This window comes from Thamnophis elegans, chromosome 1 (assembly GCF_009769535.1).
Source record: "Thamnophis elegans isolate rThaEle1 chromosome 1, rThaEle1.pri, whole genome shotgun sequence".
NCBI lineage: Eukaryota > Metazoa > Chordata > Lepidosauria > Squamata > Colubridae > Thamnophis > Thamnophis elegans.
In genome coordinates, this window is record NC_045541.1 from 70,244,135 (window position 1) to 70,316,223 (window position 72,089).

The following is a 72,089-nucleotide window of genomic DNA, read 5'->3' on the forward strand; positions in this document are numbered from 1 at the left end:
AAAAGTCCATTGGAGGGCAGCATTTCAAAGCTTCCTGGGATTCAAAGCTTCCTGGGACTAGAGGCCAAAGTTAAAATTAAAACTGTATGGTGAGATCTTTTACGCGCACATTGTGTTTCCTGATTTCGTTGGCTTAGATCGGTAGATTAAAAGCTAGTGCATGGGCAGCCCAGTAGAAATGATATTAGAGAAAAAGGAACTAATTAAGGAGGTAGGATTGAGCTGAATTGAAGGATCTTAAGAAATTGCCCAAAGACATTTCAGTTTTGCTTCAAGTGCCCATCCTTTTCAATTAGCAACCAAATGGTTTCTCTTGAGTTTTATGGCAGTGAATGAGGAGATATCAAACCAAAGAGACTGTGAATTCGAAGATAAAAAATATAGAAATGGCTGGTTCAAAAATAATGCCTAGAATTTTATAACTTCACGACTGACATGAAGATTGTTGATCTTCATTAAAATTCAGCCCATCAAAAGAAAATTAACACCATCATTGCAGAGGAAAAGCAACAGCTAAATCGTGCATTTCTGAGAAAAAGAACCAATAAAACTATCAAGCCTCTGTATCTCATCGCGTCTCTTGGAGGATGTCCTAATGCTTGCTTTGTAGCATCTTGATCGCAGGTATCATTTGATAAGAGTTTCATTTTGTTTTCCCCTCCGCTCTCTGAATGCTCTTGCCTCATTCTGCTGTGTTTTTTCAGCTTCCTTGAGCTGCCACCCAGTCTAGGACCATCTTGATAGTTTCTCGATGAGTGAAACCACAAGTGAGTGAGGGATGTTGCTATATGGAAATTAGTTACAACGTCAGGAGAATGAAATACAAAGCTTGCTGGGGGATTTTTTTTTTTTTTTTTTTGCCCAGCTCTGAAGATCTTTGTTCTTAATATACACTCAAGAGAAATGGATCTGGTGGAGGTGCTCGTTATGGCCCTTTTCCTAATGGCGGCCCGAAAAGGTACCTCTTCATTCCTGCTTATTTCTGCATCTTCATTCCTCTCCAACTTTCTATCCACTTCCCGCCTTCGGCTTTTTCTAAATAGCTTGCCTTCAGAAGTTGAGGGTGCTCCATTACTGGGGGCTTTCAAAAAAGGGACTGGACAACCATTTGCCTGAAATGGTATAAGGTCTCCTGCTCGAGCAGGGGGCTGGTTTAGAAGATCTCCAAGGTCCCTTCTGACTATTATTTGTTCTACGTTCTCGAGGACCTTTAGATGAGGCCTCAGCTCAAAGCCAGTATGTCTCTTTATTAATTATTCAAACCTTCTCCTTTCTTTTGGCCTTATCTTTTGCGTTGAAGTTGTAATTGTTGGCATCAACAACACTTGGAGCATGAAGCTTAGAGCTGCTGATTCTCTGTTCTCTTTGTTCTGCTCAAGACAGAAGTAATCTAATGTGATCCCACATACATTGCATGGAAGGGTTCCTGATTAACCCCATGCCAAAAGGGATGGGAAGAGACCCTTGATTCATTTCTTCTGCAGTTCTTCAATGGCCCTCAAATAGCTACAGAAGTGAAACTGAAAAGGCAATGGAGTGGCCGTTAGATGGCAAGTCTTCTACCTAGCCCTTAATCGTCAAAATAGTTTCACTGCTCAGATTCCAAACATTACGTCAACTGTTCACACTACGAAGAAAAGATCCCTGTTAGGAAAAGTGGAAGAAGAAGCAGGCTACATTCTTTCAAAAGTTAATATGTAAAGAGGGGTGATGTAGAACCCGTTTATCACATTACATCAAATGCGGATTGCAGGGACCTCTGAAGGAGCTGCTTAACAACATAAAAGAAGGCATACGGTTTTGGGCAAGGATCTATCTAACCCAGCGCCACAGCCAACAAACCATTGCTGGAAAGTGCATAAGCAGAGATTCCAGCAAAAATTATTCTCCTCCCCTACCACTATACTCTCAATTTCCTCCTGGCTAGGAATCAGCGATCCCTGCCAGCTCAGTTTTAGCAGCTATTCTGTTAATATCTGGTGTTAGGTTTATTCACTACTATGTGTTTGCTTAATCCTCCTTTTAAGAGCTATTTAATTATTTCGGAGATAGTAAATTCCTTAAGGGGTTATTTACTTTTGTCCTGAATCTACAGCCAGCTAATTTTAACAGGTGATTCTTAAATGATAATGGTAAAATCAAACATTCAATTAATTTTATAATCTTCCACCATTTCTCTTCCATTCCCATAGCGATCATTTTTCCAAAATATTAAAAATACTGTAGAATCAAAAAAAGTTGCTCTAAGCACTGAGTTTCAATTATTTCATTATTCTTTTCTGAATACAAAGAGGTATCTTTGCTCTTTTGCACCGAACTGTTCTAGATTTCACTTTCCTGATAGTTCAGGAGAAAGAGGGAGAGGGAGAGAAGTGGGATGGGGGGAGAGATCTGAAAGGAATGAAATTGCGAATTTCATTTTGGGGGCAATTTGCTTCACTTCACTGTTGTCATTTTATTTTCTGCAATTGGGAAGGATCCACGTAGATAGGTTCATCTGATATAATTTTCAGGATTTCAATGTATTAGCTATTTTCTACAAGCTTGGTCAACATGTCCTTTCCCCTTACTGGCAATAGCACTGGTCCAAATAAGATCATTGGAAGACTTCAAAATTTGCATTCATTGTAAGAATTCTGTTTGTCTCCCCTTTTTGCTTTTTGTACTTTAATAGCTATCAATTCACAATGCAAAAAGTTACATTAGCTGTATGTTGCTGAATCACAACTCCCAGCAGCTCCAGTCCCCCTGGATAATGGGAGTGGAATATTGGGAGTTACAGTTTGATGGGAGCTAGCAGACCTCAGCTTTCCTATATGATGCTATAATTGCACATCCGTTTTGAATTCCTTTTTTTTTTTATTCAGAAGGTAGAAGAAAAAACCATTTGGCTGTCAGCATAGCATGAATTTAAGAATACTGTCCATCTCTACCATGTGCACCGAATGATAAGTAGCAATAAGGCCATTTCAGTATGTGCAGCCTTTTTTAGAAGCTACTTCCCTTGGTGATTTCATGCATGTTCATCTTGCATGATTCCTTAAGGACTATACTTGCTAAGGACCATAATTGCTAAATGAAATAATAAATTAAGTAAATTAAATAATGTAATGAACAACAAGAGGGGAAATAAACAGAATTCTTACAAACATGCAGATTTTGAGGTCCTCCAAGAATCTGTTTTGGGACTAGCGCTAGTATCTGGGATAGCATTTGATAACTGGTACAAGGTTAGTCGTAAAGCGTTGAATGAAGTTCTCTTAGACCATTGGTTTTCCATGAACATATTTTTCTTAGATCGACCTTTGGCCTAACTTATATGGCTGGGTTTTTTTGCTTCCTTTGGAGGCAGAACTGCATCTTATTAGGCTGAGCTATTAAAGTTTATTGTTAGTCACTTTGGAGGCCTAATGAAACATTACAAATATACATTCAGAGCAATTGGCCATGCTTTCCCACTTTCTTTTGTAGATGCCTATGGGAAACAAAGATTTTAAATATCTGAATCCAGATGTTGGTTGTGCTCCTAAAATAAAGGAAGCAATCCAGAACTAAAGGTGTGATTTTGGCAGCTTTATGTTACATCTTTCCGCTGCTTTTTAAAAACTCAAGTTGTGTACCTTACACAAGAACAAGATTTTTTTTTTAACCTCCTTCTGAGCCCATTACTTGAAAACACATTTGGGGGGGGATATAATCCTGTAATGAGGAAAACTGCAACGCGTCTTTAATTCGCTCAGGGCAATGGGCAAGATCTCTCCATTTTACAAAGTGCTGTTACTTTCATTACAGGCCAAATTAGAAATTGTTGCAGTTTATTATCCTTTTTTCCCTTGTAGTGTACAGCTGATACCTTTTAAAAGTGAACCAACCAGCAAATGAAGAATCTTGATAATTGATGTATTTTGGGCTGAATGAAATGGCATTTTTTATCTTTTCACTCCCTTGCTCCTCAATCAAAAGGAAGCTTATCTTTCCTTTCCCATTGATAAAATGGAAGAAAGTGTACATTGGCTTCAGCCACTGCTAATAATGGGTAAAGGTTGGATAATTCCATCAGAGAATTGTAGTGCATGCACAAAGTTTCGGTCTGATGTAGCCTCTTTCCCTATGTTATTTTTTATTTCTGTAACTAGCTATGAAGGTACAAAACTATCACTTATAGTTTGGTCCTGTTGTACTTTATTTTACAGTAGCAGATTTGTTTTTAATTGTTATTAGAAGACAGTACACCTGATCACCTCTGCCTGCTGGCCATGTATGCTTCACAACGGCTCTGTAATCCACCATTAAGCTTCCATAATAATTTGCTGATAATAATCCAACCAACATTTTGAAACATTATACTCAATATTCTTCAATTATAGCAAAGTTAATGTTACTTATACATTGTGTCCCGAATGTTCTGAATGGCAAGATTTCATGGTACCAATTCCTGCCGCCCTTAATATTAGTGTCACTCTTTTCTGAACACCTGAACAAAGCGATCCTCTCTGTACCATCTTCTGTTTCCTTCAGATAAGACTAAAGAGATATTGAGAAGTATTTTAATGATTATTTGTGACTTCGAATCTTGTTCATGGAGCTACAGTGAAAGTAATTTACCCTTTCAGGCCATCAAGGTATCGTTTTGCATAACAATAGATACGTATTCCAGGGTTTCTATCTCATATTTATAAATCACTTGATTGGTAAAGCTCTGCTTTTCATTATCAGCTCATGGTTAGGCCAGAAGTTTTGCAGTTCTAGTATGTTCTGTGGAAATCTTACTCTTTTGAACCAGTGTTTCTCAACCTTTAAAATGAGTGAATTTCAGCTCCCAGTCAGCTATACTCCAGCTGGGGAATTCTGTGAGTTGACATCCACTCGTTTTAAAATCGCCAAGGTTGAAAAATACCATTCTAAAGTTCGATAGAAAATTCCAGCGAGGAGGGGCTGTGAGAAAATATTAATGTCCCCAGAAATGGTGCCATCTGGTTGATCTGATCTGGCTGATCCAGTGAAACGAGATTCTCAAAGCAGTGGAATACTCTAATGCTAAGGATTTATCATGATAGGAGCCGTTCCCAAAACAATTATAATCTTGGTTAACGCCATATTGGGTCAAGTGTCACTTTCTCGTTGCAACTGTTTTTTAGAGCACAAGACAGGTTTAATCTAAATGTGACTATATATTTGTCGTAGTTGAGGCATGCAGGCATTATCTATTGGAATAAGTTTTTGAAATGAGAACTGAAGTAATTAATTCAGACCATATGTTGCAGGATAACAATTGCCATCAGCATGGAATTTTTTAAAATTAAATTTATTTACAGATCAAGACCAAACATCAGCATAGAAGTGCTTAAGGGCCGTAGAGATTCAGTATTATGCTAAGTCTGCTCACTGATCAAAAATGTAGTTTTATATGAGAAATAAAATTCATATTAGCAAGCTGTCAATAAAAAAAATCAACCGAGCTAAACTTAATAAAGACAGAAAAGCAAGCGACGGAGATATTTAATAAAACAATACTCAAACTTTGTATCCCTGTGACCTGTTAAAAATGTTTGTCTGCTTGTTTGTTTATGGAATTTTTATGCCACCCATCTCCCCTACAAAATGATTCTGAGTGGAAGAATTTATGTGACAATCCGCCAAAGTAATAGCTTTTATTCACTTTAGGGTACGACAAGAAATAAATATACATTTATTTTTAATAATTAAATTGTTAAATACCACTTTACTAAAATGCACACTTCTATGGACATTCCAAGGGACGTACATAGATGAGGTACTAAGTGCCATAGAGTTGCCAAAATCTTAACAAATACAAAAATATTTCCAAATTAAGACAAATTCAGTGGTTACTATCAACGATCATTAATAGTTTGTCATGTCATCAAAAGTGTCCGTTGCCATACTCTACAGAAATGGGAGATTTGTCCATATCAATTGCCTAAAAAACCCCAACAAAATAAATAAATAAATTGCCTGATTTGGGGCAATTTTTATAAATGATTAAAAACATTTAAAAACAAGGAACAATTTAAAAAACCCACAAAAAGATCACCAAACAAAGGAACAGAAATGGCAAAAAAAAAAAAAAAGCCACATGGTTTGAGGCCCAGCAAAGTTCAGTGCTGCCCAAGAATTCTCTGTAATACTGTCAATATGCCAATGACTTGTGGCAGCAAGTGTATGTGTTATGGCAGCACCGAAGACTTCTTCAAGCCATGCACTTGCCTGATGACCTAGTTACTTTAGAGCAGAAAAGGAGCCCACCTTACTAGAAAAAAACAAATTGCTTGTTGCCTGTTATGGAATCTAATGAAATCCAATACTGGCATGTGTAAATCTCCTACTAACTTAATTCATTTAAAAGAGAGTGTGATTGTGTGCAAATAATTATATTGTCATTTCCTACAGTAGGTTTCTGTTTAAAGAATGAATGGCCTGTAAGACTACAAACATCAGTTGTCCATGCTCATAATATCCTTGACATTTATACAATTGGAACAAACATAAAAGATGATTTAAATATTGTAAAAATTCAATTTACCATGCAGTTTTGCAAGTGCCCTGGTAGAGTTAAGTAGCGGCAGGCTTGACATTCTCATAGAAACTTCCTCTAACCAAACAAATCAATGACATTTGTCTTCTTTGCAACTTCTTCCGTCTTAGCTTTACAATTGCTTCTACATACTTAATTCATTAGAGAAGCAATGAAAACAAGCAAGTCAGGTTTTTTCTATCTGATTTAAAAATATATATTTTGATTATGCGTCATGTCAAATTTTGGACTGATGTCAAGGCACCATTATACCCGAAGAAATAAAGGCAAGCTGGTTGATTCAGTTGCCCTGTTGCTAAAAACTCTTACTTAGAATGGGATATAAGGTTCAAAATGTCATTTAAACATATTTAATCACAACAACAACAACAACAACAACAACACAAAGAGTTTGGCTTTGATTCAGACACATGATTTTGCCAGATATCAGTATATTTTAAATCGTAAAATATACCTGTTCATTTGAAAATTTTGATTTAATTAATTTCAGGTCTGCCCAATACATACATACATACATACATACATACATACATACATACATACATATACATATACATATACATATACATATACATATACACACACACACACACACACACACATACATATTGGGTGAGGGGACTCTGAAAATAGGAAAAAAATGTTGGATGCTGATGAACATTAAAATCTCTATATACTGTTTTTGTACATTTAGAATTATAGCGCTTAAATGAAATTTGATCTCATTTCAATCCATAAGGCTTTCCAAATAATTTATTTACCATTAATTGATATTAATCTATTCTACATCAACATTCATGTGATAGCTTGAAGCAGTATAGTATTCCAGTCTCATGCTTTGGATTTTCAAAGATGCGCTGATTGTGTGCCATTTTCTTTCTTTCACACCAAAACTCATGCACATTTTTTCCCCACCAGCAATCTATTCTGGAACCAATTTAGGAGATGCGATTAATAATTCATTGCATTTCTGTGGAATACATTTTGATGTAATATAGCAGTAACTGACAAAATAGACTTCAGAACAACATTAATTTGAATTACAGCAGTTATTTCAACCCAGGAATTTAACACATTTTCCTTCTTTAAAAGCTTTTTAAAATTATTAACAAGGGTCAAATTGTTCACAGAAAATAAAACTATATAAAATATGCAGATATTCTTATTCATGAGCATTTCAGTAGAATGGCTTTCAATAGAAATTAAAATAGTACTTAATTAGATTTGTGCGCTGAGGTGAAAGATCAAATGTCAATAATGCAGATTTCTGCTACAATAATCTGCTTTCTACCTTAGTTGATCATGACTGTCAGGGGGGGGAAATCTCAGATTATTGTCAAAAATGTCGAGATGGGCTGTACAACACATATAAAACCAGATGAAGCGTCAATTGTACCAATCTGTGAAAAATTTTAGTAACGTTTTATTGGATCTGGTCAGGTAGCAAATACCAAGATAACTTCTTCAAGATATTTCACTGAATAAGTGGAATGTGTTTTGTACAAACATAAAATAAATGCCAGCATTTTACTTTGTATTAATGGAAAATCTAGTTTATAGGATGTCACTATAGGGCATTGCATGCCAAAATAACTAGACACCTAACTGCACCAGCACTGTCTTATGCCTAAAGATATCTAACCATATAATAATGCTGAATTACTATTATTCTTCTCATCACTCCTATTATTTGCTCTTATGGGTATCTTATCTCTTTGTTGTTTGTATTTTATGGTTTATGACTGTATTTTATGATTTATGATTCATCTCTTTGTTGCTTGTATGTACACTGGAGAATTTATACACTGGAGATAAATTCCTTGCATGTCCAATCACACTTGGCCAATAAAGAATATTCTATTCTATCCTAGATGGACGCGGAGACTCAGTGGCTAAGACGCTGAGCTTGTCGATCAGAAAGATCAGCAGTTCAGCAGTTCAAATCCCTAGCAACATATAACGGAGTTAGCTCCCGTTACTTGTCCCAGCTTCTGCCATATTAAAAAACTTGTAAAAATGCAAGTAGAAAAATAGGGACCACATTTAGTGAGAAGGTAACAGCGCTCCATGCATCTTCGGACAGCGCTGGCTCTTCGGCTTTGTAACAGAGTCAGGAACGACTAGCACATACGTGCGAGGGGAACATTTACCTTTACCTTTACCTTTACCTTTACCTCTATTCTATTCTATTCCATTCCATTCAATTCCATTTTCTATTCTATTTAAAGGTGCTCAACCAAGGTAGAAAGGTGATAAGCTAAGTATTTTGGAATTAGTGTACAATTCTAATTGTTTGCTTGTTTGCTAGATTTGAGATTTCTCTTCTCCCCCTCCCCGCATGATGTTCAAGGGAATTAGCAGAACATAAGTTGCAGTGAAATGTATTTTGGCTTTTGACGGTTGTAGTAGTCTGCAACTAAATGTTGGTCAGGGTCAGCCAAGAAATTTGGCTAAACAAAAAAATAGTAGCAATTAACCCCCCACTCCAAAAAAAACCTATTAATGAATTTCAGTCGCATTTGTTATATGGCATTAAATGTGTAATGAATATATTTCATAATTTCCTTCTATGATATGGCAAATTGTCTTTCTCTAATCATTTTTACAGGGACTCTACTTGTTTTGAAAGTCATCCTATAGCTTTGTGTCTATATATGTTATACAATACTCTGGCTTCTAAACAGTGGGAAACTGTGGCCTTTCAATTGATGCACGTTCCTATAGTTATCTGCATCTTTATAAATAATATTGCTATTATGTAGTTATACATTATATATATTATGCTATAAAATTGTATATAATTCTATAGACTATAATTCCTGGCCATGCTGGATGCGGCTAGTGGGTACTGCAATCTAGAAAGCCACAGATTTTTCAAATCTGTGATTACATTTTTGCCGTGATCAGAACCAAGGCTTTATCTTGACATTAGACAACCTGTGAACCATTGACTCATTGTTTCAGAGATATTTCCTTACAGAGAAACAAAATGATTATGAGCGAGCAAAAAAACAGTGGAAGCAAGAGTGACTTCCAACTTCCTGCTGGCTTCCCCATTGATTTTTCTTATCGGAAGCTGGCAAGGAGTATTGGAAATGTCATTCACATGACTGCAGTTGATCACGGCAGCACGGTAACATGGTAGCATGGAAGCACTGAAGCGCCCAAACTTTCACAAATTTCAATTGAATGGGAGTCAGGAATCCCATATTTTGGATGCATTATTTAAGTTGGCCCATTTGAGGGATGTTGTTTCAAAAATTGTTACCCTGTGATGCAGCATTTTGCCCAATTGAAGGTTACAAACAAAAAGACATAAGAATTTTAGAAGTATAGAGATATGTTCAGCAAGTTAACGAACATCAGATACAGCATCACTTCAGTGGGGTTTATTTCAACAATAGATAAATTCTATTGATGTTTTTTAATCTATTTATTTCTACATTTCAGATTTTTTTTAAAAAAACACGTTCTATAAATGATTTTTTAAAAAGATTTTGAGGCAGTTCAAAGATTCCTCAATATTTTCTGCATGTACCACTATGTTTTTTCCCCAAATTCATTTGGTAATCTGTGCAGATTAGATTTAGAAATCAGACCAATTTATTAAATTGAAAATTGAGAGCACATTATTTATAAAATTTGAAATAGATTAGATCATTTCCCATACCCTTACCAATTATTTCTATCTGATTATAATTGTATTATGATATCCCAAATGCCTGGATTATGAGGGGCAAATAACATGGGTTTTATTATTTGTTAACTAACATAGTTACTTTGTATTTTAATCTGATTTATATTCTTTCTTTTAAAGTGATGTTCAAGATGTATTAGGTTTTAACATTCCTAAACTGATAAACAAGCTGGAGACTAGTTGCTGATAAGAAAAGTTTGTTAGTACAAATTGGGGTCTGGCTTATCTTTTGTGAACCCTAAACAACCTTTCTCCTTACCATTTATTCCCCTTCAGACTTCATTTTAATAAACATCTATGCTATTATCCGTCCAATCAACTTTCCTCTTTCAGGTTTCTTTGTTATGTTAACTATAAAAGGGGATGTAAGCTAAAGATCGGGGTTCCCTCTTTGAATGAGGAATCTCTTTTGTCTGAATATTCTTATAAATTGTAATAAAATCATCTTCCTGTCTCGGTTGTCTCATTAGAAAATATGCACACCGAGGGACAAGCCTGAAAAAGCCATATTTGGCCATCAATGTAAACAATGTTACAGGCCTAGAAAACCATAAATTTGCTACTGAGGAAATTGGACTGGATTTGAACAAACTTTGAATATCAAATAAACTCAATAGCGTGACAAGGGAAAATGGGGCTGCTCAGAACCAAGATTCTAGAATACAATAATATTGGTCCCATTTTTCCATTAAAAGTATGGACAGAAAGAGGATTGGAATGAAATTGCTGTTGGCTTTGTTGAATTTGCGTATTTATTAGTGATCTCCACTCACATAGCTTTGGAGAATATCTTTGTTTATGGCAGGTTTCCTTAACTAAAGTGTACTTCCCTTGGGGAGATTCAAGCATATTAAGTATCTTTTAATTGTATATTGTTACAATAAATCCAGCTTTCCCAAATTACAGACAGTCCTTGATTTATGACCTCAACTGAGCCCAAAATTTCTTCTGCTAAGTAAGACAGTTGCTATTTGAATTTTGCCCTATTTTACAACCTTTGTTGCCGTCGCTGTTAAGTGAATCACTGTAGTTGTTAAGTTAGTCACACAGTTGTTAAATGAATCTGGCTTTCCCATTGACTTTGCTTGTTAGAAAGTTGCAAAGCTGCTCACATCACTCCAGAACGCTCCATCATATATGAGTCAGTTGTCAAGCATCCGAATTTTGATCATGTTTCCATGGGGGAAATGCTGCAACGGTTTAAGTGCGAAAAATGATCATGATACGCTTTTTTCAGTGCCGCTATAACTTTGAACAATCCCTAAATGAATTGTTGTACTACTTGTACTAAGAACTACTTATACGAATTTATACGAGTATACAAATATGTAACGAAGAAGAAAAATGCTCCTGTTTTTATTGTTTATCCTTATTAAAAATAAAGCTTTACTGCAGAGGTGGGTTGCTAATGTTTTTACTACCATTCGAGCATGCCCCCATGCGCCATTGCACACGTGCACAATGCTTCTGCACATGCACAGAAGCATCCAGGCGGGTGGGCGAAGCCTCCTGCCACCGCTACTATCGGTTCGAACCGATCTGGGCCGAACCGGCAGCAACTCACCTCTGCTTCAATGTATTGGTTTCATTGTTCATATTGCTTTTAGGGGAAGTATGTACATTAAGATTACACTAAAGAGTGGTGTCATGGTAAAAAGGTTAGAAACCTCTGCTTCATGTGGTCTTTGGTCTGTTTCAGGAGTAGTTCTAGTTATTCACTGTTTCTTAGCAATTACACTCATCTGTACTTAGCAATGGAGCTAATGAATTTGGCCTGAGCTGTGGGGATGTTTAAAATTGCAAATAGTGTGCATAAATCTTGAGTATCTTGGAATGAGGTATAAAGGCTTTGAAGGTCTATGGCTGTTCTGGTTGCAAAGAGCAAAATCACATACATAAATGGAAAGAAACTATATTTTTATTTTTTGTCCCCTTCCATTCAATTGTACCCAATTCTCAGGGACTGCCTGGGCTAATCCCTGCAGTTTTCCTGAGAAGCTTTCTCAGAAGAGGTTTGCCATTGCTTCCTTCCTGGGATTGAGAGTGAGAGAGAGAGAGAGAGACCTGGGCCAAGGTCACCCAACCGGTTTTATGCCTAAGGCAAAACTAGAACTCAGGATCTAGTTGGTTTCTAGCCTGGTGCCTCAATCATTACCACAAACTGGCCCTCATTATTTTTAATAAACCAAAAGAAATTTCCATTTAAAAAAACAAAAAAACCCCACTAGTTGGCATAATAAAGGTATTGCCACTACGGACATTAAATTCTGTGTGGGGCTGGATCTCTCTCTCTCTCTCTGTCTCTCTCTCTCTCTCTGTCTGTCTCTCTCTCTCCTCCTCCGTCCTTATTATCCTTCTAATGCTGAATATTTTGTAAAAATCAGAATCACAGGATTTGTAGGGCCCACAACTATTTTTGGGCCAATGGCTACTATGAATCAAGACTTTTATGGTACAATACCTATAATAATGGGCAGGAATGTACATGGAGAACAAACAACTAGATAAACGAATTTGATGTCACCTGCATATCCATTTAATTAAATTTAAATATTGTTCTGATAAAGAGTTTGGTCTAGTAGTAGATGCACCAGGCTACAAACTAAGACCCTGGGAGTTCTAATCCTGTCTTAGGTATAAAAATCAGATGGATGTCTTGGGCTGGTCACTCTCTCTCAGCCTACAACATCAGATTCGGGTGGAAAGCTTTTTGGTCAATTCATGTTGCAACTAATGAATCAACAGTCGATCGGGGGGGGGGGACCCTGTAATTTTCATTTGTGGAAAAATACTAGGAATAAAAAAAAACCTTTATATTTGCCACATATTTGTTTCCTTATGGGTACCTGGGGGGCAGAGAAGACAGATGTGCATTACAACATTGTAATATAAATTCTGCCCTCTTTGTATTTGCATTGAGATCTAACAAGCAGTTATTTATTTGTTTGTTTATTTATTTATAAAATTATTGGGCTGCCCATTTCACAATAAGTGACTCTGAATGGCATACAACCATCCAGTAAAACAGTAAATACATAAGACAATCATTAGATAAAACCTAATAATTATGAAAACTTAATAATTATGAAAAGGAATTAAAAGTTATAAAACCAAAACCAAAGCTGTGTAGCCAACCAGAGCCACCTTTGTGTGAGTTGGCTGCCTATATAAATGTAATGAATAAATAAAAATAAAACACGAAAATAGAATAATAGATGAAGGGATGTCAATAATAAGGGAGGGGCCTCACAACAGAAATGGCTGCCAAGTTGGGATGGAGCTGGTATTGTGACATCACAACGCATATTTTATTGTTTAGGAAAAAAACACCTCTGATTTCAATAGACCCATTATTTCCCATTTCTACTGTATCAAATTGTAAAGAGCACTATGGGAACAATCTTTGGAAATTTTAAGAGTTTTAAAAGCTGGAGACTTTACCAGAGCTCAGAGGAAGATTACAATACTGTCACTTCAAGATGGAAGACTTTTGTCTTTTTTGTCTCTGTGAAATTGTAGCACTAAGAAAATCTGAGTTATGCCATTCATAGAACATATTATTATTATTCGCAACAACAGAATTGTATCACAGCGGCCAGTTGTTTTGCCGGATTTGGCATTGATTACGTCAGGCCCCACCCAGGGGCCTAGGACGTCATAACGTATTTTTGTAATATGCGTGCAGATCCAAGCAGTGCGGCTTTTTGCATTTGACTGATGGTGATTTTGTCAATTTTTAACTGTTTTAAATGTAATTCCAGTGCTTTTGGAATAGCACCCAGTGTGCTGATTACCACTGGAATTACCACTGCTGGTTTGTGCCATAATCATTGAATTTCAATTTTTAAATCTTGGTATTTCGCGATTTTTTCATATTCCTTCTCGTCGACTCTGCTATCACCTGGTATTGCAATGTCTATGATTGTAACCTTATTTTTCTCAACCAGTGTGATGTCTGGTGTATTATGCGCCAGTATTTTGTCTGTTTGTATGCGAAAATCCCACAAGATCTTGACCATCTGATTTTCGGTGACTTTTTCAGGCTTATGTTCCCACCAGTTTGTTGCTGTTTTAATATTATAATTTTTGCACAAATTCCAATGGATCATTTATGCTACTTAATTGTGCCGCAATTTATAATCAGTCTGCGTGATTTTTTTACAGCAGCTGAGTAGGTGATCCACAGTTTCATCAGCTTCTTTGCAAAGTCTGCATTTGGCTTCATCAGAGGATTTTTCAATTTTGGCCTTAATGGCATTTGGGTGGATAGCTTGTTCTTGTGCAGCCATTATTAGTGACTCTGTTTCTTTCTTTAATGTACCTGCTGTTAACCATAACCAAGTTTTTTCACTGTCCACTTTATCTTTTATTTTTTCCAGAAATTAGCCATGCAACGCTTTGTTCTGCCAACTCTCCATTCTCGATTTTATCACATCTTTTCTGTAGTCTTGTTTCGTCTGTTGGACCTTCAATAGGTTTTTGTTCTTTACTTCGATTAATAGATGTTCTTGACTTTCTTTTAAATAATCAGCCAGTGCATGTTTTTCTTCTTTAACTTTTTGCTTCACTTGTATTAATCCTCTGCCACCTGATTTTCGGGGCAGATATAGTCTTTCAGTATCACCACGTGGATGTAAACTGTAGTGCATTGTCATTAGTTTCCTGGTTTTTCAGTCCAAAATGTCCAAATCAGCTTGTGTCCAGTTAACTATACTAGCTGTATATTTTATAACTGGTATTGCCCAGGTATTTATGGCCTTGATTGTATTTCTACCACTCAATTTAGATTTCAAAATTTTCCTAAACTCTGTTGGTGTACTCTCCCCTGACAATAGTTTTTACTTCTCCATGCTTGATGTTATCCAACTGCAGAATGCCTAAGTATTTGTAGGCTTCATTTTCGTTGCATTTAATTAGTTGGCCATTGGGCATTTCAATTCCCTCACATGTAGTGATTTTGCCCCTTTTTATGGATACAGTGGCGCATTTTTCCATGCCAAACTGCATTGAAATATCGGTGCTGAATACTCGGACTGTGTTTGTCAATGATTGGATTTCTATTTCTGACTTTCCATAGAGTTTCAAATCATCTATATATAATAAATGCGAAATTTTTTCAGCTTCTTTGGCTGTTTGGTAGCCTGATTTCATTTTTTTTAAAGATTACTGATAGTGGAATCATCGCGATGATGAAGAGAAGAGGTGAAAGTGAATCACCCTGGAAAATTCCTCGCTTGATATTAACCATTCCGTAGATCTCATTCCCTACTGCCAACTCAGTTCTCCATTGTTTCATCGCCTTTTCAGTAAAGGATGTAATACTTTTGCTAATGCCAGTTATTTCTAAGCATTTTATGATCCAACTATGTGGCAGTGAGTCAAATGCCTTTTTGTAATCAATCCAGACCATATGCAAGTTCGTTTTTCTGTTCTTACAATTTTCTAATATCATTTTATCAATTAGGAGCTGATCTTTTGTCCCCCTGCTCCTTCTTTTGTTGCCTTTTTGCTCTACTGGCAAGATGTTGTTTGTTTCCAAATAATCCATAATATTATCTGCAATAATGCCTCTGAGTAATTTGAAGGTTGTTGGCAAGCATGTTATTGGTCTGTAGTTTTCAGGTGTTGTTCCTTTAGTTGCATCTTTCTGAATCAAGTATGTTTTTCCAGTTGTCAACCATTCATCAATTTGGCCCTTTTGTAAAATTTCATTCAGTTGCCTGGCCAATATTGCATGTAAACTGGTCAGATATTTGAGCCAGAAACCATGTAATTGATCCTTTCCAGGTGATGTCCAATTCTTTACCTTTTTTACTCGATTTTTGACCATCTCAGTTGTTATTTCTAATACTTGCATTTGTTTGTTGCCAATGCTTTTCTCAAAGTCATGTTAATAATTATAATAATAATTATTATTAAAAAGAGTTTCACTTTTTCTTTTGTGCACATTATTTTACAGTTTGTTGTTCATGCTGTTTCCCAAATAATTGCTAAATCCTGTGATATGCATCATAAATATTTCACTGATTAATTATATTTCTTTCCTGCCTTTCTCAACTTTCATAGATCAGTGGCCCTCAACCTGTGGTCCACAGAACTCGGGGGGGACGGGACTGCAAAGGCTTGAAGGAATGCTATGATTTAAATCTTGAGTTAAGGTTTGGTGATCTATGGCCACGGTCCGTGGTCACAAAAGTCATTTAAAGTGAGAGTCTGTGGTGGTGAAAAGGTTGAGAACCACTGGTGTAGACTAATAATTAGACGTTTACTGATCTGTTTAGGAAATCTGCGGCCCTTGAAATGTTGCTGGAGTCAAATTGCAAGGACAACCTGGAGGAGGATCTATTGGGCCACAGATTTTCTTCTGGAAGCGTAAATCCAAAGGAGGCTGCAGTATTATCTGTCCCCAGAAAGCTATGTGTGTATTTGCCACATTTTTCTAGAGGCTAAGAGGACATGGAGTTGCTGTGGGCGAAGAACCATGTCCATTGCTGGTGGCAAAAATCAGGAGAATCTGGTAGTACTTTCTCTGACTAGCAATTTTTATTAAAACTTTTATGAGCTTTTATGAGCGGTAGCTTATGCCTTTTAATTAAATTTATTAGTTGGGAAGGTGCTGCCAGACTACTATCGACTGGAGCCCTGCTACACTTCCAGAGAAAATATTCTGTTTTAAGTTTTTTCAAAGAGAAACATGTATCGCCATCAATCTAAGTTAAAAGAAATATCGGAGGAGAAGATGCCCATTTTCAAAACAAAAAAAAAAAAAGGTATTTGCTTTCTTTTCTCCAGGAGAACTTATTACTCACTTGATTTTCCAGTCAAAGAAATGTAAGATGGTGTTATTTTCAAGAAGAAGAAGAAGAGGATTAGTAGACTGTGTCTTAAGTTGATAGAGTCCATCACCATTCGATTTTTACAAGCTTTCAGTTGCCACACCCCTTTACCAGGCCATAGCCCATTCAGAACCGGGCCACGGAAGTGGTGGGCAAGTGTCTATGCAAACAAAACTGCATTTGTGAAAGTGGTGTGCACGCATGAAACCATACCCCCCCCCCATGCACCATTGCTGCCACCACCTCCGCCAGTCCACCCAGCTGGAAAGATTGGGGGATGCTGTTTTAAAGGATGGAAGCCAACCAGGCGGGAAAAAAATAGACACAAAGACTTTTTCATTTACAAGTTTAATTAGTTGTCTTCTAAGTAACTGTTAATATAAAGTAAGTTAGTGTAAACTTATTAAATGCAATAGGTAGTGTTTCTTTAGTCTAGAGGAAAGATTACAGAGAAACTGTTTAATATACCAAGGTGGTAATTTGCTTTAGATCAGTAAATATTTAATTAGTTTTTAAATAACTGTTAATATAAGCTTTTATAATTATAAGATTAAATACAACATAGAGTGCATGGTATTGTTAGGTCTAAAAAATGTAAAAGAAATCAAAGATTACAAAGAACCTATACTTAGCATACTAACGTGGCAATTTGCTTCAGATCATAAATTCAAAATTTTTCCTTCTATATTATTATTTATGTAGTACTAAAATGAAATGAATGTTTTGCCAATTCTGAGAGCAAAGTTATCCTTTTATATCATGCCTTTACACAAAAGAAAAGGACATTTTTAATGTTCCTGCTTACTACTACAATAATCCTGTGAGATGAGCTGGTGTCAAAGGGACTCTCTGACACCAGAAACCAGAAGGCAGGATAGAGTTCAAAAGTACTGCAAGTTTATTCCCCTGCAGCCTATACAAGAATCTGATCTTCTAATGGGAAAAGCAAATTGTGCGGCAGATAAGAGTCAATGGACTTCAAGAGGGACTGGACATACATACCTTTAGGGGACGTAGGGACTCCAGATAGATGGTGGTGTTTGACCCTGTCCTCAGGCCCATCTCTTAAAGAGCCTGTGCCAGACAGGAGGAGGAATCAAGCAGGTTCTGTCTGGAATTGCTATTTGCAAGAAGGCAAGATCTGCCCCCTCTTGAATGTTATTGAACCTTATCTAGTTTTTCCCAGAGGCAAATTGCCAGCCTGAAAAGATTGCAGTGAAATAGACATTGAACAATACAGTAGCTAATTTATACGCTAATACATGTGGATCTGGTTATCTGTACCTGACAGTTGGGCTGGGAAAGAGTGACTGGACCAAAGTCACCTAGATGGTTTTCCTGCCTAAGAAAGAAGTAGAATTCACAGTCTTCTGATTTCTAGGCCAGCACTTTCAACACTACACCGAATTGGCTGACAGTTAGTTCTCTCCCAGTCACTGGAATCATGCAGGCAAGGTGACAAAAAAAAAATTCAAAAAGAACCTAGAATGAGTAATACTTATTTTAAAAAAATTGGAAAGCCACCATTCTATGAATTTCAGCTGTCCAACTTAATTATAATAAGAATGTTGAAACTTTCTTGAGTTTCATTTTATCCCTGCCCTAAATAGCAGACGACTTGGCCTCCTCTTTTGAGTGAGGTGACCTATTTCTATCTGGTTTTGCAATGGTCAGATTTGCTCTCACTCTCCCTGACAACATCAGAACTAATTTTCACAAAATCCACTTTCCACAATGCATGCATATTTACATACTCTGTAGAAATGCCATTCAGGTCATGTCAGTCATTTAAATTAATTTCAGATCATGCATATACTTAGTTGGAGTTGAGATGCTAACACTGCAAAAATTTCAGAATGATCTCCCACTGGGATCGGCTTTGTTGTTAATAAAGAACGATAGCATCTGAATAGTAAAGGGGAGGAAGAGGTTGGTACAGGAAAATAGAAGCTAAAACCTGCCGTGATTTACCTGAAATAATAATAAGAAAAAATCTCCATTGTTCCTCAAAATGAGATTTCCCCTTTAGCACTAATAGTAATCTCACTACTAAACAGCCTACTTGAATGAATTTCCTCCTGGGGCTTGTCTTGGAATCTAATGGAAATGTGGGGAGCCAAGGAGGCTATAATGCAGAATTACAAGAAGTCCAATTTCTCCTTTGAAATAGATATCTACCTATCTAAAGCAAATTCTCTTTCTTTGCTGATAGGAAAAAATAGAGAAGAATAACTTTGCCAAGCACCCAGTTGGATCGTGCATTTTTTACCCATCCATCTTTCATTAACTTATTTATCCATGTTGCCTGGAGATGATTATCTAACTATTTATCTACCTACCTATCTACCTATCTATCTATCTATCTATCTATCTATCTATCTATCTATCTATCTATCCATCCATCCATCCATCCATCCATCCATCCATCCATCCATCCATCCATCCACCCACCCTCCCACCCACCCACCCATTTCAAAAAAGTGCAATTCTGAATGATGTACATCTAATCCACAAAACAGATACAGTATTCTTTTTGTGGAATGCCGTTGATAATGGGCTGAATGGAACAGGGGTATCAAATGGCAGAGAATAACCAGTATACTCTAAAAATAATTTCATTAAGCTCTGCTTAATAGGTGTTATTGGGGCACTGCTTGGAGTCACACAGAAGGTCAGTTGATTTGGTCATTTTTAAAGAGATTCCACTCTGAGCCATTTGCAGAAAAGATGACATAATGATGAATACATTTATTCTGGAGTAAGGTTGCAGGAATTACTGACTACTTAATTAAATGCAGTATTTAATTATTTAGTACTCTCTCATAATAGATTGGCACTTCATTTTCAAAATATATTTGGTTCTGAACAGCAGGTAAACTGGAATAAAAATCGGAACTAGAAAATGTTTAAAACAAATGTGAACTTCTGCAGTTTCATTTTTACAGTGAGCACTATTTCATGAAAATAGATGATGATGATGATGATGATGATGATGATGATGATGATGATGATGATGATATCCATTCAGTCATGTTTAACTCTTGGCAATTCTATGGGCCAGGTCTCTCCACATCTTCCGATCTTGCACTACTTCTTTGAGTTGTTCTGTGCTCTGGCTGGTGACTGCTTTGACGGTGTTCAGCCACCGTGTTCTTTGATGGTCTGGTTTTCTTTTACCGCTAACTCTTCCAAACATAATTGCTTTCTCCAGTGAATTCCCCTGCATCGCCTGACCAAAGAAAATGAGAGACAGTTTTGTGATTTTGCCTTCTAGTGACATGAACCAGAATTTAACTTGGAACAGGTTAAAATATTTATTGGTGGGAAAATGACAATAATTGTTACCATTTTAATTGCTATATTTTTATACATTCTTATGTTGTTTTGTAGTTTTTATTATTTATTTATTAAATTAATATGCTACCCAATTCACTCTACAAAGTATCTCTATTAAATGCTTAATGTTTGTGATTTATTTATTAAATTAAATTAATACATTTATATTTAATGTACTTATATGCCACCCATTTCCCTGTTCACAAACTCTGGATTTATAACTTGTTTTCCCCAAAATAAGCCCTCCCTGGATAATAAGACCAATCAGGCCTTTGAGCGCATGTGCTAAAATAATCCCTCTCCCCAAAATAATCCCTCCCCAAAAATATTGTAACATAGCAGCAGCCATGAGGTGACCATGCTCGTTGCCTCCTGCACCTCAAAAATAATAAGTTCTCCCCAAAAATAAGGCTAAGGGCTTATTTCAGGGGTCAAAAGAAAAGAAGACCCTGTCTTATTTTCTGGGAAACATAGTAGTTGGAAAGAATAATTCTTGTGAGTCCATTAAACTATTTTCTCACAAACATAATTGCTAGCCTCTCATATTTTTTCATTCAGATTGAATGCTAGAGGAATTGAAAGCTTTGATGCGTATAAGACCAATTTGATCCATATTGAACAAATAGTACCAGCAACTAGAAAAAGCTTTCAAAAACATTCCAACCATAAGATTGAGTTTTTAAAAAAGTGTTTATTACTCACAACGTATCAAATATTGTTTCTCAAATTTGAATGAGTTCTAAATTAGATACAGCAGCTTTCTTTCAGATTATTTATGGCTGTTCTATCATTTTAAGTTAAGGATGGAAGTGGTTTTCGGTGGTGACATATTAATGATATTTCATTTTAAATTATGTTTTAATTTCAGTCCAGTCCAAGCCGAGCAAACTTCCTGCTCTCAGAAATACCAGCAGCAGCACCACAACTGCAGAACCAGGTAAAAACACAGGAGGGAAAACTCTATTTAGGAAGTAACATTTTTAAACCTACCATGTGTTTTGCTTTAAGGATGAGAGGACAAATATTACCTAGCAGGTCTGGAGCCCTGATGCAAAGAATGTAAAAATAAGGAATGTCTCACGTGCCTATTTCTATCCATGGTATCAGGTTGTCTATAGGGTAGAGTCAAAATAGTGAAGATGTGTGATCAAAGCTGCATCTGTTTTCTACATTCATTGTGGCCAGTTGATGCTTTGGACCACATACTGCTACAACCCCGCTATGTTCCTCCATTATTACTGAGTTCTTTGTGAACCATCCAGATAGATTTTTGAGGGTATGATGACATGGTTCACTCAACTCTTTGGAGATGCACATGACAGGATCAACTAGCAAGTAATTTCCTTATTTAAGTTGCACATTGTAAAACTCTACGTTTATGAACTCTTTTGAATGATGTCTTAGGCCAGTTCCTCACTAGCAATTTATACTGTTTTACAATTTCAACCAACTAACGCGGAGTTGGTTGAAAGCCTTCGTTATTTCAATTATTTTGACATTGAAAAGGATAGATGATGCTGCAATATACTAATAAGGAAATGGTCTTAATCTGATTCTTATCTTTTTTCCCTTCTCAAACCAGCAATTAATTTTGTTCACAAGATTGCTTTCTATGGCAGGAGAGGGAGGAAAAAAATAGGATGGGAAGAACAGAAAGGGTCTCACTTTTATTCTGCTCCACCAGTCACTCCAATCCCCTGGAAATGGAGAAAAGAAATGACTCATCAAATTGGAGTGAACTGGAGTTGTGGATATGAATTTTAATTTGTAATTTAATATTAAGCAATTGCTTTTTATTTGTTAGAATAATTAATCAGTGGAACAACTTACCTCCAGAAGTTGTGGATGCTCCAACACTGGAGGTTTTTAAGAAGAGATTGGACAACATTTGTCTGAAATAATATAGGTTTCCTATATTCCTATCAGACTAGAAGACCTCTAAGTTCCCTTCCAACTCTGTTATTCTGTTTCAGAGATTTGCATTCCATCCTCCCCCAACCTCAATAACCCTCTATATTACTATATGATTAAATATAATAGAGTTAAAAATGAATTTATTAAGATTGGAGCAATGAAAGGAAGGCAAAAAAAAAAATCAGCACCAGATATTTGTATAAAGCTTTTGATTTTAATAATTGGAGGAAGAAATAAGGAGGTTGCCTAGCAACAAAACAACCAAATGTGTTGAGTAAGCAGCTTCTTTGGGCAAGGCTTCAATTGTTGTAGAATCACTCAAAAAGTGACTTTGTTGGTCCTCTGATGTTTTTATACCCCTTGCTATTCGCTCGCAAAGGGAGCCCATTTATTAAGTCATTTTTCTTCAGTCTCCCCTTCCTCGTGACCCATTCATTCTTTTTTCATATATTTGGTGATTTAATCCCTTACTCATTTCTGTAAGTGAGTACATTTACTCATTACATTTATAGAAATGTAATTTGAAGACTTGTGGACTTCATCTCCCAGAATTCCTTAGCCAGCCAACCATGAGAGTTGAAGTCCACAAGTCTTAAAGTTGCCAAGTTTGGAGATCCCCTGCTCTAAATGACCAAAGTACCTCAACATGTCTTTCATATCGACTGTTCAGTTTTTTTTATTCCGTCAATATTTATCCATTACTTATGTATTCCTGACCGTGTCTTTTCTTGTTTTATTACATTTATTCTTCCTACTACTTTCCCCTTTGTGTAAGGAAGTAGTACAGGTTGTCCTCGACTTGCAACAGTTGGTTTAATGACCGTTCAAAATTACAATGGCACTGAAAACGGTGGCTTATCATTTTTCACACCTACAACTATTGCAGCATCCTTAGTCACATGATCAAAATTTGGACACTTGGTAACGGATTCATTTTTATGACTGTTGCATTGTCCTGGGGTCAAGGGATCAACTTTTGTAACTTTCTGACAAGTAATGGGGAAGCCAGATTCATTTAACAACCATATTATTACTTTAACTAAGTTGTTACTAAGTTAACAATTGCAGTGGTTCAATTAATGACTGAGGCAAGAAAGGTCATAAAATGGGGCAAAACTCACATAACAATGTCTCACTTAGCAACAGAATTTGTAGGCTCAGTTGTAGTCATAAGTCGAGGAATACCTGTAACTCCAGGCTAATAGGCATAGATGCAACCTTTGTGCAATACTACTACTGATAGTTGCTCAGCCATTCCATAAGCAAATCACTTATGGATTATAATATAGTTCAAATTACACTACCTTATATTTGCATATTTACCAGTTTTCAACGTCCCCACAACGTTTATGACCTCCCTTTCCTTACTTTATTGCTATGGCTTTTGTGTACTGAAGCCTTAAAGCTGTTCAGCTTCCATGCATAAGATGACTGGAAATGAAGCAGGTTTAAGAAATGCCTTTCTGAATTTTCTTTGTTTTGGCCAAGATGATAGTCTGATGCACTTTCCCAGCTGGATTTACCATAAGCCCTGATTAATGGACCTCCCTGTATTTCTTTATCTTTCCCATCTGTGTCAGGAAAACAAGTTTGAATCACTTTCATTTCTGTAGGGGATTCCTTGAAAATACATCATTTCTTTTGAGTGAACCTTCTCCATTGATTCTCCCTTATAGCTGACTTTTTCCCATCAGTATCTCCCCAATGGGGAAAGAGGAAAACATTACAGTTTTATCATTTTTTCCTATCACTAGAGTCAGAAGGGAAAAGTAGCAGAACATTTTCCAGTTCAGCAAGGAGGAAGAGGAGGAGGAGAAAGAGGATGGTGGGGGGGAGGAAAAACTTCTCTTTCACTGTTCCATTACTGAACTTATCAAAGAAAAAGCAACGCTTTACACCTTCTCATTGGTGAACTTGTAAAAATAATATGGCCATGTATGGCAGTGACTAGTGATTGCTCCTATCACTATACTCAACAACGAAACAGAATGCAGAGGTTTGTCTTTGCTAAAATGAAAAATGCTTGGACTGACACAAGTTAAAAACACTACTTAGGTGTGTAGCAGGAAATGATGTGCAGAGGTTGCTTTTCTGGTGGCCTGGAGATGAAGAAAGGAGACAACATCATGCAGTCCTTTCCTTGAGAAATGGCCAGTGGACCAGGCTCATGCCAAAGCAAGCTGGTAGTGCAGACTTATGTGTCTATAATTCACATTCAAATCTTTAAAAGACTCCTTCTGGCATTCTTTTAGTTCAGCTTCATCCCAAATCATTTATCACTTCATTTTCAATTCTATCTCCTCTGCTGTTTGTTTCTTGTTTATTCTTCTCCGGGTCCAAAAGAACTTCTTATCCACTCTGCATTTTCTCTGCTTCTTTTTCTCTTACATTCCAAGTTTTAATGTCTCAAACACCACTGTCATCACTAGAGAGATAAGCTTCTTCAGGGGGACAGAATGAGATGCACGGATCTCTCAGTCATCTCCTTCGTCTGACTGCTTTATTCTGACCATTGATGGAAGATAGACTCCTCAGAACAATAGCGTTCCAAAAATACGATAATGTATCATTGATTTAGAAGTCCACGTGGCCCTGTCATTATTTTCCAAAATCTATGTGCATAGAGATCAGATGGGGGAGAGGCTGACCAATTTTCACTACATCCATCTCATCTGTTCCTGGTTGTCAAAGAATATAATTTGCTTTCCTGTTTGAAATTATGCTGGTGTTTTCCAGGAATGCAGTCCCCATTTTCAATTGTGCAGTAGTGCTCGGTGTGTACTTGGGAATCTGCTGGACAAAAATAGCTAAGTGCCCCACTGGGATTCTTCCCAGGCAGAGGCGTCTACCTCAGCAGTGGTATTTGAGGTTACCTGAGCTCCATGCACACTCACCTCAGTGACATTTTTATCAAAGAGGCAGGAAGCTGTGTGGGTGGTAGTTTGTGTGTACCCAACCTCACCGATGAAAGGACTGGGGCAGGGTGGGGAGGGAGAGTGATTCTTATTTCTTTTTTAGTGACCTTTTTGGGGGACCCATTGGGTGGTGCTGGGGATTTCTACCACAGCCTAAGCTGGGATGGTTCTTGGCAGTTTCCATTTTGGGATAGAGATAGTCCTTGACCTATGACCATAATTGAGTCCAAAGTTTCTATTGCTAAGTGAGACATTTGTTAAGTGAGTTTTGCTCCATTTTATGACCTTTTTGCCTCAGTTGTTAAGTGAATCACTTCAGTTGTTAACTTAGTAACACAGTTAACTGATACTGGTTTCCCCATTGACTTTGCTCATCAGAAGGTGGTAAAAAGCGATCACATGAGCCCAGGACATTGCAACCGTTGTAAATATGAGTGTCTCCATTTTAATCATGTGGATGTGACAATGGTCGTGTGAAAAACGGTCATAAGTCACTTTTTTTCAGTGCTGTTGTAACTTTGAACGATCACTAAGCGAACTGTTGTAAATCAAGGACTACCTGTATTGTGAACTCCCTAATAGTTAATCCACCTGGGAGCATTCATTTGGTCAATCTAACTGAAGTCTGTGTATGTGTGATAGAAGGGCAGTGAATCATAATATACAATTCCCACATACATATGCCTTTTCTCCACAGTAGTTTCATAAGTGTTTAGTTATTAAAAACTCTGGTGGAAAGCAAAATTGATCGTCACTTGCTGCTTTGTGCTCAATGTGCCATCTAATGTAAGGGAAAGCATTTTTTAAGCATTTAAACAATTGTTTACTTCTTTAGAAATGTAGAAAGTATGCTTCTGCATATTGCTCTTAAGTGGAACAGGGGACAAAACCCTCGCAAATCCTCAAGACATTTTGCCATCCTCTGCGCTACATTATCACAAGAATGTCTCTCACCTAAAATTCAGGTTGGAGAGATTTCTCGACAATTGGATTCTGCTGCTATCAGAACATATTTTAGATGGATCCCCCTGTGCGGTTAAAGCGATTGATTTCTTTGTACTTAAGATGGCTGACACAATCAGCACAGAATGAAGTGGATGATGATACCTGAAAGAGAAACAATGGGCTGCAGCATTTCACATTCTCTACACTCTCTGGTCTTTTAAAAAAAAATTGAGCGATTTTTTTTCCACCTTGGCAACTTTTTAAGATGTGTAACTTGTGTTGGCTGGGAAATTCTGGGACTTAAAGTCCACACATCTTAAAGATGCCAAGGACGAGAAACCCTGCAATAGAGTCAACTTTAAATAATTTTTTTTTCTAATGAGTAGGTTTTTTTATTAGCAGGAACTTTGGTACATGATAGAGCAATCAAAAAGTCAACTGCTTATCATCAGATACTCACTTCATTCTGCTATTATGTGCAGATGTTGCTCTTGATTAATGAATATTAAACTTATGTTGTTGAGCGGGATAAATTTAGTGCCATACTATTACTACTGGGGCGGGCAGTAGTACATCATTGCATAAATGGAACTATCACTATCCAATAGTTGCCTACAAATAGGAAAGGAAAGTCTCTTATGGATCATTCATCCTGCATTGAAGGCTTATAAGATAATATGAAGTGGAATAAAGATAATCTATCTTTTCTCAATAGTCATTTAGAGCTTTCTTCCACTTGTACCTAACTGTGGCACATATACCCTTGCAACATGTTCTTGTTACGATAGAGCCTCCATCTTGTCCCCAGCTCATGAGTGGGGCATACTTAAACTCTCCTTAGCTGTATTGTTACTAACATTGTGTTTTCCTCCCTTAGTCCTACACCATCAAGAATGTATGAAATATATTAGGCTTTGTGCTCTATTGCCTTAGTGGGAAGGCAGATGACTGACAGCGACATGAAACAAAAGTGGTACAGGCAGAACAGAGATCAATAAATGGGACAGCAAATGTCATGCCTGTGTTGTTCTACACTATCTCAAGGATTGATAGTTTCAAATAGCAGTGGGGAAAAAAGTCCACAGATCCCTAAATAAGTTTTCTGTTCTTAGGCATTTATCCATTTATTTCAGAAATCCTCAAAATATTATATATTTCACAAGAGTATGAGATGGTTCCAGGTGAAACTTTCTAACGATCCCGCAGCTCTTCCATCCTTCCCCGTCTCCAAAAATCTGTCAAAGAAAAGGAAAATCAGAATAGCTGCACTATGGGTTTTTTGATTGACATTGTTAAGACTATTACATTGCAATTCAAGTTGCACAACTTCTGATTGTCTTTAATATCTCAACTTCTTATTTTGCAGAAATTCCAAAATTACGTCTGATGGATGGAGGAAGCAACTGTTCAGGCAGAGTCGAGTTGGAAGTTATGGGCATCTGGGGCACAGTATGTGGTGACAACTGGGACCTTGCTAATGCTGAAGTTGTGTGTCGGCAGCTTGGTTGTGGTTCAGCCTCTCAGCCTCTCAGTCGCACTCATTTCCAAAATGGGACAGGACCCACCCATATGTATGACGTGAAATGCTCAGGGCACGAATTATATCTATGGGACTGTCTGTCCAAGAGGAGCCATGATTGTGGACACAAAGAAGTTGCCGGTGTGATTTGTTTAGGTTTGTGAATGGAACTTAACTAAATTTCTGTTGTTTGTGTTGATGTTTAATTAATTAATTAATTAATTCATTGGGGTTCAGGCCTGGATATGGGACCCAGATTTATTTATTTTATTTATTTATTTTATTTGGTTTGTCAAACATGTACAAGATAACCGGTATAAGTATAAACATGGATAATGTTTACAGACAATAAAAGGAAATAAGTACAAATAAATGAGGACAATAGGACAAGGATGGTAGCAGGGGTGGGTTCCTGCCAGTTCTAACCTCTTCTATAGAAGAGGTTCCAGAAATCTACAGTGTCAAGTCTTAGAACTGTCAAGTTTGAACACCCCTGAGTTTTTTTCTAAAGGGTTAGTGGTGCAAGGGTCTTGTAACTTGACAGCTTTAAGACTTGCGTGCTTCAAATGCCAGAGTTTTTGAGCCAAGATTTTGGTTGCTAAGCAAGAGCGTTGTTAAGTGAGTCTCATCACATTTTACAAGTTGGCCATGCCCACCCGGTCACATGACCGGCAAGCCACTCCCACCCAGTCACATGGCTGGCAAGCCACTTCAACAAAGCAGACCACACCTATAGAAGAGGTTCTAAAAACGTTTGAAACCCACCACTGGATGGTAGGCACACTAGTGTGCTTATGCACGCCCCCTTTATGGACCTCTTAGGAATGGGATGAGGTCCACGGTAGACAGTTTGAAGTTGAAGCTGTGGGGGTTTGAGGATGTAACAACAGAGTCAGGTAGAGCATTCCAAGGGTTGACCATTCTGTTGCTGAAGTCATATTTTCTACAATCAAGTTTAGAGCAGTTAACCTTGAGTTTGTATCTATTGTTAGCACTGATTGCTTATGTTGGTGACCTATGGCAGGACAGGATAGGAGAAGTGTAACCCTCCCCACCCTCTGCACAACATCCAATACCATATGTCATAATATTCTTTTGGATTGCCTACGGGGGGATAAGTGTGGGGAGCACTGTTCTACATGGATTCCTTTCTTCCCTGAGCAGTTGGTTTCATTACTTGCATTAGTGCAGTGGTTCTCAATCTTTTCTTCACCACAGACCCCCCTTTAAAATACCTTTTGTGGCCATGGACCACAAAGACTCAAGATTTAAATCATAATATTTCTTCACTCCTTCATGGCCCCCTGGGGTCTGCCAACTACAGGTTGGGAACCACTGCACTCATGGATGGATGAGAGTCAAGTGTAGAGGCTCTGTATTGTGGGTTCCTGAGGGCTCTACCCTCATCTCCAAATTATTTAACTACATGAAGAAATTCATTATCCATGGAATTGGATAATGGATAATTGGAAAAATTCATTATCCATGGAATTGTCCTTGAAGACCATCTACAGGTAAAAACTTCAGCTGGCCCAAAATGCATCAATCCAGGTTGTAACCAGTTTGACTCATTGCCTCTACATAACTGCTTTACAGGAGCTGCGCTAATTATCAACATGCTATTGTGTGCAATTTAAGCTGCTGGCTATCACTTTTAAAGCCTTTCATGGATCAGAATCTTTGTATCTGTGAGACTGCATGCACTATACAGAATTTGCCTGTTCCATGAATTGCAAAAGGGAGGATGTAGGTTCCTAAACCAAGGTAAATCCAGGACTATCCCTAGAGGTCAAACTGCACTACTTTATCAATAAGCCATCGTGTACTGATGTCATCTTAACCCATAGGTAAAATCCTTTTCAGAGATTTGTCTGAAGATACTCTCAACAGAGATGGGTCATCAAAGGAGCCTCACATTCACTTCTTCAAAGATTCAAATACTGTAGAAGGCCTAAAGAGGAAAGATAGTGGCTTTGAATTAGATGTGGGTGCAGCTCTATGGAGAGACTTGCTGGAGACAAAGAAGATTCTCTGCCATGACAACCAGGAGATAAGCATTGATATCAATTCCCCACTAAAGTGTCTTCAGAAAAGACATAGACCTAATAATAGGAGAAGATGAGATTATACTGTCATTCAATGTTACATCACTCTCTACATCCATAGACCCAGAACTAGCAAAATAATCTATGGCAGCAGTACTACACAATGTATCCAATCTAACCAAATATACTAAGATTGAAAAACCCAGAATCATAGATCTCATCAACTTTTGCCTCACTAGCTATTTTCAGTTTGATAGACAAGTACAGCAATAAATTAGAGGATCACCCTTGGGCTCACACTCTCAGGACTCATAGCAGAGACAGTAATGCAGTTTAGAAACTATAGCATTCCCACACATATAACCCAAAGTATGGATCCAGTATATAGATGACACCTTTGTAGTAATAAAAAAAGGAATAATTAGAGAAGACACATGAAACAATCAGCATGGTCTTCAAAGGATTAAATTCACGAGGGAAGAAGAAAACAACACATTCCCTTACTGGATGTCCTCATCAACACAGGAAATGGCAGAAAATTAGAAACAGATCTCTATCAAAAATTCACCCACACTAACAAAGTGCTTCACTGTCAAAGTAACAATTCAACCTCCTGCAAGAGGAGCTGTGTAAGAACTTTATTCGATGAACACAAACTCACTGGAGCAACCCAGACCACCAGAAAAAGTAAAACAGACCATCAATACAACATCTTCCAACAAAATGGATACACATACAACTTTATCAAAAAATGCCTGACCAATCAACCCATTACGACACAGTCAATGCAAGCTATGAAAAGGATAACACTGTCATATGTCAAAATCATCTCATCAACCAACAGACATACAGCTTAGTATAGCACACTACCTAAAGCTTCCAAAATACCTTGTAAACCAAAAGACCCAGTAGCCCTAAAATAAAAAACAGGAGCCATCTATAAGTTAGAGTCAAAGGACAAACAGACACTAAATAGGACAAGCAGGCAGAAGACTAACAGAGTATGTCCATGAACACCAACTAGCAGTCAGAAGAGTATTTAAATTAGATTTGTAGCTATTTTAATTAAAAATTAGAGGAAGATTTGTGCCAGGTTTGATATGAATTATTACAAAATGGTTTTGTGACTTTGTTTTAATCATTGGGGGAAAATAGTAGATTGTCCACTGAAGAAAAACCTTCGTTTTCTGAAGTAGTGCTGTATACATTTTATTATCTGGAGGTTTCCTTTAATACTTAGGCAAAATCTTCAGTTTCCTTTGTAATGCTTTTAATCTTGCTTTCTAAAGCAATAGGAGATGCATCTGATCTGTCCTCTGCTTGATTTAATACTTCAGGTTTTAAATTAGTTTTTATTTTTATAAGCCAGCATGAACGAGTTCAGTGGCCATATAAATTTTCTAAATAAATAAATATCTAGACTAGCATGTCTTCTTTCAGTATACTCTTCTCAAGACTAAAAATATATTGGTCTTTGGGCCACTACTTGTAAAATTTGGTTTCCAGATTCTTCAAATCCTTCTTAAAATGTAACATTAAAACTGGACTTGGCAAACTGCCTGCAGCCTGACCAGTGCAGAATAGAAGTAAATAATTACTTCTTAAGACCGTGTACACCATGCTGCTATTAGATACAGCCAAACACCACATTGCCATTTTAAGCAGTGATATTTCACCACAAATCTTTGTCCAGAGCAAAAGATGGCACCCTGTCTCCCTGCTTCTGAAGCCATAACTGCCTTATCTTACTAACTTGTTTCTCTGCATCAAGACCAATACAGCCTCCAGACACTGGTCAAGACTTTTATTGCATCACCCACACATTCTGAAGTACAAATGTAACACTGAGTATCATCTGCATATTGATGATATCTCTGAGGTAAGTTAGGACAGAAAAAAAAGACTCCACGAATGACTGGAACTAGACTTTATTGAGATAGATTATAGCAACAGAATCTTGAAACCCTGAATGAGTTTTCCTCTCCCTCCCTTTCATACTAGTGAATTAGTGAGTAGTCAGTCTCAGTTTCTTTCTCACGCTTTCTCTTTTTCTCAGGAAACATGTTCTTGCAACCATCATCTCAGCTTAGTTTCTCCAAGATCGTCTCTATGGTCACTGCAATATCTTACTCTAAATACTTGAACAACTTTTCCAGTGGTTTTATGTTACATAAAATAGGAGAGAGCCTGCGGCATCTCATTACTAGCCCATTTCAAGTTAAACCAGGGTATGAAAGTAACACCATAGGAAAATTAAAACTATTTTTTTATCAAGATAGGCTATAGTAACAAAATCTTGAGAGTCTGATTGTGTTTTTTCTCCCTTTCCACATACTCTAGTGCAGTGGTTTCCAACCTTGGCAACTTTTAGACTTGTGGACTTCAACTCCCAGAGTTCCTCAGCCAGCAAAGCTGGCTGAGGAACTCTGGGAGTTAAAGTCCACAGGTCTTAAAGTTGCCAAGGTTGGAGACCACTGCTCAAGTGAATTGGGGAGTAGTAAGCCTCCTCTAAATACTCTCTCCCTTCCCAGGACATAAAGAATGCTTCTGTCTTTTTGTTTGTTTGTTTATGTGATGGTTTCTGGATATTTGCTTCAAGGTCATCCCTCCAAGTCTCTACACCCATTAGAAGAGCTCTGCAGCTTATCTAGTTCCCCTCCACCTCAACTGATCACAGAGATGGATACTATAGTCAATGGTATTAAAGGCAGCACAGGATCACTCTCCCCCTTTTAAAACCTCCTCATCAGTAACCTGCAAGAGTGGCAATGTGGGTTCAGTTCCCAACTTTCCATGCTCAGGTTTCAACCCTGACTGAAAAGGATCGTGTAAGCCTCCAGGAAAATTACATTCCTTTTACATTTATTGTATCCTTGCTGGCCTTATGGTTGTGATATTTTATTATTCAGGTTGTAGAACTCTACATTTCTCTCTTGAATTTCATCTGGATAGCTTTGGGCCCAGAGTTCCATCTGTCAGAATTGTTTTGAATTCTGTCTTTGATTCTGCATTTTGTACTGTTAGTCACTTAGTTCTGTGTCATCTGCGAATTTGATAAATGTCCCCAGGTTGCTTTATTTATCCAAATACATCACAAAACCTAAGACAGATCTTTGGCATTCTACTTGCATTGATGCAAGCTGATATTTATTAAGTGATACAAGCTGAGGCATGTGTTGAGCATTTGGGGATAATGGCGATTCAATCAACTGTGTCTCTTGCTAACAGTAATATTGTTCATCCTGCACTTAAGGTATCTTTTCACACAATACATGCATTGTTCTGCGTATTGGCTTTGTGTCCCTGTGGCATCATTCCTGTTCATCCCACTACTTGGCACTTAGGCTGCAGCCATTCTAGCAGGCCTTTCAAGAGGAAAGGTGGCCTGACAGTTCTTAAGCCCTCAGAGGAACTGACAGCATTTTTTGGTAGACAGTCAGATGAATAAAATGTGAAGTAATCAGGCTGGAGGACTACAGGTAAATAATTTTCTTTACCTATAATATGAAGCGGGGTGTTTTTAAATTTTATTTTATTTTTTGCCACTGCAGAACCTGTGAGTATCCATGCTCATTCTTGCTCTTTGTTTCCACACTTCAGGTTAGCAGAATTAAAGGCATAGGGAAACAGGGGACGGGTGGCTGTGCCCTTAAAAGAAAAGGAAAAGAGAAGAACACAAAAGCAGGGAAGATTAATAGAAGCAGATAGATAAAATAAGGGCAAATGGCAAGGATTAAGTTAAATGGCAGAGGCATCAATGCATTCTCTTCTGGCTGCTTGCTTATCAGTGCTGTAGGAGGATAATTATGATTTGGGGTGGGGGGCTACAGTATATAACTCATACCATGAAGCTGTTTGGTTTTTCTGGAAAGGGCACTTGAGATGCCACTTGGCAACTGTCTTACCATCACCATCTGCAGATGTCCTAACTGTGTGACAGGTTAGCCAATGTAGCTTGTTTGGAAAGTGAGAAACCTGCTATCCTATTAGCTATTGTGATCTGCAGGAGGTTTCAGCTGGCTTTGATTGGAAAGGTTGTTTTCTTCCATATCTCTGATGTGCTTCATTCCTTTATTGATTCTGATCTATTGATTCTGATCTTACAACAATGTTCATGATGCAAAACCCATGCACGCTCTGTAATTCTGAGTCTCTGAGATATGGGCTGGGGTTAAGGTTTGCTTTCCTCAGGAGAATTCTGCTTCTTATTCATGCACACATTTTTATCTTAGAATATACAGTCTTGGCAAGCTAAGTCTCAACATATCCTTATTGATCTAAATTTGAAACTAGTTGGTGAAGATGATGGAACTTGTGGAGACCGCCAAATTAACTTATTTGATTAAAGAAAGTAAACCATGGCTACATTTCTTACCCCTTATAGACTTTTTGAATAAAAATGAAAAAAGATCACTTATGATTTGTGGATTAAAAAAACAAACTTGAATAATAGGAAAGAGTGAACTTTCTTTTCAGAAAGAAAGTAATTGGGAGTAAGAGATAATCTGTACTTCTATTTGCTGCAGAAAATTCTGCTTTCTATTTCTTTCTTTCTGCATTTTGACTTTTTTCTTTTTTCTGCTTGTCTGTCTTTACCTGTTATTCGTTTGTGTTAGTTTTTATGCTCATTGTAAAAATTTCAATAAAAACCTGACATTGATTCACTTCTTCGGTGTTAAATGATTTTGTTTTTTAATTTTTTTGTATCCTTTTATAATTTCAGGCTCACTGGCTAACCAGACGCCTACAGATTCAACAGAAAGAGAAACTGTGACTTCAGTCTCCCATCTACCTAGTCTCAGTAAGTAAAATCTCTTTAAAGTACTTCATCTGCACACCATGTAATTGCTTAAAGAAAGTCCTTGTAGATTGTCTGCTTACTAAGAGCTTACTACATGTTAATTCAATTTGAGCAGTGTTTTTTATTCTTCTCTTTCTCAACTATATCTTTTGGCTTAGTCCCAATTCATCTTAGTGGTATAAACAGCCAGAAGCAAAATTCCAATCTGACTGACATTTGGCAGTAGACTGAATCAGTAGTTCATAAAATTTGCATTACAATGATCCCTAGAATAATAAATGCATGTGTACAACTCCCTAAATCAATATACAGGTAGTCCTCAGCTTACAACAGTTTATTTAGCTATGGTTCAAAGTTACAATAGGACTGAAAAAAGTGGCTTATGGCCGTTTGTCACACAACCATTGCAGCATCCCCATGGTTACATGATGACAATTCCGATTCTTAGCAACTGTTCATCTTTATAAAGGTTGCAGTATCCTGGGGTTATGTGATCAGCTTTGGCAATCTTCTGACAAGCAAAGTCAATGAGGGAATCCAGATTTTCTTAACAACCATACTACTAGCTTAACAAATGCAATGATTCACTTAACAACTGTGGCAAGAAAAGTCATAAAATGGGGCAAAACTCACTTAACAAATGTTTCACTTAGCAACATAAACTTTAGGCTCAGTTGTGGTCCTCACTTGAAGACCACCTGTATTCATTTAATTGATCTTAAGGTTAAACAAGAAATAAATATGCCATTTTAGTTTCAATAATTAAAATTATTCAATAATCAATAATAATAACTAAAAATGTTGACCTCCCACTCTGTTCAAATCTAATTGTGACCCATGGCTCTAATTTGTTTATTTCTCATGGGGTCACAACCCATAGTCTCAGAACTTATGGGTGGAAACATTCTCTAGAAGTTATGTTTCACTGATGCATTTTGAAAGAAAGCAAAACCTCACCTCTGATTGGTTAAACACCCATGAAGACAGAGAATCAGATAGTTAGGGTAATCCTTGGCTGCCACTAACTGAGCAGCTTTGGTTATAAGAGTCCTGGAAAGAGAAGGGCAACTGAAAAAGGCATTTCTCCCAAAGAAAAAATACATATGAAAAAACAAAGGATAGGGGAAAAGAGAAGAGCCCAATCGGGAGCTTCAAAGTTGAGGAAAGCTAAAACTCATTTGTTTGTTTGTCTGTAAAATATATTGGCCGCCCATCTTACTCAGGGTAACTCTGAGTGGCTAACAATCATATATCTGATTGTATAATTCATATATTCATCTGAAGGCAGCAGCTGAATATCTGGCTAAAGGTATTTATATTAATGCAATAAGTGAATAAGGAGAAACTGTTCAACCTATGTTCTTTTTAATGTTATTTTTTCTACCATATAGTTTTCATTAATCCATGTCCAAACAAGCGCAATGTAAGATAAAATAGAAATGAACAATTTTGGAGGAACAAAAATGAACTTACAGTATGGGTTACATATTGCCCAACAGTCTAGGAGAACGTGACCTTTTGATCTTGTGTTAGCCTCCCATGTAGCATTTCAGTTGTAATAGACACCTTTCTAAGCCAAGATAAACTGAGAAACGAGTGGGATAAACACCTTGCGTCTCTTTGGCTGCTGTGGTTTGGCTTGTCTGTTTCTAGTTGTTGAAAGTGTTTTCAGCATAGTTTGCAGGCAAAGCATATGATGGTCCATGCACGAGAACATACAAATGCCACTGTTTAGCATACTTGCATCAGATATCACAATGCAGATGTGTCACGGTGCATATGATTTCATTGTGTGCCTACCATGTTGGTCTCATCATGGCTTTCTGTGGGTGCCGCAGGTGGAAATACTTGTGAATAATTATGAAATTGTCTGGTCTTATTCATGGGTACTTTCAGGATGTCCTGATGAAATCAATGTTCTTTAATAATTTGCTGGTTTTTCTATAGTGTTCCATATTCTTTTTCAAATAAAAGTTATTGCTACTTCTTGAATAGACTTCTCTCAAAGCATCCCTTACCCAACCCCATTCTTAATCTATATCTTCAAAGTGATGTTGTTACTTAATTATCTTCAAGGTGATATTGGTTTGTGTGCTTGGTTGGTTGGGTATGTTATTATAATAAAAGCAGTCCCACAGCATTTTTTGACACTGTACTAGAGATTCCTTCTGGATTTTCTGTTCCCTGGTTTCTCATTTAATCTGATGGTAAAGAAATTGTTTTCAGTTTTTCTTTTTAGATGCAGGAAATATTTGGAGAAATTCTCATGATTGAAGAGTAACACTGACTTACACTAACCTTAGATATGAGATGAAAGGGAATAATAGTTTTATTATATTACCGGTAAATAGAAAATAAAGTAAAAAAAGATCCGGTTTGGTCTAGTGATTAAGGCAACAGGCTACAAAATGGGACACCATGAGTTCAAGTCCCACTTTAACCATCAAAGTCAGCCGGGTGATCTTGTGCCAGTCACTCTCTTTTTAGCCCAACTCACCTCACAGGGTTGTTGTTGTGAAAAAAAAAGGAGAAGTCAAGTGTGTTAAATCATTTGTAAAAATGATTTAAATTTGTAATAAAGGTGAAGTACAAAGAAAACAAGCAAAAAATATTTATCCTGTCTCTTCCAAGACTGATTACCTACAGAATCTCCCCTCATTTTTCTCTGCAGTAAAATACCTGTGTCATTGGTTTTTGCTAAAAGCAGTGAATGGCTCAGCTACCCACACCCAGAAAGTTTCCATAGCTAAGAGTGGACTTGAATTTGCTTCCTCGGTCTGAATTCTGACAACTGGCAGTCCCTATCTTCCCATGCTCCAGCTAAATTACAAAGGAAAATATATATGAAAGTATTGCCACTAACTATTTTCAGATCAGGAATGTTATGAGTAGAATACAGTACTGCATTCTGCTGACTGCCAGCTGCCTTCAACTTGGCAGTTCAAATCCCACCAGGCTCAAGGTTGACTCAGCCTTCCATCCTTTCGAGGTAGGTAAAATGAGGACCCAGATTGTTGGGGGCAATAGGCTGACTCTGTAAACTGCTTAGAGAGGGCTGTAAATGCTAATTCTATGCTATGCTATGATAGAGAAGGTATGCATTGAAAGATGCTGTCACCTCAGCATCCTTGGATAACTTGCAAGCTTCAAAACATCACCCAAAGACCTTTTAAATACTTTTTAAAGCACCCTGGGACTGAAGTAGAAAAATAAAACAATATTTTTGGAAGAGAGATTTGCACCAATCTCCCCTGTCATGCACACACATACAGGTAGTCCTTGACTTACAATAGTTCTTTTAGTGACTGTTTGAAATTACAACGACACTGAAAAAAATGACTTATGGCCAGTGGTGGGTTCTTACCGGTTCGGACTGATTTGGCCAAACTGCTAGTGGTTTCGCAGCCTGGGTCACTGGAATCGGCAGCAACCCAGGCCTGCCACGCCCCCAAAGCGGTTCTCTGGGTGGCGCCTATCTTGGTTTTTGCTTCTGCACATGCACAGAACAAATTTTATTGTACTGTGCATGTGCGCAGGACACACATCAAGCACATGCACGCGCAGAGCAGCCACGAGAGAGCTGGCAGTAGTGACTGCTGGAACCCCCCCTTGCTTATGACCATTAAGAGCACTTTTGGCCATTGCAGCATCTCCGTGGTCATGTGCTTTACCTACAAGCAAAGTCAATGGGGAAGCAACATTCACTTAACAACCAGCTTACTAACCTATCAACTGCAGTGATCCACTTAACAACTGAGGCAAGAAAAGTCATAAAAATGGGGCAAAGCTCACTTAAATAATGTCTCACATAGCAACATAAATTGTGGGCTCAGTTATGGTCGTGAGTCAAGGACTACCTGTAAATGGCTTCAGAAAGCAGTTTTTTTCTTCCATTTTCTCATTTCTATCAAATGTTCCATTTGCAGCTTTGACAACTCCTGAAGACCTGAAACCAACATCACCAGATCGGAACCTGCAGACCACCTGCATCATTCTGGGGTTTCTCCTTTTTCTGAGCATTGTGATTATTATTATCCTTCTGCTGAAAAGACAGAAGAAAAATGGTACATTTTGTGTAGTGGGGATCACAAGTGCTGGGGAGGAAACGGCTTAGAAGAAATATTTTGTTTATTCATTCAATCATTCGTCACATTTATATGGCTGCACATCTCACAAAATATAATTCTGGATGTCTTACAAGAAAAAAAGACTCCTATGGAACAGTAATATAAAAACAAACCAATTAAAATATTAATATTATGATTAAAAAGCAAGGAGAGAGCAACATATTAAAATGTGGTCAGAGCTACGGTGGGATGGTTTTTTTAATGCCATCTTATGTAGAGGGCTAAATAAGCTGGGGTAAACTGTGATTTGAAACACCAGACCAATTCCCTTTTTGCAGAAACAAAATAATTGTGAAGGCTCCCTGCTAAGAATTCCTACAGCTAACAAGCAACAGCATAAGCTCAGAGCTTTTGTTAGGTGTGCCATTTCTGAAAACCTCCATTAGGCTAGAATGGAAATTTCAATCTGCTGAAAGAAAGTGCATATGGTTTGATTAGCCAAGAGGCTGAGAGCCTTTCTACAGATCTACTTAATGCAGCCGCTAGTTCTCAGGGTCCTTTACATTACCCAGTTTATCATATCTGCACAATCAGATTTATTTGTATTGGAAGACAGAGATAAAAGAGTTTTTTTAAAAAAAATGCAGTACTGCTTAAGGTTGTGCAACACTTTGGATTTAATTGCCAAACGATGCTTTAGATCTTATGGGAGTGTAAAGGCACCCATGCAGACCACCTTAAAGCAGCCAGGTGACATAGCCCTAATATTCCAGGAAGGGCCGCAGCTTCTTCAGCATGTTGCAAGCAGTCAGGTGCTCCATTTCTGCTCCAAAGCTCCAGTTGGAAATCAAAGTCAAGGTGCTGCTTAGCTGTAATCACCTTCAGCCTACTAGTGTCTGGCGTCTCTTGTCATGTGCTTTTCAATGGAATCAGGCAGATAGTGAAGTAGCAAGCACAGTCGGAGTGGAATACATAGATCTGTGACAGATGTATGTAATGAATATGATCTTACTACGGATGGGTCCTCAGATACCAAGAAAAGCTGTGGGTAAAAGAAGAGACATGGGGGGGGGGGCTTTTCCCAGTGATCTTATATAGTGAGCATTTTATTTGCAGATTGTGTTATATCTTCTGCTCCAGTATCAGCCCCTGTCCTGATGAATCACATGGTGCAGAAGTTAACCACTGGAGGGGATGTCTCCTTGAGCGTCCACAAAACAGAAGGTATCAAAAGCTCTTGCCTGCTGCCTGCCTGCCTTATCTTTACTATCTTTCTTCTCACTTTTTTCCTTCTGTTTGCTATAAACAAGTAGTTTTTTTCTGGCTCTGATCAATTAGGCTAGAATTTCATCAGACCTGGTCATCCATAGTGAGCTGTAGGACACCAGCAGCCAAACAAGCCAACCAACAACTTTTGTGATTCTTAGGGAAAATCTGTCCTTTTAAGTTAGCATTTGTCTGGGTAGAAAATCTCCACTGTTCAGCTCTATCCTCAACTCCAGGCATCATCATCTGCAAAAACTGAAAACTCATGCATGTTAAATTCAAAGAATGCTTAATGTTCTTTTCTGTTAGAATACTTGGCTTTATGCATGTTTGTGGTGGGGGGAAACAATACAAAAGATCAATTTTTATTTTACTTCTTAAATTTGTATGCTGCCCATTTCCCTTCGCAAGGTGTCTCTGGGTGACTTGCAAGTTATAAAACAAGTAAAAAATAATTAAAACATTAAAATTACACAGATTAAATTGTTATTAAAATCAGTATGCTGTTTGTTTGAAGCACTGATATGGCTATCTAACGTAGGCAACATGATTCTGGAGAGCAAATATAAAAACATAAGATCCTTTTAATCATCTATTTTCAATGCTGTATCCAAGGAGAATTTTTTTATAAATAGAGGAAATATATAAGGAATAAAATCATTAATACAAGCAAAACAACTGAGACCAAATATAAATTCAATGGCATGTCAAAAAATATTTACCCAACAGCAAATTCATGTAGGCAAGTTCTGTGAACTTTTCTTAATCAACCTCAATTACATAAATATTAACCAACAATTCCATTTGTTTATTTACAGGACTTATATGTTTACCTATCTCATACTGTGACTCTAGGAGACTCACAAACATCTATTAAAACATGGCTAAACTGTTAAATGAATATTGCAGTGTTATATCATGCAGAATGAGATCCGGTTTAGTGTAATTGTTAAGGCACCAGCCTAGAAGCTGGGAGACTGTGAGTTTTAGTGCTGCCTTAGGCACAACGCCAACTGGGGGACCATTCTGTCTCTCTCTCAGCCCTAGGAAGCAGGCAAAAGCAAACCTATTGTGAAATATTGCCAAGAAAACTGCAGGGATTTGCCCAGGTGCTCCCCAGGAACCGAAACTATCTCAGAGGCACACATGCATAGCTGTGCATATGCATAATTTAGAATGATTTTGAGGATATTCTTGTGATTGTAGCACTAGTACAGGCATAGCTAATGGCCAAAATAACCTCCTGAAATTACTGGTGGACAAAAAAATGAACAAGAAATGTTCATGAAAATATGTGCTTTGGTATCTACTGAGTTTCACTGGATTCAGTAGGATTAAATGTTAATATGCCACAAGTCTCCTTTTGTTTCAACATATTATCAGAGATAATATCACACTCAGGCGATGCAAGTTGGTCAATTCCTGTCACAATCAATGAACCAACACTTGGTTGATCCGAAAACGTGCACCCGGCATCTTCAGGAAAAATGCTAAGAAGGAAAAAAAATAGGAGAGATACGTAAAACCTCTGGATATTTAGCTCATATCAAATGTATACTTGCATTGTCCTGACACATCCGTCTATGACAGCACATAATACAATAGTAAACACAAAGTGTTAAATGACACCCTTTGATGTGAATTCAAACAGCATCTGATAAAACAATCAATAACAATAAACATATATAAAATCCCCTCCAGCGATCATAAAAATTGTAAAACTGCTTAACACTAAAAAGAAAATCCTTGATAATCCAACTAGCTTTTTAGAGTTTTTTTAAAATCCATGTTTCATAATATTGATAAATTCCTTCAAATGAATTAGTTTTATGAGCACGTCGGGGGGGGGGGGAGGTCTTGTTACTATCCATGGTCATATTTGGTAATTACATATTACAGTGGCACTGGAAAAAAAAGTGCCTTATGGCTGTTTTTCACACTTATGACCGTTACAGCATCCCCATAGTCACATGATCAAAATTTAGACACTTGGCAACTGACTCATATTTATGACGGTTGCGGTGTCCCATGGTCATGTAATCTCCCTTGTGACAAGTAAAGTCAATGGGGAAGTCAGATTCACTTAACAACCCTGTGATTAACTTAACAACTGCAGTGATTCGCTTAACAACCATGCCAAGAAAGGTTGTAAAATGGGGGGAAATTCACTTAAGAAATGTTTCGCTTAGCAACATAAATTTTAGGCTCAATTATGGTCGTAAGTCGAGGGCTATTTATTTATTTATTTATTTATTTATTAGACTTATATACCAATTCATAGGGCTTTCAGCCCTCTCCAAGCGGTTTACAAATATTTTTTTAGCTATTTGTATACCTGTATACCTGTATACCTGTATAATGAAGATTTGTTTTGAAATCATGACTCCAGTCTTACACCATAGCAGAGTATATTAGGTGCTGCCTTTTCTAAACTCTGCTGATTTCCTCAGACAATTGTTTCTGTTCTCTCTTCCATAAACAGGCGTGACCCCTTCAGCAGCCCATGAAGACTCTGATTCTGATTACGAAGACTATGATTTCAGCAAGAAGCCCCCTGTGCCTTTCTCTAATTTCTACAGTGAGCAATCCCCCATGGCTATCTTTCTCCCCTCTTATATGCACCTGAATGTTGTGTTGTTCCAAAGATTGAGGCAGTCTGTGAGATCCTTTTTATTCAAAACTCAGGCTTAACCTTCACTGTAGTTCCTATGATGAAAAAGATCTAAGGAAGGATTTCTATTCAAACTGCTACAAGTAGTATTTTTCTTTCAATCCTGAAGGTGTTCTTCCTGGGTTTAGAGAAAAATTATTTCCTAAATAATTGCTTCTTTCCCAGATCTCTACTTTAACCCCAATCTTGGGTGCACACAGTCAGAGCAAAACATGTGAAATGGCCTTATTTCCTGGCAATTATACAACTGTCTTTAAGACACATTTCAGACATCAGTAAATAATGATGCAGAAATTATACCTAAATATAATAATCAGATATCGCCAGTGGTGGGATTCATTTTTTTTTACTACCTGTTCTGTGGGAGTGACTTGGTGGGTGAGTTTTCTGAACTACTCAAAATTTCCAGTGCCAATTGTGAGCACTCTGTCTGATAAGCAAACAGTATAACTTGCTGCAGAAGTGTTTTATTAGGTTCTGTGCAGTTCTTAAGAAAAATACCCAGCATGCCTTGCCTTCAACCATATAGAGTGACCAAAACTCTTAGTGGAATAGGGGATTTGATGGCTAGTCAGCATGATGAGCACCACAAACAGTTTTTCTATTTTTATTTATAGACAGAAAAACTGAAGGAGCATGACAAGACACTCCTTGCTGGCCACCAGATCTCTTTGTTTATCTGCTGATGTCAGGCACAGCCCAAAGTGACCTAGAATCTGGACCTAGGTCCAGTCAAATTCAGTTCTTTACTTATTGATTCACACCAAATAGACAGAATCTTGCCAGACTAAATCTATTCTACTCTAATACTAATGGATATACTCTAGGAGATTCTATGAAGGGACTATCCTAAATCTCTTCCTTTCTTCCTTTCTGCCCACTCCAGGCTGTGTTGTCTTGTTCCCCTTTTGGGAATGTGCTCCCTCCTTTCTGGGAAATTGTCACTTCATTGTAGTCCATCACAATATCTCCCTTAGCAGACAAAATGCATTACATCTCACCAGAAAAGGACAATTCTGATGGACAGCGATTCCTTGCAAATGCTGCAGATTGACAAGTGTTATCAGAAATCTGATATGTTTAAAGATCTACAGCAGCCTGATGTTAAATGGGGTTTTAACTGTACAATCACAAGGCTTGGGCAATAGCTCATTTCCTGAAAGTGATATTATCTCCCAGATCTAAAACTTTTAAGGAAATAAGCAAGGGTGTGACAACCTAATTCAAGGTCTATTTCTAAGAGTTTAATGGACTATGGTTCTGTTTTCAGCTTCTTTTCACTATCAAGCAACTGGCGACCAAGTTTCACCACCCCACAATTTCCCCAAACTGACAATGCGCCAGGAAACCAAACGTCCCAAGGATTATCGGCAAACGGGTGAGAGTCGGTTTTTATCTTTTTGTATCATATCCAGTTCTTCTTGGCTGTAACTATATCCAGATATCTTTCCACATTTTATACCCTCTGGGATGGATGAGGATCCATTGGTTGTTTTTCAGGATTGGGCCAGTTTAGCTAATTCCAAATTCCTGGATTATTATTATTTTAATTCTTTTTCCTTCTCTGTTGTATGAAGTGTTTGGTACGACAACGTTTTTCCAATCCATAGCACCTTAGGATGGAACAATGATTTCCATCCCTTGTCTTCATCATTTCAAATGGGCAGAAGTAAAAACAAAAATCCTCATAGATTACCTTCTAAGAGTGTCCAAGAGTTTGAAAAGTGAAAACAAAAGTTGTGTGAAACTGTCTTTAGCAGCTCACCAGTTTGATCAGATTGGTTCAGGTTCTGATATAACATTTGGGAGAATCTATGCTGTGGTGTTATTACTACCTTATAGTGTTATCTGTGTTTCCCAGTCTTTGCCGTTCAGATACATTAAGACACTGGAGCTCACTCAGTTTTCCAGCTTTTAATTATTGCCTGAAACTGCAGTCTACACAGTCCAAATATGTATCTGAAAGACACAAGTTTGGAAATGCTGATACAGGTTTCCCCATCATTTCCAAATAAAATCAGATCTCACATGCAATACTTAAAGGCTTTAGGGAGAAATATTTTTTAAAAAAACTTCCAAAGATTGCTAAAGCCCCTGACTTCATTATTTTGGGTTTCAGGTTTATTGGGGAGGAGGAGATGATTTTTCAATTTTAACTATGAATGAATAATCTGAGCCAAGTAGGTGCTAGTAAGTGTTTTGTCAAGAGAAGACATGTAAAAACAAATAATAAGCTAAGCAGATACTGGCTTTTTTTTTATAGACAACTAGCAGAAATCCTTGTATGTGTATTATTGCCCCCCCTGCCCCCCTTCCATTTTTATGACCCCGGAACAATAATCAGTCATTTCTCTCTTGCTATTGAGCATAGTCAGGCTTCATTCAGCTGATTTGCTCTATCAAATAAAATCCTCATTTGATGAAATGTAGTAGAAGTTAGATGCAACTATCAATAGATATTAATCATGGTGATTATCTACTTCATCAATATTTGAGGAAGCATACCTCTCAATAGAAATTGCCAAGAGGATGACCATGACTAGAATATCTGTTGTTGTTTTCCATTCCCCCTTCATATTACAGTCAATCATCTCTACATTCACTTCCCTATTTCCAGGAGTATTAAGAAAATGCACGCAAGTGCTAGGAAGATGAATGTGCAACAGCCCTCTTGAAGTTAGTGCCCTCCCAATGTTTGGGACTTCAGCTGCCATGTAGGATTGAAATGATGGAAAATGAAGTCCAATATATTGGGAGAAAACCAGTTTGGGACAAGGGTGTAAAGGAACACAAATAAATTAATAATCGTCCCTTCCACACACACTTATGGGCTATGCTGATTCAGGAGTGACATTATACTCCTGTATTCCCATGTGACTATTATTTTTCAGAAAGCCTCTACAATGTTAATGAACCTCTGGCTTAGTGCTCCAAATAAAGTACAGTATTGCATAATTTTCTCTGAACTGGAGTTTACTTATGGGAACTCCTATTTTTTTTTCTTGCCTCGTGGATCCTGAATTTTTTCCCTCCCTCCTGAAATCAAGGGACAATGTCTCTTTGCTCTTATTCTACTCTCTCAGATGTATCTGAGGAACAGTTTTATAGCTATTCCCACACAACGATCATTGTTTTCCTTGCTACCAAATAAATGGGCTTTGGTGAAGAATGCTGGTCAGATCACAGGTTGTTGTTGTTGGTTTTGTTTTGTTTCTGTTTTTTCAATCTCCTATTAACCAGCTGGAGGAACATTGATCAAAATCATAGAGTTCTTTAGCAGCCAGTGGGCAGCACTCATAGGACACTGCATGGGTGCTTCAGAAGGGCAAAAAATGTAGCTCTATGATTCCATTCAAATACTTGTGGTTTTCTCCAACAGATCTTACAGCTGAAGACAGTGATAGCACCTCATCTGGAGATTCAGACTGGTATGAGAATATCCACAAACCACAGCAACAGGTGCAGCAACAAGGAGATGAACCTTCCTTTGCAGGTGAAGAACAGGTGTCCTAAAAGCAGGTGCACAGCCTTTAATTAGTCAATTAGTGTATTGTTCATCAAACACTCTCTTTGTTTCTATCTATTTGTTGTCCAGATTTTGGCAGAGCAGAGAATCTCTAAATTGGGTCATTTTTTTCTATATATTAAAAACAGACAAAATCTTTTGTCGTCGTCATCCTCATGTAAGCCTAGGTCCTTCGTAGTGCAAACCTCTGCATGTGGCTATAGCCACAGCTGGGTGAAATATCCTTTAAAGCAGCTTTGCCCTTCTCTTTCCCTCCAGATGTGTTGGGGCTAGAACTCCTAGAATTCTAGTTCAATGGGAAAGGATGTTCAGGAAGGGCTTATCAGAGCATTCATCTCTCATGTCTATACTTTTCTCCCATTCATTCCAAAAGATTATTTGGCTAGATAATTAGGTCGCCAGATTTCAGCTAACCTCCTAATTTTTTTCTTCTATGATACTGCCTTTTGTTTCTTGGATCCTGAGCTGATCATTCTCATATTTTTTTTTGCTTCAGGCTTAACAGTTTTTGCCAAACCTTGGTCAAACGGCTTGACTGGCTCTGGAAATGATTCATCTGGCAGCAGTGAACATCATAACATGTGATCCTAAGGACCTGGGCTGCTGAAGGGAGACAGCTTCAGGCCTGGCCTCTCATACAAAAATGGCCAAGGTTGGCAACAATAACTTGAGTCCTAAGAGAGACCATTTTCCGCCTTTTCAACCTTGAGGACTCAGCATTGAAGAAATAGACCAGATGATCTCAGGATCTTCAACAACTGCAAAGACGCATCAATGACCATTTCCCTCCCTGGTTGAATGAGAAATATGCCACCTTTATAAAGACACATATTTCTACTCTGCCCTTCCATGGGAGAACCCTGTGGGGGGTTAGGATTTGCACTGAGTTCTGCATTTGATTCCCCTCATTTGATTTCGTTTTGTCACACAGTGAAGTGCCATCAAACCAAAATTCAGCTTCAAAATACTAGATAAGCCGGGGGACAGAATGTTCCAGCCATGTCACCTTGTTAGGAAGTTGCTGCCACCTTTTGAGGTGGCATCTTTCTCTTCTAGGACCCAAGAGGCCAGTTTTGTCTTTGAGGAAATTGTTAGCTTAAAAGCCTGAGACTGCTTAGAGACTTTGGGGGTAGCAATAGTATTCTCTCATGGCTGAAATTAAATGCCAATTCTGCTTCTCTTGAAGAAAGTTTGGTTGTCTCTTATGAGATTCTGAAAGGAGGGTGTACGTTTTTATATTGAAGCCCTGGAGTAGCTACACTATGAAATGCCAAACATGTGGCAGAAACTGCCAGCCATTCAAAGTATGTGCATATGTGCATGCAAAATTGCACTGCCTTGTTTAAGATATTTACTATGTTTGGGCTGTTATCTTTCCACATTTTCCAATGTGCTAATCATAAAAAAAAAAAACAAGAAGAAGAATAAGGGAAAGATTAAGGAAATGTATAGTTAAGTACCTGATGGCTATCAAGAAGAAGGTTTAGGATGTTTCCAAATTGGGTTTGTGCATCTGTGTGAGAGGCAGAGCAAGTGTGCCACTACTTTCCCTGTTTATAGAATTCCAGGGGGCGGGATCCAGACACCAACTCTCCTCTGTTTCCCTACCTATTGTTCTATTAAGGACAGGTTGCTTAGGCAATCTCTTTTTTATTGGTAACTCCTCTCAACTTGGAAATGTACTAAGTGACTCATCAAATAAAATTATGGCGACCATGTATCATTTACAAAATCTAGTAAACCACTAAAAGACATCAAAGAGACAGAGTTTTATGTTTCTTTGCTGCCATTTTAGGGTCATATTGATTATGGCAGACAAAATGTAATTTTGTAAGCCTAGTATCTTATCTGCTGTGTAACCTTTGCCATTATGGCTTGGAAAGGACAGTTTATGGTTTGTTGAACTGAAAGAACTAGCCTACCTTGATTAATTCAGTAAGCCATATTTTGACCGATTATGACTTGGCATGCCATGCCAAAGTAATTATAATATGGAAAACTTTCTTTTCTTGTGTACCGGAACTGGGTAGTGATGTTCAGCCTCTTCATAGCAAGATCATTGTTTTCCTCTGAATGTGTGTAGCTCTGTGATTTCATGAACTGGAAGTAGGACAAAACACTGTTCAAAAAGCATTTGTTTGAATTCAAGTGTGAAGCCTCTCAAAACAGAGTAAGGTGCGCAGTTGCTATAACAGGAAGTCTCTAATAACATAAGCATAATATATATATATATATCTAAAGGAAACTGTATGTAGTCTTATTACTCATTCTCGGAGTATGAGCAAGGTTGCTGCATTTGTGTAATTATCTAATGAGAGAGAGCGAAAGAGAAAGCCTTGCCTTGGGTTTTTTTAATGTCCTTTGCAAATTTAGCAAGTAGAGAAGACACTGAGATCTCAAATAAAATGTTGCAATATGATTGGCACCTGGATTCATTCCATTCGCTCATCCCTAATTACATGCTTCCTAATCCCAGCACAGCTTTTTTTTAAATCACTAAGCATGCTTTTTCTTTATTGGACTGATCTGAAGACTCCTTGAATAAGATGCCTGTGCATGTTGATTATACACTATAACATTGGCATTGACTTTTAGCCATGACAAAGGGAGATCTTCTTCATGATGATCTGTCCCTAGTCTGGTGCTTCAGGTCTTACACCAGTGTACCCATCCCCACTATTACTAAATCCATCCACATTACTGCTGGTCATTCTCTTCTTTTCCGTTCCACCTTTCCCAGTATTTCCAGCATTTTTCAAGGAACTGGGTTTCTGCATAAAGTGTCCATAGTAGGATAATTTGAGCATGATCATCTGTGACTTAAATGAGAAGTATGGACTGGTTTGCTAAATGATCCAATTATTGATTATTGCATTAGCTGTTCACAGTGTTTTCAAGAATCAGTTTCAATACCTACTTCAAAAGCATCAATACTGTTTCCACCCTGTTTATTTAAAGACTGGTTTATGCATTAATATGACAGTATTCCTTTCAGGATCACTTGCTTGAGAGTTGACCATAAACAGAATAAAGGACAGGCAAACAGTATGATCTCCTAGTAGTCCTGATGTTTCTAGGTACCTCTCTTGAAGCCCTATAGCTCCATGAACCAAATCTCTCTCTCACACACACACACACACACACACACACACACACACACACACACACACATATATACATACATACATACATACATACATACATACATACATACATACATACCTACCAGTGGTGGGTTTCAAAAATTGTTCGAACCTACTCTGTGGGTGTGGCCTCCTTTGTGGGAGTGGCTTGCCACCCATGTGACCGGATGGGAGTGGCTTGGCACCCATGTGACCGGATATGAAGATGCCGACGACACTTGTCAGAACCACCTTAAATTACCTCACACACCGCACTGGCATGCATAAGAATATGATGTAAACTTGTTTTTCAAAAGGCATCTTTGGTTTGCGTTAAAACAACTTCAACACACGCAATGTTCTGATTGCACCACAAACGCAGTAGTCATCCTTACCTTTCACAGAGGCACTGAGTTTATAAATAGGAGCATGATAGTGTAGAATAATCATATCCAAGGACCAGTGGTGGGTTTCAAAAGTTTTTGGAACCTCTTCTGTAGGTGTGGCCTGCTTTCCGGGTCCACTGGTAGAACCTCTTCTAACCGGTTCGGTAGATTTGACGAAGCGGTTCTACCGAATAGGTGCGAACTGGTAGGAACCCACCTCTGATACATATATACATACATACATACATACATACATACATACATACATACACACACACACACACACACACATACACATACACATACACATACACACACACACACACACACACACATACACATACATACATACATACATACATATACTGGAGAAAACAAAGTACTGTCATTATATTTATTTCCACCAATCCCTTTCAGCCTCCCAAAATTCTGGCTGCTAAGTCAATTTCTGGATAAGGAGGTAGTTTAAGATTGGCCATCTCCTTCACTGAAGCCATTTTATGTCTAGGCAAGTCTCTTATGACAGCCATTTTGTGTGCCCATCCCCTGCATGCTGTTAAACTGCATGCAGGGGATGCCCACCAGTCCAAAAAAGGTTCTGGGATGGATGAGTGCTCTGATGTTTTCCTTGTGGTCTTCTTAGAGGCTACTGTGGGAAATAGGATAGTAGACTTAAGAAGCCTTTGATCTGACCCAGTCACCTTTTTCCTGTGTCCCCACCCCAATATAAATGATAAGGGATTGTAAATGATTGACAGGAAGAGTTACTTCAAAGGAAAGAAATGTTCAGTAACACCAGAAGATTGGAGACTCTGAAGACAGGGAGAGAATACTGAGTCAGTAGAGATCTATATAGTTTTTCAATACCAATGCCCAAAAGGGAGCTGCATATTTTACCACCCAGCAGAAGTACTGTGGTCTCATACAGAATAATAATATGCACATCACCTCTCAACCGCAACTTATTTATATTGAAAGTCACCTTTTCCCTCTACAGAGAGAAAAAGAATCTCTACCAGTTAAGCCTTTCGAGTTCTTGCCTAAAAAAGATTTGTACAATTCAGAGGAAACCAATCCGAATGTTGTACAATAATTCAATGGAGAAAACTGAACAAAACAGTCTTTAGGGCTCAAAACAGTTCTCTCCTGCCTGGAGTTAACAATCCCCACAGAGGGGGTTAGAACGTGTTGGCAATTTAGGATTTTAGACATGACTCTGGCATACCAATTTAGTGTACTTGGAACAACTCCACCTTGAAGAAATTCAGGGTCTATTTTGTTGGCTTCTTTGGTGTTTTGGATTTGGGAACAAAAGGAACCTTGGTGAAGAAAACAAACCAATACTGGAGGATGGAGATGACTGCACTAAAGAGCTTTAGAAAGATGCTTTGTTCACCTTCCTTTGTGGACTCCAAAGCAACTTTTCCCAATTCGTTCATTCGTTTATTGGTTTTGTATGCCGCCCACTCCCAAAGGACTCCGGGCGGCTCACAATAAAACAGGGGAGGGGATAAATAAGACAATACAAACAATATTAAAATACACAACAGTCACAATTGAAGCGGTGCTGGATACTTCAACAGCCCCCAGCCTGCCGGAACAGCCAGGACTGAGTAGCTTTATGGAAGGCCGGGAGGGTAGTAAGGGTCCGGATCTCCACGGGGAGCTCGTTCCAGAGGGCCGGAGCAGCAACAGAGAAAAAAATAACAGCCAGAGACAAGGGCAGGAGCAAAGTATGTATAAATGTGCATAATGCTTTGGAAAAATGGATAGAGAAAATGATGCCTTTTTATATTGTTTTTATTGGTTGTTCTGAGCTGCCGAGGATTACTGTGTGAAATGGGCAGCCATATCGGTTCTTTAAATAAATCAAATCAAATAAATGAACAATGTCCTTTCTGCTGTGGGTTAATTAATTGATGAGAGACTCAGCAGGCAGGAAAGGAAAGGCTTCCTGACATAATAAAACTATAGCATTTGTTTTCATAAGATCCATTTAAAAAGTACCACATACCAGACAAACGAACAAAAATGACTATTAATAATTAAATAGCCTTAATGGCTACATGTCCCTCCTCCTCCTTCCCAAGACATTCTGCAATTTCTCTAAATTTCTGTTGCTGTAGGGCACTCAACTAAGGAAGCATCATTTGAGCATTATCTGCTTCTGATCTCTACATAAGGCACAGTAGGAAGCACAAAGCTACAGTAGGTCAACCATTGCCATATCCACTTATTCTACTTGACTCATGAGAATAACTTGCTAGATCAAACAAGAGCCTGCTCAGACATAAACTAACCCCTCACAGGAAAATATGGAGTGAGTGTTCTCCGTTCTATCTGGTGATTGGTATTATGCTGCCTCTGAATGTGAAGGAATTGAAATAGAAAATTGAAGCTTATAGTCATTGGTCACAGAATGGGGATTCTTGGGGCGGTATCTTAAAAACTTTTTTAAAAATTTACAACATGCCTCCCTCCTGCAGGGACATGAACTAGCCTCTATTAAAATTAAGCTAAAAGCTGTAATTGCACAACTGCTATAAATTCAATATGCATATAGTCACTATATGCATATAGATTTATAGTCACCGACATAATTACTACACTTAGGAAAGTATAAAATCTTAAATCAACATGATACCCTGCAAACAATATTTAATGGGAACAAAATGGAATTCTGAGATTTGGACCAATGCTAGAATTTATGGGGAATGTTCTTCTTTGCCCATTAGTGGAAAAAGAAAGAAAGAGAATATGTGAGATTTTCAGAAGGCACTTTGATTTTGCAGTATTCTATCGAAAACATGAAGTTGAAAAGGATTCCTGTCTTCCATATACAACTTTTCTAGTGTTTCTCCTGACATTTTATTACCATGAAAACAGTTCATGAAATGGGTAAAAGTTGAAAGAACTGCCTGCAACTTTCAGCTGAAGAAGGGTCAAAACAATCAGCCTACAAAGGTCCTTCCTCTTATAAGCAGATGCCCTGCAGCTCATTGCCATCTAGTGGTCAAGGCCACACAAGTATAGAGTTGGATCTGATTTCACTGCAGCATAACTTTGCTCTTCAGCCAACTCTGCATATAATTAAAGTTGATCTGCAGATGCCGCTGCTATTGCTGGACCTACTTCACTAACCCCAAGTTGCACTGGAGGGTGGGAGGAGAGATGACATGATTTGCTGTCAGAAGAATTGTGCTGACAATGAAGTTTGAGAAAATAACACCACAACCATTTCAGACAGTTCAGCAGCTTTCATTATCTTTGCATATCCAGTTATTAAAAAGAGACACCACCCATGTCAGTGCAAACTACTGCACGGGGAGATAGATAAATGTAGATGTATGTATGTATCAGGGGTGGGTTTCAACCGGTTCGCGGCGGTCCCTGCGAACCGGTTGGTCGGCGAACCCGGAAGTAAGTAACTTCCGGGAACGGCGAAGGGCGCACCCGCCCGCCCGCGCTCCTTACCCGGTTTTGACGAGTTCTGCGCTTTCACGCATGCGCAGGACGCACACAGTGCCTGCGCGATCCTCCAGGAGCAGCTGGAGCATTGCACAGACGCTAGTACGCATGCGTGCACCACGCGCGTGCACGCGCGCATCGCGCGCGTGCACGGGGACACCGCCGGCCCCATTCCAACCGAACCGGTTGGAACGGGGCAAGAAACCCACCCCTGGTATGTATGTACAATATATTGCCAAAAGTATTCGCTCACCCATCCACATAATCAGAAGCAGTTGTGAGCAAATACTTTTGGCAATATAGTGTATGTATGTATGTATGTATGGGTGGATGGAAAGAGAGAGGGAGGGAGGGAGGGAGGGAAAGAGAGAGAGAGAGAGATGTATATGCACATACATCTAGAGCCATACACAAGTACACCAGCATGCCTAACATCCCTGTCCTACTGTCTCCATTTATTTGCACCCATTTCCTGTGTTCTTATTCATGTTTATTCCTGTTATCTTGTACATGAGTGACAAACTAACAATAAATAAATAAACATGTATTTTTCCCTTTCTGTTACTTTATATTAGTTTTTATATCCATTTGTGTGTGCATGTGTATAAAATTTAGTGTATATGGAAGAAAAGTATGGAAGAAAAAAACTAATATAAAGTAAGAAAAAGGAAAGAAAAAGAAAAAAGATCAAATAGAAAGCTAAAAGTGCAAGAAAGGGGAGAAAAGTAAAACAAAAATAGAAAAGAAAGAAAAAGATACAAAGAAGTAGCTTCCAATCTTCTTTACAGCAGTTATAAACACAATTATAAATTTGCCTCTTATTTTATGATTATAACATAATCTCCCCTTTCTATAACCTCTCCTGTCTAAGTATCAAAACCATAAATCCTAAGTTTGTTTTTTATGTATTCTGTAAAATGTGTAAGTTTTACACACTTAGGCAAGAAAAACTAAATGTACAGGTACAGAGTAGGTGAACTTGGCTCAACTGCAGTAACTAAAAGAGGGATCTTGGAGTCCTATTGGACAATCACTTAAATATGACCCAGCAGTGTGTTGCAGCTGCCAATGCAATCCCAGGCTGCAGTAACAGAGGGATAGAATCAAGATCACAAGAAGTGATACTACCACTTTATAATGCCTGGTAAGACCAGACTTGGGATACTGCATCCAATTTTGGTCATCACAATATTTAAAAAAGATGACGACACTCTGGAAAGAGTGTAGAGAAGAGGAACAAAGATAATTGTAGGGGCTGAAGGCTAATACATATGAAGAACAGTTGCAGGAATTGGGTATATCTAGTGTAGTAAAGAGAAAAACTAGGAATGACATAATAGCAATGTTCCAACATTTGAGAGGCTGCCGCAAAGAAGAGAGGGCCAATCTATTTTCTAAAGCACCAAAAAGCAAGACAAAAAGCAATGGATGGAAACTGAAACAAAGAGAGAAGCAACCTAAGAACTAAGGAGAAATTTCCTGACAGTAAGAACAATCAACCAGTGGAACTTCTGCCTTCAGAAGTTCTGGATGCTCCAACCCTGGAGACTTTTAAGAAGAGACTGGACAACCATTTGTCTAAAATGGTATAGGGCTGTGATGGCAAATCTATGGCACGCGTGCCACACGTGGCATACTGAGCCATATCTGCCAGCACACAAGCCATCAGCTTCAATGCCAGCCAGCTGACTTTTGGCCTTCTGGAGGGCCGGGGGGGAGCCCATTTCCAAATTTCCAATAAGTCCATTGGGACTGTTTTTTGCCCTCCCCAGGCTCTGGAGGCTTTACTGGAACCTGAGGAGGGTGAAAATGGCCTCCTCTGCCCCCCTAGAGGAAATACCAAGCTCAGCTTGGAAGCAACTAGTGCAGTGTGCAGGGGGGGGAGCATGGGGGAGTGTTGTGTGCACATGCATATTTGGGGGGGTGCACATGCACATGTGGGGGGCACTTTGCATTATGGGTGCCAGCACACATGGGTACTATTGCATGCTCACACTCGCATTTTTGCCACCCAACAACAAAAAGGTTAGCCATCGCTGGTATAGCCATCGCTTGAGCAGGGGGTTGGACTAGAAGTCCTGCAAGGTCCTTTTCAACTGTTATTCCGCATGTAACAAGTTCCATCATCTTTAACAACCATTCCTCCATTGTGGGTAGTGCTGAATCTTTCCATCGTTCATACAATAATCTTACTGTAGTTACAGTGTATTAGAATAAAGTTGCATGATTCAACTGTTTATCCATCAATTCCAAAAGAAAATCATGTGGTCTAAATTGTATATTAAAATAGGCAGTAACAGAATTTTCTAGCTCTTTTTACATATCCACCAAACATGATGAAATGTCCTTTCTTGTTGTTCACGTTTCTAACATAAATTTGAAGAAAGCCCAATTAAAGCTGCCAAAGGTCATCTTTCCATCTAAGACAATCATTGTGACTTGTTTTTCATTATGTTGCTCCAAAAATATTCCAAAATGTCCAGTACATTTCTAATATTGTCCTTTAACTATCTTTTAGATAAAATCCCATATTGCTCCTCATGAATTCTTGCAAAATTATTTCAGTCTATCAGCTAGAATCATTGTGAACAATTTATAGTTGTATTCAATAATGGTGGTGGCTTACAGTTTCCTTTTAAAGTCAAATCTTGTCCACATTTAGGTATCATTGCTATGTTGGTTGCTTTCCAACCCTTACACATCTTTCCTCCCTGAAAGGTAGAAATCATTGTGTTTTGTAAAGGTTGCAAAAGTTCATTCTCAAAACATTTATAATAAAAACGTGGAAATTCAACTGCTCCAGGTACCTTTCCTGGTTTAATCTTTTTTATGGCTTCAGAAACTTCCTTATTGTTATAAATCTGTTCATAATCTGTCTCTGTTTCTCTGTAATCTTCAATAAATTTTGTTTTTTGCCATTACTGATTTTGATACGCAGGAAGGAAATACAATAACCTGGCCGCCACAATGATTTATTGTTTCATGTTGTAGATATTACATAGGAACAATATCTCAAACCACAATATTTAGCCTTTAGAAAACTATTCTTTTGTAGCTAAGATATCCATTACGATTGAAAATTCTAAAGTAGCTATGCTGTGCCTCAGTTTTAATAGGATACTGCAATCTGCAGTCTGTAACATTTTTACTAATTGGCGACACATCTTTCAATCATCCTTACTAAGAGTGTTAAATGATTGCATTGGTTTACAGCTTTGATAAATGAAAACATTTTTGTTGTACTGTTCTGATACTGAAAATTGCACATAAATACATTCCTACTCATACGAGCTAGAACACCAGAATAACTATCCTATTTAATACAGCAAAGTACAAACTACCTCAACAGAATTTCATCTGAAGAGAAAAAAAACCCTCCCTTTTCATGCTTTGCAGAAACTGTTCACTCCTTTTCTTCAGTGCCTGACCACACACTGCTCTTTTGTCAGACTGCAAAGGTTGAAACTCCCATTCAGCCCAACAAGCTCCCCCTCAGTTCTGTTATGTGGAAGAGAATATGGGGCTCTCTGCATTGATCTTAAGTAGACTATCTTGCCTAGGATTCTTCTCAAAGCGTTACCTATCAATCCCTGAGCCAGCAGAAAACTCTACCAGTGAGATATGAGTTCCTTTCACTAGCAATTCCTATACCCCAAACAACGCTGAAAAACAGTGCTCTACTTATTCACAGTGTAGGAATTTGCGAAGGATAGGAACTGGTTGATTCTCCCAGTTTTATTCCTTCCCCAAAGTCATCTGCAAGCAGAGGAAAATACTCATCCTTCACTTTCCGTACTATGGATTGGAGAGGAGGCACGTTTTGATAGCTAGTGGTAGCTGTTGTTTATCAAATTTAGCCATCTGTCAAACTTTGTACAAGTGTTGTTTATGGATGTAGTTAAAGGAAGCTTGAATGTTATCCAACATTAACTGATGCTTGCGGGGGGGGGGCGTATTTTGGACATGGCTTAGATCTATTCCTGAAGAGCACTAAACTTATGCTCAAAAGCCATCCAAATAACAGCCAGTAAGTCATACAGAGTTTTGCTTATGACCATCACTGCCGATCAGAATAGAATAGAATAGAATAGAATAGAATAGAATAGAATAGAATAGAATAGAGTTCTTTATTGGCCAAGTGTGATTGGACACCCAAGGAATTTGTCTTTGGTGCATATGCTCTCTGTGTACATAAAAAGACAAGATACATTCATCAAGAATCATAAGGTACAACACTTAATGATAGTCATAGGGTACAAATAAGCAATCAGGAAACAATCAGTATCAATATACGTAAATCGTAAGGATACAAGCAGCAAATTATAGTCATGCAGTCATAAGTGGGAGGGTGATAGGAACGATGAGAAGACTAATAGTAATAGTAATGCAGCCTTAGTGAATAGTTTGACAGTAGTGAGGGAATTATTCATTTAGCAGAGTGATGGCGTTTGGGAAAAAATTGTCCTTGTGTCTAGCTGTTCTGGTGTGCAGTGCTCTAAAGCATCGTTTTGAGGGTAGGAGTTGAAACAATTTATGTCCAGGTTGTGAGGAGTCTGTAAATATTTTCACAGCCCTCTTTTTGTCTTGTGTAGTGTACAGGCCCTCAATGGAAGGCAGGTTGGCAGTAATTGTTTTTCCTGCAGTTCTAATCAGCTGCTTATAAATACAATTGTGTAGCTCGGTTTGAAAGATGCAAACTCTTGTCTTCCAAAACTAGAATGAACCCTGAGAACAGGCTTAGAGAACAGAGGGCAGGGACCATATCCACACCTGTCTAAAGTAGCCAATAGATGCCCTGCTGAGGTTCCCCTAATCATGTGAGCAACCTAGCAGTCAGTGAAATGTGCCCCATGATATTCATGACGAAAATTATGTCCATGTAAGAGGAAAAGAACTACTTTAAAACCAGAACAGGTAAGAAGACTGCATAAAATATGTTGCCAAGGCATGCCTGTGCCACTGTTAGATACAAATGAGGGAAGACTCTTAATCATAATGTAAGAGCTTCCTGAATTACTGTGAATTAACACCAGCTCTGCACACATTGCAACTGATGCTCTACGGTATATGAGAAAATGAGGGATGGCATAATTGATTCATTGGTCTTCCATTTCTGATGCGGTCTTTAGATAACCTATAACAAATGTCCATTTCAGAATTCACAACACAAAATATTACAATTATTACCATGCAAGATAATAATATTCAAGGTTGTGTTTGATTTATTTAAGGAAACTCAATTGAATGTATGCACATCCAAACCATCCTATGGCTAGCTTATGAGCCAGTGCCAGACTGGCTTAAAAGTCAGTGAACTAGCAGTGCTAAGATTTGTCTGATCAAGATGTGAGAAGACAGATGTTGCACTTAGAGTAAAGATTGCTCTGTTAATAGTCAGCAGCCTGCATGTTGAGGATGCTTAATCAAAGGACATAAGACTAAATCACAACATTACTGGAGTACCAACTGCCTTATCTAGATTTTTTTCCCAAGCCTGCTCTACTCTTCTCAACTCTATCTGTGGGTCACACTTTGCTTCCTTAACATTGTTGTCTCCCATTTCACACACATCTCTTTTATTCGATCTTTAAATCACTGGCATCTATTGGACTGCTACATAGAAGGCATGCATGTTTGTGTGAATGTGTGATCATTCACAACCATGGCATGAAAGGGCAAAAGGGAGGGGAGCAGAAAGTGGTTGCAAAGAAAGCAACATTGGTGCAAACCAGTTTTAGCAGAAAATTCCCCCTTTGCCACATCCTCAGCTATTTATCGGCTCTGATAGGTTCTCATAACACAAAGAGAGAGGGGGGAAGGGACAGAAATGTTGCAGCAAACCACAAAATGAAGGTTGTGCCTACAGGAAGAATTGAAATAGAAACAGTGAACACCTGTGGCCTAGAAATGCAAAGTACAGAAACGAAGGATAGGAAGCGCCCATTCAAAAACCCAGCATGTAACCCACAATTGCCAGAAATAGGGTATACTATTCTTATTGTTGGTTTTGTTATATTAAAAGGCTATTTTTATAGTGCACTTTTGCTCCCTCCCCTCCTTTTATACACATACACACAAACCAAATATATCTGTAACACGTGACTTGTCCTAAATATTTCTGCCTCCCCTTCTATATTTCTTCAAGGGATTACCTCATGGCTTCTCATAGATGTATGGATGCTTCAGCCTTCAGAGCAGGGTTTCCCAACTTTGGCAACTTTAGGATGTCAAGATGTTGACTGGGGAATTCCCAGAATTCCCCAGTCAGCATCTTGCACTATAGCTTTCATCATCCACAGTCAATTAGCCTGATGGGGAAAAGCAGCTGTAGTCCAAAACATCTGGAGGATGTTGGGTTAAGGAAAGCTGGTTCAATATTCATTATGTCTTGCTATTGCTAACCTTGTGAACTTTTGAGGAATATTTTGTTTTCTTGCATTGACTGATTCCCAGCGCAGATACATTCTCCACTGAGAGGAGTTTTCATACTGTGAACACTGGAGTCAAGCCTTTGGGTTATCACCGCCCTTGTCTGAATGACATAGAAATATAAAACTAGAAGGGTCTATTTAGATCAGGGGTATCAAACTCATGTCATCATGGCGGCATCACATGGGTGACTTCCCCACCTTCACTTAAACCAGGTATGGGCATGGCCAGTGCATGATGCATCCAGACCATTGGCTGAGAGTTTGACAGCCCTGATTTAGATTATCAAGTCCAATCCCTTGGGTGACTTTGCAACAGTTTCTCTCTCTCACTTCACAGGGATGTTGTTGTGGGAAAAATAGAATGTAGGAGCATTGTGTTGTACAAAATAAAAGGCGTCCCTGTGGATTTTACTCCACTAGTCATTACCGACTATATGTGGTGGTGCTCATCTCTGTTTCAAGGCCATTGAGCCAGCATTGTCCGAAGACATTTTTGGGGTCATGTGGCCAGCATGATTCACAGAGCACTGTTATTTTCCCACTGAAGTGGTACCTATTTAGCTACTCACATTTGCATGCTTTCAAATTGCTAATTTGGCAGGAGCTGGGGTGAGAATGGGAACTTGCCCCATCATGTAGCGCTCAAGCCTTGAACCTGGACTGCTGACTTTTCAGCCAACAAGCCCAGTGTCTTAACCACTGAGCCAATGCACCACTCTACAAAATAAAAAGCAGCATATAAATCCAGTAATAAATGCATATACCGGTAAGTAAATAAGCAAATTACCAGTCTAATGATGAAATCTTTCTGTAAGCATTTGGTAATTCAGACTCCCTCTCCGTTAGAGGCTGCTGTGCGAGGAGTAAGGGAAGACGTGGCCTTCAGCCTCTGAAGCAAGCCTGTTTGCTTTGACCCTAGTCACCAGCTGGCATACTTCCTCCCGCCGATTATCCATAAAGTACTGTTGCTGTCCAGAGAAAAAAGCCCGCCACCCATCCATGACATGTAAAGAAGTATTTCAGATGCTCACTGAATGTTGGCTCTGTGTGCCAAGTACAATTGTAAATGTAGGTCTTATGACTGACAGATTGCCCTTTTTGGATCTCAAACTGCTTTTGAATTTCTCAAGAGATTTGGCACCCGGCATAAAGGAAACAGATGTTCCAATTGAAGTATGGAACAAGTTGCGTGGTTATTTGGATCCAGGCAAATGTTTTCCAGTTCTTTACACATAACAACTTGTTCTTAAGCACGGTTTGTTCTGTTGAGGATTGGTTTTACAGCTGACAATCAACCAAAGATTACTAGCCAGTTCGGCTCTGTAATCTTCCATTTTCATCATTATTATCCAAAGTTCTAAAAGAAAAAAGAAAGCTTTGTGCCGCTTGTAGTATATTTTTGAAATAACAGTTCATTAATTGGAAAGGATTTTTTTTTAAAAAAAACTTCTTTCTCACCAAATTTTAAAATTATGGGTTTTGCTTTTAGTAAGTCAAACAACAGCAGTCCAAGATGTAGATCTATGTTGCCACAGACCAGGGGAAATGTTAAATAAAACTACTATTTTTGCAGTGGAAGCAGTGGAAATACGACTTTTGCATGATTAAAATGGTCACAAATGGGGCTGCATCCTACACTGCATAATTTGTGCAGTGAGATAGTTTGTTCTGAAAATTGAAGTACTGAACAAAAAAAATATCTTAAGCCACTGTCTGTTTCACACAAACTTGGTGAAAAGGTTTTCCTAAGCACAGTCTGGACCAATGTCTTTCCAAACTTGGCAAAGGTAAGACGTGTGGACTTTTAACTCCAGAATTTCCCAGTCATGACAAATTAACATTGCCAAGTCTGATAAATGCTGTTCTAAATCTAGATTCTAAACCAATGTGCATAGATACGACTCTCTGGGGATTCCAAATATACATTATTATTTTTTTTCAAACATTGCTGTTGTGCAAATGAATAATGCAATGCTGTAATAGCATGTGAGAGTGACCTTGAGGAACAAGAGGAATGGGTGCTGCTTAGGAAATGCTCAGACAAGAAAGCAGGGAGCCCACAGTTGTTTAATGGTCAGAGAAAGAAACTTAGGAAATCCTGATCATAATGGATCAGGCAGTTAAACATGGCAGCAGGAGCTTTGTACTTTCAGACTTTCAAGACTCTCTTAATGTAGGCTTACAATAAAGTCAAATTAGCTCATTTTGTTGTTGTCTGGAAATCCCTGGGAGCTCTGATGAATCTCCACATCGGGCTACCTACTACATCCTTTAATAAAATCTCTATTTCCCTGTTGTTGAACCACTGGTTCTAGGAAAGAGAATTTCATACCATACAGGCAGCTGCAGAAGAGGATGAATTGTTAGTCCCGTTGGCCTTATCTCTAAATAAGGCACCACATATTCTTTCCTAAACTACCACAGACATTTTAATAATTTGCATGTATAATTAATTTCCATGTTTTTAGGTTTTACTGTTTTTCCCTAAAGCAGCTGTGTGTGTTTATCACACAGTCAAGCATCTACAGTGAGAAGATGTGGGGGGGGAGTGATCCCCCCTTCTTCCCCCGGGAACAGGACTATCCTTGCAGTCTGTCAGTCTGAAGAGAATTACAGAGAGTTCCGTGTTTCTGTCTTTCTGCCACCCTCCTCAGAGATCTCTATACTCCGACCCAGAAGCTACTTTTTAAGTGTAAAAGAAAATAATAATGGAACATGGGAAGTGATGAGATGAAACACAGAGAATTCAAAGAATCCAGAAATGACCACACTGATGCTGGAGGACATAATTACCATTTATTATTTCATTTATTTGCCTGATAGCAGACCTTTCTGCTCAGACAAGGGAGGAAGGCAGGTAACAAAATCTTACAGTTCCATAATTCAATACTATTTATAGTAATATCAGTAATGCCATAATCACAGGCACCTGTGGAACAATCTACCCGCAGAGATCTGGACCCTCCCCACTCTCTCGGCCTTCCGAAAAGTCACTAAAACCTGGCTATTCCGGCAGGCCTGGGGCTGTTGACCTCATGAATGAGGTCCAGCCCCACCCAGATTGGGTATATGGTGTGTTGCTTTTAAATCTGTTTTCTATTTCCCTATTCTTTAACTTTTTATCTTTTTAGTCTTGTATGTTGTAAGCCACCCGGAGTCCTACGGGATTGGGCGGCATATAAATTTATTAAATTACAATTAAATTACAATTACACCTTTAAAAGGTTCTAATAGGCTATATGGTGACACTCCCAGGCTTAATGGAGCCCTAGATGAGATGACATTAGTATCCTTAGTATCTTCAGTATTCTTGTTTTCTTCTTCTTTCAGTCTTTGCCTTCCATCTCTCTTTTTATCTCTTCTGTCTTTTCTTTTTGCTTTCTCCTGCCTTCCCTATGCTCACTTCACCTTCTTGTGCAGCAGTAGCTTTTCCTTATCTCTCTCTCCAGTAATTAGATGGACTCAGGCACACTACAAAGAAAAGCTTTAGTCGTGTCTGGCATCTTAATTTCCTCAACGTACCCCCTAGGCACACCGGAAGTTACTTAGAGGCACTCTGGGCAAATGAAGACACCAGGAAAATTGCAGGAGGCTTGACTTCTTCTGTATTGTAGTGGTTTTTTAAAAATACAACAACTACTACTACACCTTAAACAAACATACTATATGTGGCTTTATTTGAGGTTGAACAATAATTTGCACCCAATGAGTTGACTGACTGGTGTTGCAGTGCAAAAGGGCTCAGTTTTCCTTGTTTACATTTCCAAATGGCTTAGAAAAAGGTTCTATGGCAGTGTTTCTCAATTTCAGCCATTTTAAGCTATGAGGACCTCAACTCCCAGAATTCCCTAGCCAGCATGCATTGCTAAGGAATTCTGGGAGTTGAAGTCCTCATAGCTTGAAGTTGTTGAGATTGAGAAACACTGTCCTATGGAAAATATTGGAGAGCCACTGCTAGAAACTATGCCAAATAGTGTCCTATCTTTGGCCAGTGTAACTAATGTCCAAATCTCTTCAATAAAATAATAAGGAACTAGTGACATGACACAATATTCTCCTATTTGCATTCCAATGTTTATAAAGTGATTTGCCTCCAAGTCCTTCCAAGATAATAGATGTGGCTTCATCTTGCATGACAATAAGACAATCACCACATTCTTAATATGGGCTAGAAAAATCTTTAGAACATTTATAATTAAGACTCAGTTTCATTATTGTACAACCTTACATCTCAAGTTCATATGCACCCCAGGGTTTTTTGTATGAGCTCCAGAGCTTCTCCAAATGTTACTGCTAAACTCTCTTTCCGCAGAAGCACCAAAGAGGGATTTGGAAATGGAAATCAGCTTTCTGAACAGGTTTTGTATTAGCATTTTAAAGGTTATATGTATTTGTTTATTTAAGGATTTTGTAACTAACAACAATACAGGTGTCTACCATCGCTTTCATAAATGAAAAGCAACACATAAACAAAAGCCCAGCAATCATATCAAGTATAATATAATGCATAGTGAATTTAGCACACATAAAACACAATAGAAAATCAAAGAAATAGCTCAAGCTAGCACATCCGTTTTTCATCTTTCAGTCTTTCCATCTCTTTTCTGCCCTCCCCCCTCCTCATTTATTCTCAACACAACCCTTTGAATTATGCCAAATTGATAAATAGTGTCACATTTGGATTAAGCTTTATTTGCCTGGCTCTGCATAGGATAAAATCACGCTTCTAAGCAATAAATCTCACTAGCACTACATTTTAGAATAAAGCATACCTGGAAGTAGAATGTTTTAAGTGTGCAAAGCAGCCCTAAGAAGTAAACCCTCCCGAGAATTATTGGAAAATATTTTATTGAAAATAGTGTAGAAGGAGAACTGTATCCAAAGGAGTCTGATACCACCATTCCTGACAATTTTTTTTTTTTGGAAAGGCATAAGATTTCTCTTCAACAGATGCACTGAGCAATCAGATTTTGATGGGGTTTTTGATGGGGGTGGGGAAAGAGACACATAGGTATATACAGATGAAAGTTTCATGTGTGAGCCAGATTGCAAGCACTGTTTCAATCAACAATTATAAAGTGTTAAATACCCACTTGCATGGCATCTTTTGATGTACAGTATATGAGTTTTGCAATCTCTCATTCAGTGATTGTTCCCGCCCCCCCAAAAAACAGTCCCTTTGAAGTCTGTTATATAATGCTCTGGCAGTCTGGATATGTCTTTTTTTTCTGAGTCCCAATGTCAAACTTCTGTCCATTAATTCTTTGCACAAAGTTTGTCTCATTTGTCCTATATAAACTCTGGAGGGGCATTGCTGGCAGATGATGGAAGATTCAATATTCCCATTGAAGAAGTCGAAAGTGTGAGACACAGAAAGAAAAATGCATCGCTGCTCAAAAACACTTATTTGAGATTCCTAACTCAAACTGATTTAAACTAGTTTGCCAGAGGGAGTTCTGCAATTAGCAAATATAGTTTATTAATTTCTTGTCACATTTTAGTTTTAGCATAGCATCAATCCTTTCTCTGTTTATTTTTCTCAGGAGCTCTGAGAAAATCAATAAAGATTCCATGTCTTGCCTACGGGCTGTGAATACGGGATGTTTTCAGTTCTGACAATTTTCAGATTATAACGTAGGTTAAACTAATGCACTTGTAGCATGTCTCCAATGTTCTGCTGATCTGACTGGTAAATCCCCATATAAACAGGACTGAAAGTGGAACGTGAATATTTATTTTCAAATTTCCAAAGCAATCTTTTCACACAAATATTTGATTAAGCAGCACAATAAAGCTGCCTCGAAAAGTATGCCTAAGGTTTTTGTCCTGAAAGTCTTGCTGTTTTGTGTGCAGCTTTACACATGACAGACTTTATTAACTCTCTACATCCTGTCAGAATAAAGGACTGCTGGAACGAAGGAAATAAAGTTATGTCTGTGTTGTCATTTCTCCTTACCCCCTTTATTTTCTTTTGCATTATACGCCACATTACCCAGTGGAAATAAAGGTGGCACGCTGTACATCTAAAGTGTACCCCAAAGCTTTAGATGGGACTTGATTAATCAGCTACTCCCAGAGGCACTGAAAATCGACAATTTCACATTTTTCTAGTAGTCAATTTAGAAGGCTGAAGAGTGGATATTGGCAAAACTTTCAATCAATTCCAAACAACAAAAGCTGGCTGTGTTACACTGACTGATAACTTACTACTCATATTGCTTTAAATACAGATAGTCACAAGTCTGAAAAAAGTATTTTACCAGAAAATGAAGAATCATTATTGATCATAGCATGGACTGCCAATTGATTATAGACCCATTTCATGCTCCTGGTTCTTCCCTGAAGTTGCTTTCTTTGTTTGATACTACAAGTTGGTAGGAAATAAAGACGGGTCTTTTTCTCTCACTGCAGCCTTCTTCCTCTAGTTTTAGACTGACTATTAAAATTCTTTTTGTTCCACTTGCCTTTCAAATGTTTTTAAAATGTTTTGGCTCTGTTTTAAAGCATTTGTCTTCCTGGTTCCATTTTTTTTTCTTTTTGTGATCTTCTAGAATTCTGTCTTGATTCAAAACTTTATATTGTAAATGACATTGGCCTTTGCTCTGATAAGGGCACTGCCCAGCATGGTTTCAAATAGCAATAGCAATAGCAGTTAGACTTATATACCGCTTCATAGGGCTTTCAGCCCTCTCTAAGCGGTTTACAGAGTCAGCATATCGCCCCCACAGTCTGGGTCCTCATTTCACCCACCTCGGAAGGATGGAAGGCTGAATCAACATAGGAAGTGAAATGTGTCTCCGATATCTAATCACAATGGCTTTGCTAGGTGCGTTTCATCTCATCATGTCAACCCTGTTCTGATCCAGCCTTAACAAGTAGTAATAAGCTGCTTACTTGCGAGTAAAAACCAACAGGGTAGGAACAGTCTTTTATTCATGTCAATAAACAAAAACCAAACATAATTAGTCCCAACAGACATGGTTCTGGCCAAGAAATTCTAATTGCTTGCTGTATCCTAAAAATGAACGGTTGTCTGTGACAACCGGGCACTCCCAAACCCCTACTATTTATTTCCCAGCCAGGGAGGGGCTGGCTAGCGAACATGTCTGCTTTTTCTTGAGAGCTGGCTTATTGCTTTCCTTTGCTCTCCTCTCCTTTCCTCTCTGTGCATACGCACATCTGGGATGGGACCTATCTGGTCCTCCCCCTCACTCAGGCCCCAAAGCAGCTGCCTCTCCACCTGGGGGAGGGTGGAAGGCCCTGGCTCTGTCTCTGCCTCTGTCCAATACTGTTTCCTTATCAGAGCCTTCGAAAGGCTTCGAAGCTGGCCCTCCACCTCCTCCTCATCTGACTCTGCTGCTAACTCTGCTGGCAGCCAATGGGCCACAACCATCACTTCCTCCTGGTGGAAAGGTGGGATCTTAGCTTGCAAAAAATCTGGGCACTGCAATGAAAGAAAGTTTGCATCTGTGTAAGGGAAAGTTGCCAGCAACATGGCTCAAGAAAGGGCTCATTTTTCCCCCTAGTTGTAGGACTATCTCTGGGAGTATCTAAGATCATCCTGGTAATTCAAAATGGACTAAAGCATAATATAGTGGAGAACCAACTCATGGGAAAGTCCTAACTCCAGCTCAGTTCTTGGTATCTCTAAAAATGCCAAACTACTTCAACTTACCAGAAGATTTGGGATTTTGAAAGTCCATTTGGTAGCTGGAGTAGAAACAGAAGACTACATTTTTATGAATAAAGATCATCCCCTGTTTTCCCGAAAATAAGACAATCCCGGATAAAAAGGCCCATCGGTCTTTTGAGTGCATGCGTTAAAATAAGCCCTCTCCCCAAAATAAGTCCCCCCCAAAAATATTGCAACACAGCAGCAGCCATGAGGTGGCCACGCTCGCTGCCTCCTGCACCTCAAAAATAATAAGACCTCCCTGAAATAAGGCCAAGTGCTTATTTCGGGGATGAAAAGAAAATAAGACCCTGTCTTATTTTCAGGAAAACAGGATAGATCTGGCTAGTATAGCAGATGAAATGCTTGATATGGATTACAGTTTAGCAAATAGATAAATTATGAGCTTGGAAAGAACCTACAGGATAGGTGAATTACACAATCTCCACATGTACTGTTACAAGTTTGACTTAATTATAGTTTTAGTATATAGGTAAATGCTGGACTTTCAGGAGCATTCCAGCAGCTAAGATGATTGGATTACAGCCCTAAATATATTAAAGTTGGCAGGGTGCAGAAGCCATCAATCCCTCAAAGAACTCTTCTCAAAGCTGGGTGGAGGGAGACTGGCTTTTGAGAAAAAAAAGAGGACAAAATGACAGAGAAAGCAAGTGTCATGTGTCCATGAGTGAGACTGTGATGAAATGCAATAGTGTAACCGGGAAGGGTTGCACTTGTCTGAAAGGAAAAGGCGAGTGTGCCCTATTAGATTACTCAACCCATGTCTAAATTACGTGAGAACTTTCTGTTAGAAATGTTTTGGTGAGTGAGTTATAGAATTAAACTAGATATGGGCAGTTCTCGACTTAGAGCCATTCATTTAGTGACCATTCAAAGTTACAACTGAAACTGAAAAAAGTGACTTATGCCCATTTTTCACACTTAGAACTGTTGCAGCATTCCCATCACCACATAATCAAAATCCAGCTGCTTGGCAACTGGCATGTATTTATGGCAGTTGCAAAGTCCTGGGGTCATGTTTTTTGCAACCTTCTGAGAAGCAGTCAAGGGGGAAGCTAGATTCACTTAACAACCATGTAACTTACTGAACAACTGCAGTGATTCACTTAACAACTGTGGCAAGGAAGGTTGCAAAATGGGACAAAACTCACTTAGCAACTGTCTCGCTTAGCAATGGAAGGTTTGGGCTGGGCTGTGATTGTAAGCCAAGGACTGCCTGTAAATAGCAGCACACGAAAAACCATCCATTTCCTTCTAAGCAATCTGATGACTTGTAAAATTGTTCATTGCTCAGAGGAGAGGCACAGGAAAGAAGGGCCTCCCTTTCTCAGTTTTATCTTTTCATTCGGTTAAAATAATCACCCCTTTTATCCTGTCACCTCATTCATCATCATGCTAAATACACAAAAAGTGGTGCCCTACCATAGATGCAGGCTCAGTCTGCTCTTTACATTGTCTGTCTTTCTCCAGCCGGCCACTTTGAGTCACGTCTTGTCACACTGACATGGGGATTGTAATTCCTGCATTTACAAATCTCCAGATAGAAATATTCCATTGCTTTTCCCAGAACAAAACAAGTGCAAAATAGAACAGTTTTAAAATGGCTTCCTAGTGACAGATTTCTTTTGTGTACATCAGCCACCAACTGTAAGGAAAGTATTCACTAAACATATTAGCAAGATTGTTCCAGGCAAAACGACAGACCTAAATCATTGGACTAAATCAGCAACAGTCCTAGGTTGCATTAACAGAGGGATAGAACAAGATCATATGAAGTATTAGTACCACTTTATAAGGCCTTGGTAAGACGACCACATTTGGATTACTGCATCCCGTTTTGATCACCAAAATATAAAAAAGATGATTAGCAGGCTGGAAGTTAAAACTTATGATGAACAGTTACAGGAATTAGGTATGTCTAGTTTAAAGGACTAGGGGTGACATGATATAAGTGTTCCAATATCTAAGGGGCTGCCACAAAAAAGAGGGGGTCAATCTATTCTCCAAAGTACCTGAAGGCAGGACGAAAAACAATGGATGGAAACTAATCAAGAAGAGAACCAATCTAGAACTAAGGAAAAATTTGTTGACAGTTAGAACTATTAATCAGTGGAATGACTTGCCTCCAGAAATTGTGGGTGCTCCGATACTGGAGACTTTTAAGAAGAAACTTAAAAGCCACTTGTCTGGAATGCTATAGGGTCTCCTACCTGAGCAGTGGGTTGTGCTAAAAGACCTCCAAGGTCCCTTCAACTCTGTTATTCTGCTATTTTGAAATGTTTTCTATGAGTCTGAATTCAACTACCACTTGTTAAGAAGCAGAAGAATTCAAGCCACAGGTACTGAAAAAAAAAGTTACAGTGGAAAATTTATAAGATCTTTTAGAAACATTTTAACACAATCTGGTTCCCCAAAAGTACATGCGCAAACTGGTGTAATGCTGCAGCAATAAAGATGATTTGCAAAATCCCCTTTTCTGTTCTTGCTTCAGGCTAATGTTCCACTGGAAATGTTCTTGAAAAGTTAGATCAAGGCCAAAGTGCCTTTCATTCTGCATTTGGTGTCAGTGGCCAACCAGATAAGTTCAGATTGCTCTCATACATGTATAGTGGGGAGCATTTCTTCTATTGTCATGTCCCATTGTTCTCTAGCATTGCATATTTAATGCTGGAGGAAAACCTCAAAGAGTTTAATACTAGATATTAAGAACAGAAACTGTCTAGATTTTTGCACTGTTTTGCAAAGAAGGCAAGTATTTGAGGGCTACAGCAGCAGGCTATCTAATATTTCCTTACTTTCTTTAATTGTAATTGACTAGCTGAGGCAAATACAGAAGGAAAGGTACATCTAAATACACATTCCAGGACTAGTTTTATCATCAGAGAGAATAATTTCTATGACTTGCCCAAACCCTTTCAGTCAGCCTTCTGTCTTCCATGGAAATTGCTTTTTCATCACTATATTGCAGTAAGAGAAAACTACTAGTTCAGTCAATTTCTAATCAGAGAAAGAGGAACAGGTGACATCTAGTCTATTACAAGCAACAGACTATCTTGACCTCATTCTCACTGAGAATATTGCAATGCAGTTCAACAAAATCTAGACAGACATCTAAACAGCAAGTGTCTTGTTGGTTAGATAAATATACCTGCATTTCCACCACCCCCTTCCCATTTTTTTCAAAATAATAAAATGAAAATGTGCATTTCAAAGTGTGTAGCTACTGATATTCTGTCACAAAAAAATTGATTCTAGCAAATGATCAGGCCACCAATACATCTCAGTGTCTAAGAATAAGGATTATGAAAAACCTTCATTTGCTCTCCCAGATATCCTCACAGATCTGACTTATTACATGGCTTCATAGCAGCACTATATCCTGGAGATCACAAACCAGGGATGGGTTCCTGCCAGTTCTAACCTCTTCTATATAAGAGGTTCCACAAATCTACAGTGCCATTTAGAACCGGTTCCAGCTCCCTCCCCCCACCCGTCCACACATCATCAAGATGAAGAGTGAAAGGAGGAATTCTGGGAGTTGAAGTCCACAAGTCTTAAAGCTGTTAAGTTTGAACACCACTGGGTTTTTTTTCTAAAGGGTTAGGGGTGCAAGAGTCTTGTAACTTGACAGCTTTAAGACTTGCACACTTCAATGCCAGAGTTTCTAAGCCAACATTTTGGTTGCTAAGCAAGAGCATTGTTAAGTGAGTTTCACCACAATTTACAAGTTGGCCATGCCCACCCAGTCACATGGCTGGCAAGCCACTCCCACAAAGCAGGCCACACCTACAGAAGAGGTTCTAAAAAAAATTGAAACCCACCACTACAAACCCATTTCAAGGTTAAACGATTGGTGACAAGTGAACCAAAAACAACAATTTATTTATTTTTATTTATTTATTAGAATAACAAAGTTGAAAGGAGCCTTGGAGGTCTTCTAGTCCAAACCCCTACTCAAGCAAGAGACCCTATGCCATTCCAAACAAGTGGCTGTCCAGTCTCTTCTTAAAATCCTCCAATGATGAAGCATCCATAACTTCTGAAGGCAAGTCTTCCACTGATTAATTGTTCTGTCAAGAAATTTATCCTTAGTTCTAGGCTGGTACTTTTCTTTATTAGTTCCCATCCATTGCTTCTTGTCTTGTCTTCAGGTGCTCTGGAAAATACATTGACCCCCTCTTCTTTATGACAGCCATTCAAATATTGAAATAATGATATGTCACCCCTAGTCCTTTTTTTTCACTAGACTAGATATACCCAATTCCTGTGACCTTTTCATATATTTTAGCCTCCAGCCCCCCAAACATCTTTGTTGCTCTTCTCTGTAGTCTTTCCAGACTCAATGTCTTTTTTATAATATAGTGACCAAAACTGAATACACTATTCCAAGCCTGGTCTTGCTAAGGCTTTATAAAACAATCTAATAATTCACATGATCTTTGATTCTATCCCTCTGTTAATGCAACCTAGGATTGCATAGCTTTTTTGGCTGCTGTTGCACACTGCTAGGTCATATTTAAGTGATTATCCATTAAAATTCCAAGATCCCTCTCATAAATGCTGCTATTGAGCCAGGCTTCACCTAATCTGTACATTTGGTTTTTTCTTGATTAGGTGTAAAACTTTACTTACTTATTAAATTTATGTGCTGCCCAACTCTGGCAGGGAGCTGGTAATGCAGTTCTTCTCACTACTCCTGAAAGGCCAGCATTGGAAGATAAGCCTCTCCACAATGTGGCTTCACCCTACTACAAAAGATTCAATTGAAGGATGCAATGAATTACAAGGACTAAGGCTGGAGACCTTTGGCTTTCTGCCTTAAATGTTACCTATAGAATTCTACAGCAAAATGGCTGCCTCTGCCTACATGGACAGAACTGGCCATAACTTCCCCAGCT

General features: G+C 38.4%; 1 protein-coding gene across 1 annotated transcript; it reads left to right on the plus strand.

Annotated features, from left to right (window-relative positions):
- Positions 1-751: 751 nt before the first annotated feature.
- CD6 (CD6 molecule) lies at positions 752-48,470 on the plus strand. The gene is made up of 11 exons (XM_032212474.1): positions 752-767; positions 866-958; positions 21,291-21,359; positions 27,563-27,871; positions 34,484-34,561; positions 38,488-38,625; positions 39,745-39,852; positions 42,377-42,472; positions 43,836-43,943; positions 45,945-46,084; positions 46,588-48,470. The coding sequence occupies exons 1-10, from the start codon at positions 752-754 to the stop codon at positions 46,076-46,078; spliced, it is 1,149 nt and encodes a 382-aa protein (XP_032068365.1). The 3' UTR covers positions 46,079-46,084; positions 46,588-48,470.
- Positions 48,471-72,089: the final 23,619 nt, after the last annotated feature.

Coding starts and splice junctions, on each gene's coding strand:
- CD6 (XM_032212474.1), top strand. Junction 21,360..27,562: donor CACCACAACTGCAGAACCAG/GTAAAAACACAG, acceptor CTTATTTTGCAG/AAATTCCAAAATTACGTCTG. Junction 43,944..45,944: donor CAAGGATTATCGGCAAACGG/GTGAGAGTCGGT, acceptor TTTCTCCAACAG/ATCTTACAGCTGAAGACAGT.